At 42.1% G+C, this 72,089-nt stretch overlaps 1 pseudogene across 1 annotated transcript; it reads left to right on the forward strand.

Annotated features, from left to right (window-relative positions):
• Positions 1–24,226: 24,226 nt before the first annotated feature.
• LOC309564264 (zinc finger CCHC domain-containing protein 3-like) lies at positions 24,227–24,960 on the forward strand (annotated as a pseudogene). Its single transcript has one exon. The product of its transcript is annotated as a zinc finger CCHC domain-containing protein 3-like (transcript).
• The last annotated feature ends 47,129 nt before the right edge of the window (positions 24,961–72,089 follow it).

Below are 72,089 nucleotides of genomic sequence, written 5' to 3' on the forward strand. Positions count from 1 at the left end.
AGCATCTCTCCGAACAGATAAAGTAACATGCTTTTCCCACGTCTGTGTGAAGGCAGGTGCAGTCTGTGCTCCCCACTGTAGATGGCGCTGAACCAAAGCGGCAAAACAGAAAGGGAAGGAAGTTGTGGGGAACATAGTTCCTCTATGACTTCCTGCAGTCACCAGGAAAAAGGCTGTCCTATTGGACGCAGGGACCTCCGCAGCTATCGGGGGAGGGCAGAGCTTTTTTAAAGTGGGTTTAAACCCATACATATACCCAGTGAAGTGACTAGCCTCAAGCGATACACAGAGATGAAACAAATCTCCTGCATAGGTCATACCTGTCTATCTGCAACCCTTTCTTCTCTATATCTGTTCAAAGTGCTACATTTTAAAGCTTGTCTGAGAGTTTAGAAAATATGGGCGGAGAGCTGAAGTTACACTCTGCAGAGCTCAGTGAGGAGAACTCAGACAGCTGATTGGAGGAAAGGAACACACCCCCTCCACTCAGCACACAGGAACAGAGCGGATGCCATCAATCAGCTGGAGATCCCTATCCCTGTCACCATTTTTCTCTTGGTTTCAGGAAAACTTGTCAGAAGTGATTAATGCTGATAGCAGAGGAACAAAGCAGAAAACAGATTTGACACCCCGTTCTTTTAATTGAGACAAGTATACACTATGGAGGGATATGCTTTGCACACATTTCATGTCTGAGGTTTACAACCACTTGCCTACTGGGCACTTTCACCCCCTTCCTGCCCAGGCCAATTTTCAGATTTCAGCACTGTCACACTTTGAATGACAGTTGCGTAGTCATGCAGCACTGTACCCAAACAACATTTTGAACATTTTTTTTAGGTAGATAGAGTTTTCTTTTTGTGGTATTTAGTCCCCACTGTGTTTATTTTTTATTTTTTGCTAAATAAACTAAAAAAGACCAACTTTTTTAAAAAAAAAAATGCTTTTCCTTGTTTCTGTTATAAAATGTTCTAAATAAGCAATTTTTCTGATGTTCGGTGATGAGGTTGCACTAATAGGCTGCACTAATGGGCACTGTCGGACTGCACCAATGGGCACTGATGAGGCTGAACGAATATGTGGCACTCCTAGGCGGCACTGATGGGCACTGATAGGCAGCACTGATAGGCAGCACTGATGGGTATCACTGATGGGCACTGACAGGCAGCACTGATGGGTATCACTGATTAGCAGCACCGATTGGCACCAATTGGCATCACTTGTGGGCACTGTTGGGGCTGTACTGATAATCAGGACACTAATGATCAGTGCCCAAATTATCAGTGTAGATGTCCCCTGTGTGGATTTGCTGGCTTTCATCTCTCATCTCCCCACATGCTGTCATCATGAGGAATGGACTGCCGATAACTGGCAAATACTGTTTACACTGTGATCAGCTGTGATTGGACACAGCTGGTGGTCTACTTTAAAGAAATCTTTTTTGCTTTTCCTTGAAAGACTACAGTATACTACAAACTTTTCTGTAGAGACAGACATTAGGGATAATTTTGTGCCGCTGTGCAACATAAAAAAATACAAATGTTTAACAATTCCAACTTTGTGAATTTTCTGTAAGAATGTATAAATGGGTGGCAAACCTGAAGATTCTTCATAGCTGATTACCCAAAAAATGATGGGGGAATTTAAAACAAAAAATAAATAAAATAAAGTGTACTTAAACTGCCTAAAGTTATTTGCAGACAGGTGCAAAGGTGCACACACAATCTCTATGATTGAGCTGTCATTAGACACTGTGCTGTCATTAGACAATAAATTACTGCAAGATTTCACTACTAAAATACCACATCACTTCATAAAATAGCACATGCAATGTTTTAGTAGCTTTTTTTGTGAATGGCTGAGCGGTATTTTAACCCATTTCCTAAAGTGTTTGATACCCTTTTGTGTTTAAACTCTTTTGATTGCATTTAGAAAAAACATAACAACACAAAACAAATCAAAAACACAGTATAGCTATATAGTATAGTATAGTATAGTATAGTATAGTATAGTATAGTATAGTATAGTATAGTATAGCGTTCCTAAAATAAGCACAAGAAAAAACATTTAAAAAAATCCCATACTGCTTTGTAAATGGAGTCTTTTGTTTAAAATGCCTTTTTAGTTTTTGCTAGTCCTCAGTTGAAGTCCAGTGACGAAACGTGTCAGCACGTAAGCACACTGTCTCCAAGGAAACCATTGACGTCACTGCTACAGTTCCGGAACTCACGGCGGTCTGCCCGGTCCGTAACAAACTTACTGGCGGTGAGGTAGCAATACGTCGGATTCCTATCTTTAAGCTATATGAAATTTCTTTGATGTAAGCAGATTGAAAGAGGGGGGTTTTGGATATGTGTACTTTATATTGAATACATTTTAAAGCGTATCACACTATCCTTGTCCCATATTTCTTGCTTACATTTCATTGGCGGTATATGGTACCTGATCTGGATATCGGAGGATTTGTTTGAGATATTCCTGATTGAAATGTTTGATCCCTGTTGAACATTCTGAAAGGGCTCCTGCAGCCAATGCATACAAGTCTAAGAATAAGTATTATCTGGTGAGTGTCCATTTCTGTGGGGAGCACTAGAGGTGTGGTGAAGGCTTCATTTGATACGTCCAAGGAACACCGGTGTTGTCTTACTACTTGGGGTGAAGTCTATGGAAGTTTATTGAGATCAATACAGTCACCTGTTGATTAATATAAGGACACCATTCACCTACATGTGCTTATGTGGACTATTCATTCGGATATATGTCATGTTTACTTTTCTAAGCGCTGCTGAATGTGATTGATGCTGCTATTCTATTGTTGCAGTATATATTACATCTGTTATATATTTTCTGTTGATTTACAGTAGCTGCTAATTTTATATATTTTAAAGATATTTTAACCCTTGAAAGAGTTTCTGTTGACTGCTAGCGCTGGGCGTGTGCTTGAGGGTCTCTGTATCTCCAAACACTTTTGTTTTCCATAAAATAGTTTTTATTCCCTTGCAATGCACCTTTGAATTTACTAGTTGATCGTTTAGTTTCTAGCACCGCCTCCCTTCTCCTTACATATCATAGCTGTCTCCTGTTCTGGGAGTGTCTACTTTTTATGTGTGCTGACCCAGCTCCCCTCTTACCTCCCTATATTACCTTTTATGTAGCTTGTGTAGGAGAAGTGAAGGGGAATACCATAAAGTGTAATTTTAATACCATCTCTTATTCTTCTGGAGACACTGACATCTAGATGGCTGTGCCTGGCAGCAGTCTCAGGGCTGTTGGATGTCTGCACAAAGAGAGCTTTTACGGGAAAATAACATTAATAAAAAAAACATTAAATGCTTATATAATTTTATAGGAAGATTTTTCCTACACTCAATGACAGGGTCTCTTTAAGGGAATTGTATATTTTTTACTAAAACCTATAATTCTGCCCATTTCCTATGTAGCAATAAATTTATACTGAGTGAATTTACCAGTGTCATTATTATTTTCTTCACTGGCTGAGAAAGAAATTCTCATTCCCCAACTAATCTGTTTAATGTCCTTGCCTAAGCTAATGTAACAGCTCCTTTCATTTAAAATGCAAATTGTACATTCTACTCCCAAGTATATAATTTAAATCTATTAATGCTGTTAGCAATATTGTGAATTGCACTGATATAATCTTAGAATACCTGAACATTTTCCTGCAATGTTTTCTTCCAGTAAAAAATGGAACATTTATTTTTCAAGCAAGTTAATTAATGAAACTGCATGAAAAAGGTTTCATTGTACCTTAGAGGCTGCAATAAAACAAAACAAACTGTGCTTTTCACAGGGGTATTATCAATGTTGCATTTAGATTCTACAAGTAATTAGTACAAAAGCATTGAAAGAACACTTTTAACTTTATTAGGTATAAAAGCTGCAGTATTATTTGCTAAGAACTAAACTAAAACATAAAAAATAAAAAAGAGTAATTCTCAATAAATTGGTATAATTTTTTTTTTTTTTACATGAAGAGCTTGCAGAAGCAAGCTTGAAGGCTCATCTTCAGTTAAAAAAAAACTACTTTTTTTCAAGCCACTCCACCTGCCCCTTGCTGATTGCTAAGTTTTATTTAAAAGAAGAATCTAATTTAAAGCCACGATTACTTACCTAAAACTATGGTCAATTTACAGACTGGGTCTCAATTTTTCTTTATTCTAGTCTGTGGTGTAGGGAAAAGAGTCCATCGCAGGGTCTTAACAGGATGTAGAAGTCTTCCAGTGATGTCATCATGACGTCACAACACGAGGGACATGAGGAACAGGACCATCAGCCAGCCTGGAGTGCAGTGGAGTTCTGATTACTGCTCTTCATTCCCAGGTCAGGCAACGTGTCCCATGAAATCGGACTTTGGTGAAATCTTAGAAGCTGATTGTCCTTACCTGATTGCTAGCTTTTATTTAAAAAAAAATCTAACTAAAAGCCACAATTACTTACCTAAACCATGGTCAATATCAATTGTGGTGGGAAAAATTTCACACCATCCATTTTGCTTCCTGCTGCTATAGACATGGCCTGTTCGCTGAACAAAGTGCCCATGACAGAGCATTCACAGAGTTTTAACGTCTTCCAGTGGTGACATTATGATGTCCCAATATAACAGACAGCAACAAGACAGGACCAGATCTAGGAGGATGCTGGGGTGATCTGCTACCCCCAGATATTAGTTGCTCCCCCCAGGATCTGGGGCCACCAGGCCTCATTGAATCAGCAGTTGGGCCCAGGGTCCATAAGTGCTACTAGTAATGGCACCTTCCTGCATCTCTGCGGGTTGATCTGGGTCTGGATGCCGTAACTTTTTTTTGCCTCTGCACACAGGCACTGCACTCACGTGTGGAGACAATTAGCAGTGCAGAGCCGAGGGACGTCTCCTTGGCTCATATGTATCATATGACATAGCCAACGTTGAGATCTGGAAGTGAGGAATTCCCCTGCCTCTCTGCTGTACTGTATCTGAAGTCTAGTAGGTATACAGTGTGAGAATGTGAAAATTCCTACCTAGATGAGGTGTCTTGACAGCAGGGAGGGTTGAAGTGTTTTGACAGAAGGGAGGGTTACTTTAGAGGAGGGAGGGGGGCGTTTGTTTCTGGAAGGGGGTCTGCTTGAGTGAAAGGAGAGTTTGCTTTAGGGGTAGGAATCTTTGTGGGAGGAGTGTTTCTTGAGGTAAATATTTTTGCTGTTTGCTGCTTTTAGGTTTGCGTATTTGTTTAGGACAGGGGGATTGAGGAGTTTTTGAGGTGGAAATGTTTGCTGGAGAAGAATTTTGCATTGAAATGGTTGCTTTAGGAATGTTGGGTTATGTTATGGAAGGGGCATTTTGCTTGGTGGAAGAGTATTTGTACTTGAAGGGGGAGATTTTTGCTTTGGGGGAATTCTTGATGATAGAAGGGATTGCTTTTGGCTGGGATATTTGCTTGTTGTAGGGGAATTTTTAATAGCACATATTTTTTGTTGGGGGGGGGGGGCATATTTGCTTTGAGGGTCGAACCAAGTTTCTGTTATTCCCCCAAGGTTTATGTCCTCCTCATGTACTAACAGTTCCAGCTCATCCATTTTATTAGCTAGGCTCCTGGTATTTGCGTATACCCCTCTTAGTTTTGTGGAAGTTGATAGTGAATAGTGCTTAATTTTATTCCTGTTTGGTGTGAGTTTTTTCTGCACAGACCCCCAATGGTTGATTTTACGGATCTACTGTCGCTGCTGACCCCAATAATACCTTCTGTCCTTTGCTCCCTCCTGACTCTACCTCTGAGCCCTCACCCCATCTCCTAGTTTAAAAGCCCCTCCAACTTTGTGGCCATCTTTCTCCCCAATAGAGCTGTACCCTCCCCATTAAGGTGCAGCCCATCCTTACTAAAGAGCCAGTAGCCGACTCAGAAGTCAGTCCAGTTCTCCAGGAACCCAAACCCCTCCTTCCTACACCAGTTCCTCAGCCACCTGTTCAGTTCCCTAATCTCTTTCTGCCTCTCTGTTGTGGCTCGAGGTACCGGCAGTATTTCAGAGAAAACCACCTTGGAGGTTCTATTCCTCAATCTATTCCCTAAGTCCTTGAAATTGTTCTTTAGGATCCTTCACCTTCCTCTTACTTGGTCATTTGTGCCCACATGCACCATGACTGCTGGGTCCTCCCCAGCCCCACCCAATAATCTGTCTACCCGATCCGCAATGTGCCGAACTCGAGCGCCCGGTAAACAACATACTGTTCGGGTACCGCGATCGTTTTGACAGATAGCCCTCTCTGTCCTCTTGATAATTGAGTCCCCCACTACCACAACCTGTCTAACCTTTCCTGAATCTCGGCCACCCTCCTTCCTGGAGCCGCCGCTCCCCTGGCAGCTGGGGGAGGGCATCTGCTCTAGCACTGCCACCCCTGAGCTTATATCCCCATTGTCATGCAACTTGGCATATTTGTTGGGGTGTACCAACTCAGAACTGGCCTCCCTAGTGCTCTTCCCTCTTCCCCTCCTTCTAACAAATCCTCCTACATGGGTTTTACTGTTCAACTGCTGTCTTCCCCTCTCTACACCCCTTTAAAGTGATAAAATCCTCATGCATCTGTAAATAGTACAGAGAAGGAAATAGAAAACTGCAGTTAACCACTTCTGGACCAGAAGGATTTGCCCCCTTAATGACCAGGCCATTTTTTGCGATTCGGCACTGCATTACTTTAATGGACAATTGTGCGGTCGGGCGACAATGTACCTAAATATAATTGATCTCCTTTTTTCCCACAAATAGAGCTTTCTTTTGGTGGTATTTTGATCACCTGTGCAATTTTTATTTTTTGCGCGAGAAAATGTTGCAAATTCCTTTTGTTTTTTGTGATGAATGTACCTGTTGATAATTAGGAGAAAAACTGAAACAGGTGCCTTGACTGGTGTTTATTTGCCCATAGCTCGGTTCACACTGATGCAACATAGGATCTGACTTGTGGGACCCCAAGTCAGATGACATGTGAAATTCAATGTTTCCCTATGAGAGCCATCTTAACTGATACTACACAAGTCTGTCCAAGTTTAGAAAGGGTTCCTGCAGTACTTGGTACAACTTTGGTACATTTTCAATGCCACAGAGTGTAAAAAGCTTGCATCAAAGTCGGACTCCAAAGTTGCACTGAAAGTCACGTGACTTTGGAGTTGAGCTAGTGTGAACTGAATTTAAACCCTCACAACACATATTGCAATCATCTAGGAATGAGTGAACCAGGTTGGGTTAGGTTCCTGAGAAGTTCAGCAAACCCAGAGGGAAGTCTGTGAATGAACCCCAAACATAGTGTCCAACTCCTTTAGAAATCTGTGGGAGGCAAATCTTTTAATTTTATCTCTGACTTTTTCAAGCCTACTTCACAAGCTAATGTTAAAAAAGGGATGGGAAACTGGGCACTGACAGGGGGACATGTACCAATGCAAAAATAGTTTTTAAAAATGTTGTTCAGCAGTGGGAAAGACTCAAAGGGCAAAATAGGAAGTCATCCAACCCCCCCTTTTTTTATTATTATTATTATTATGGGATTAAATGATTTATTTTTTATTTTTTATTGGTTGAACTAGATGTATTTTTTCAACCTGGCTAACTATGTAAATAACATGCTTACAAAAAAAAATATCTTAAAAACCCAACCAGGCTCTTATCCAGTCACAGCTGGGTGGCCAGGGACAGTGAGCATGCTCGTTTTGAAATTATCCCTGTAAACGACTCAACAGGACAATATTTTTTTTTGTTAGTGGTTGAGTCAGTAAACTTACAGATGGAGCAGCCAATAAGCAAGCATCTAAGAGCAAAATATTTAAAAAATATGTAATAAGCAGTTGATTAATAATAAATGTAAACTTACTTTGAATTATATTGAGATGCATAGAAGAAAAACAAATCAACAAAACATTGTATGATATCTATCTTGTGGTTCAAAATATATTGCGAGAAAACATATATTTTGAGAGCACTATATTTTTTCTTCATGCAGTAACAGCTTTATTTGTAGAAATTCCCAGAGCAGACACTGGCAGACAGAGTGTTCTGATAGAATACAATGTACACATAAAATATTAATGTAACTATTGAGCAGTAAATAGAGAAAATGTTGCAAGTTTTTTTCCATTACTTCAGTCTCATCACGTAAATGCATTCAGTCTCAAATAGTTTTATTTTCTATTAGAAAGCTGTAATAAAACTTTGGAAATGTATATTGGTAAAAATGTATAAAGTAGATCTAAAATGTCTATCTAAAATAAGTTATTTTACAGTGTAAATCCCCCCTTCCCAATCCCCGTGCACTGTCACTAACCTCACATTCTGAGCTGTCAAAATACTTGCCAAATAGCAGATTGGTGCATCCTTCATCTGCCAAAGCCAGACCAAGCAGCGGTTGATGGGGTGGTATCTGTGTTCAGGATTGGCTTTGTCTGACCATCATCCTTTTACAGTTGTCCTTATTTTTTTTCACCATATAATTAAACTCCATAAGAAAAATATGTTATTGGGGATTTACAGAGTTGGTGGTCCCCATTGCTGGATTTTAGGTTGTGGATTTGTGGGGTAATTTTTGGTGAGAAAATTTCTTTAGAGCTAGTGCAATACACATTAGAATGTTAGAATCCAGATATTGTATTGATAATTAAAATGGCTGATTATATGCTCATCTACATCTCATATAATGTTAAACCTCAGCCCCTCACATACACAAAGCATGGTTAGACTTCACCAGAGAAAAAGAACATTGGCCAAAAACTGAAGTTAAATGACAGTGACTAGATTGTGCCCACACAACACAGAGCTACTGCAGCAGATCTTAATATTCATCCTAAAAGACCCAATTTCTGCAAAAACAGTCCCCAAAGAACTTCATAAATCCAACCTCGTTGGAAAAGCTGAAAAACACTAAAATTAATTTGTTTTTTAGCCAACATTCCTCTTCATCAATGAAGTATTGTCTTGTCTTGTGTTTGCAGGGTGCTGACATTTATTACAAGGTGTGAAAGTTTGAATTTGAGATCTTTGCAGTAGATGAGCATATAATCACCCATTAAGTACCAATACAAAATCCAGATTCTAACATTCTATCAGGTACAGCACTGCCATTAGCAGAATTGTCTTCAATGTGCTGATATTATGCAACTGAGAATAAAATAAATTGCTTCCACCATCTTATTCTCACTTCACAAATGTGCTTTACACTTTGTACAACAAATGTTGTTTTAATAATGGATCACTTTGTATTGAGGCAGTAAATATAACAGATGGCTGGGTTAAAGAATGAAATAAAAGGAAAAAAGTAAGAGGAGAGGTAATATACCTTACATTTTGGTTATAAATGACATTTTATATTATTATGTTAGAATAAATTACATTGTAAATTCCTTTATTTCATTTAGTATTTCCTTTAGCATTTCAGGCTGAATGATGTTTTGCATAATTTAGATTTATTTTTGTATTTTCTGCAATTTGACAGTTTTCCTTTTCCAAAACAGGTTTTGTTTTAGTAACCTATGTTTAATGTTCTCCTCCTTTTTTCCTTAAAGTATCACTAAACCCACATCATAAAAAAACTATCAAAAAATGTTGTCTGCCCTGTGAAGACGTCCAATGACGAAACATACGTCAGGTGTGAGCTGGAGAGATTGCTATCACATTGTGTCGGTCAGCTCATAGCAGCTGAGAAGTTGGAGCAAGCCCACATATGATCCAATGCTGTTTAAACTTGTGTCAGCGGAGACACTTTTAAATGTGAATGTTAAATTGTTTTAATAAAGTGAAGATATTTTTAAAGAATCTTGTGCTATGCCAAGTTCTTTTCTCTTTCATTGATTTCCTCCTTGCCTGGGATATCCATCAAGAGTGAGAAAGGAAAGTTTTAAAAGATTGATCCAGAGGGCTGCAGACTGTCACTCCCCAAATGCAATGCACTCCACAATGGAAAACGCATGCATGCTGGTTTATCACATTACCAGACATTCATTATTCAAGAGGTGGTGGATAACACTTTTTCTTGATGTGACATTTTTTCTTGATGTGGCATTAATATAAGAAGACAAGAAGAACACACAATTTTTTTTTATTTTTATCTTCACAACTATAATGACACATGTAAAAATTGGAAAATTGAATATTTCTCACTTTGTAATTCCCTTGAAATGACTATTTGTGTGTAAAACTGACTGACTTGGGGAATTACACAATGTAATAATGCATGCAATGATGATTCATAAAGTGTCATATTTTCAGTTGAATACAAAAATGCTGATTCACTTGCTTTTTAAATTAATAACTAAGAGTATTTTGGATAAAATATAGCCAACCTAATGGTAGTTGTTTGAGGCTCTCTGAGGAAACTAGATTGGGGGTTTGCATGCACTGAAAGTGCATGCAAACCCCCAATCGAATTTTTCACTATGTTTGGCATTATGCTTCAATATACACAGTTTTCTTAACTACTTCCCGCAAACCGATGTAGTTCTACGTCGGCTGCAAGAAGTGGTTGTACCGGGATAATGCCTGCAGCTAGAGGCATCATCCTGGTACCATTTTTTTAGAGCCGGTGGTCAGATTTCAGGTGGTAATGGCCGATGCGGCTCAGGAGTCGCTCGATCGTTACCCCAGCAAGTGGGAGGGGACGCGCCCCCCTTCTGCCGCCTTCCGCGGCTCTGCCCAGGTCTCCTGTCCCACTGGGAGACCCGAGCAACCAGCCAGCACGTTCGCCGGCTGGTTGGAGTCCCGATCAAAGCTGGATTTGGCTTTGATCGGGTCTCCGATGATGGTCGCCGAAAGTGGCGTCCATGACATCATGTCCGGGTTACTCGGTGGCTAAAGGCACCAAATTTGAAAAGTGACAGCATTCAAAAATGCAGTTTTCAGCATTTTGAACACATTCAAATGCAGTGGAGGGGTCTAGGGTCTTTTAGACCCCCGATCCCTCCATAAAGAATACCTGTCACTGCCTATTACTGTCACAAGGGATGTTTACATTGCTTGTGACAGCAATAAAAGTGATCAGATTTTTTTTTTTTTAAAACCTGTGCTAAAATGTAAAAAATAAATAAAATAAATAGGAAAAAAATAATAATTTTTAAGCGCCCCTGTCGCCGTGAGCTCGCACATGAAAGAAAACGTATACGGAAGTCGCGCCCGCAAATGAAATCGCTGTTCACACATGTGAGGTATCGCGGCAATCGCCAGAGCAAGAGCAATAATTTTTAAAAAAGAGCTACTCTGTAACTGTAAACTGGTAACCGTTAACATTTTTTAAAGTGTCGGCTATAGAGACTTTCTTTTTTCTGTAGTTTGTCGCCATTCCGCGTGTGTGCGCAATTTTACACCATAATATGTTAGGTATCTATATACTCGGCGTGACATCATATTTCACAATATACAAAAAAATTGACTAACTTTACTGTTTAGTTTTTTTAAATGCAGTGAAATGTATATTTTCCAAAAATTTGGCATTTGAAAGACCACTGCGCAAATACCGCGTGACAAAAAATATTGCAACGATCGCCATTTTATTCACCAGAGTCTTTGCTAAAAAAAAATATATATATATATATATATATATATATATATATATATATATATATATATATATAATGTTTGGGGGATTTAAGAAGTTTTCTAGCAAAAAATATTGATTTTAACTTGTAAACAACATGTGTCAGAAATGGGCACGGTCCTTAAGTGGTTAAGCAAATATTTTTTGTGAAACTATTGCAATGTTTTTTTTTTCCTGGAGATCCTGCCAATAGTAGCAGTTTCTGTTGAAGACTGATAATGCTAAGCCACTGCCTTTCAATAAACAGCAGTGTTGTCAGCCAGCCAATCCCTCAGGTGTCTGCTGGATTGCCTATCAGGTATGATAGTCTCTAGAAAGACTCCACAAAGGCCAACTGGATAAGGCTGGCCATACACTATACAATTTTCTTGTTCAACTTTCCTTTAGATTTACCAAAACCATGTAATATAGGTTCAAACCTAAACACTTTCAATTTGTATTCAATCAGGCATGCCCTTGCACTACATAGTTTAAGGTAAATCTAAAGGAAATTGAATAAGAAAATTGTATAGTGTATGGCCAGCCTAAGATTGTGTCGCAGGTTGACAATGCTGCTGCTAATTGAGAAGCAGTGGCCTAGTGTTGTCAGGTTGTATCAAAAAGTGCTGTTACAGTCAAGCTCCCCAAGGAAGACATTTAGGTTAAAAAAAAACACAGAATGAAATTATTTTTTAATCACCATTGTCTATATTTTATTGTGTTTCTCAAGTTTGGCATTGGATCATGACTAACACCGCAGCTGTGATCAAGTCTTCAACTACTACTAGTTACAGGGTTAATATTATTTTTACAAATCATTATTTTCTGTATATCAGTAGTGCCTTACTACCAAAACAGGTACTATTTTGTCATCTGTTTAGCCCCTATTTCACCATATTAGAAGTGTCAAGCATGTTTTAAATAACACGCAAATGCTAGCTGTTAGTGTTGGGGGAACGGTTCGGCCCCAGCAGGAGTTCGGATCGAACATTGGCTGTTGAACACCGGAACTTGCAGGGTGTTCGCTGTAAGTACACTGTGTGCACCGATTGGGCAAAGCTTTGCCCAATCAGGGTGCAGTAAAAGCTGAATTTTAAGGAGCGGGCCGGTACACTGGCCGTGGTGTCCTTAACAACTGATGAGTCATCAACTGTCAGTAGGCTTCCCCACTGACCACATCATTTTTAAAAAAAATTGCCGGTGAAAATAGTAAAAAGAAAAATGGTGTGGGGGTCCCCCCATCTAAATTTTAAGGTGAACCCCATGCAAAAATGTAAAAAAAATGATGTGGGGTCCCCCCAAAATCCATGCAACACCCTTATTTGAGTACGCAGCTTGGCAGTCAGGAAAGGGGGGGACAGCTTCCCCCTCCTGAACCATACTAAGCCACATGCCCTCAACATGGGGGGTGCTTTGGGGCAGTGGGGGCTTCCCCCCACCTCAAAGCGCCTTGTCCCCATGTTGATGGGGACAAAGGTTTTTCTCTTCCCTACAACCTTGGCCTGTGGTTGTGGGGGTCTGTGGGTGGGGGGCTCATTGCAATCTGGAAGCCCCCCAGATCCTGCCCCCCTCCCATGTGAATGAGAATTGGGGAAAAGTACCCCTACCCATTTACCAAAAAAGTGTCAAAATAAATAAAAACATTAGACAAGTTTTTGACACTTCTTTTATTAAAAAATAAAAAAACAGTGTCCCCAATGTAACTCTATCGTCAATCATGATACAGCTGCTCCGCCAAACCAAAAAAATAAAAAAAAAAGTGCTACATCCACCGTGAAGGCAAACTGCCAAATGCCTGGCTTGCTGTTTGACAGTTCTTATAATATCCAGGGTGGGGCCACTTGGCAACTTCACCTGGTGGAACTGCCCCATTGTGACATCATGGGCTGGTGCCTGCTGTGTTGGTGATGTCACAAGGGGGCGGTGCCACCAGGTGACGTCCAAAGGTTGCCCTTACCTATATAAGAACTGTCAAACAGCAAGCCAGGCATTTGGCAGTTTTCCTTCATTGACAGAGGAGCAATTTTGTTTTCTTTTTTGGGTCGGTGGTGGCGACGGGCATCAGGGGACACTGTTTTTTTATTTTATAATAAAAGAATTGTCAAAAACTCTCTCTGTGTTTTTATAACTTTTTGATACTTTTTTGGTTAAAGGGTAGGGGTACTATGTGCCCCATAGTCATTCACATGGGGGGGTGGGATCTGGGGGCACCCATCTTAAAGGGGGCTTCAAGATTCCGATAAGTCCTCTGCCTGCAGACCCCCACAATCACAGCCCTGGGTGCTGGGGAAGAGACCCCTGTACCCATCAACATGGTAACAAGGTGCTTTGGGGGGGAGCAAAGCCCCCCTGCCCCAACGCAAATCCCCCTCATGTTGAGGGCACGTGGCCTGGTATGGTTAAGGAGGGGGGGCTCTCATTCACCCCCCCTCCCTTTCCTGATCTGCATGGCTTCATGATCAGATAAGGGTCTGGTATGGATTTTGGTGGGGTCCCCATTTTTTTTTCTTACATTTTCCTATAGCTGGCAATGGTATTGTATTGCCGGCAATTTAAATGTAATTTCATGCATTTTTTTTTTCTTTAGCAATGTAATTTTTGCTGCAGCATGTTCTTTACATTCTACGAATGCGCCACTACAGGCAGACTAAGGGGACCCCCCCACTTAAGACCCGGAAGATTTTACCCCCTTCCTGACCAGGGGGTATTTTGCGATTCGGCATTGTGTGACTTTAACGGACAATTGCGCGGTCGTGCGACGCTGTACCTAAACGAACATGACGTATTTTTTTTCCCACAAACAGAGCTTTCTTTTGGTGGTATTTGATCACCTGTGCGATTTTTTGATCATGCGCTATAAACAAAAAAATAGCGTCAATTTTGCAAAAATAACAATATTTTTCACATTTTTTTATATGAAATTCCCCCAAAAAAAATGTAAAAATCAAAAATTTTTAACATTTTAGGCCAATTTGTTTTATGCTACATATTTTTGGTAAAAAAAACGAAAAAAGCGTATTTTGATTGGTTTGCGCAAAAGTTATTGCGTTTACTAACTAAGGGAAAGATTTTTGTTATTTTTGTTGGTTTTTTTTTAACGCGTAATGGCGGCGATCTGCGATTTTTTTTGCGGGACTGCGACATTGCGGCGGACAGATCGGACCCTTGACTGACATTTTTGACACTTTTGGGGTTACCAGTGACATTACTACAGTAATCACTGCTATACATATGCACTGTTACTGTAAAATGACACTGGTAGTGAAGGGGTTAACTTTATTTGAGAGGGAGGGGTGGTGTGTGTCCCTAGGGGCATGATTCTCTTAGTGATTGGCTGTGGCTTGAGGTGTAGGAACAGTGATCAACGGTCCTACATAGTAGAACCGTATGGTCACTGTTCTTACACAGGGGAGAATGACAGGCGGCTTGTTTACATCAGCCGCCTGCCTTTCTCCCGCTGTCACGGACGATCGCGAGTGCCCGGCGGACATTGCGGGAGGGTCCGTGACTGAGCGGGAGTGGGAGCGCGCCTCCGGCGGCGCGCGCCCGCTCCCCAGAGCCTCACAGGCTAGTGACGTACCCATACGTCACTTTGCCTGTGAGGGGCTGACCGCCGCAGTATATGTACTTGCGGCGGTCGGCAAGTGGTTAAGCATCATTAAAATCACTGCTTCTGTAAAAATCTTTTTAAAAAATATATTTTTGCATTGATACATGTCCCCCAGGGCAGTACCCGAACCTCCATGCACTTTTTATGGCCAATTACTTGCATATAAACCTTTAAAATGGGAACTTTTCATTTTTCAAGTTTGGCTCCCATAGACTTCAATAGGGTTCACTTTTTGGGTCAGAACTTTTTCTCTATTTGGGAGTTTGGTGCAAACCGAACAGGGGGGTATTCAGCCCATCTCTACTAGCTGTGAACCATTTTTATGATCACTTCTCACTTGGTACATTGGTTCAGGGTAACTTATGCATTCTTACATACGCCCTGTAGATTTAGGCAGGCTCTGCTTTGGAATTGGTTTATGTCAAGTCAGTTAGAAGAACAAATACATTTTCCTGCTTGTTTTGCATGTACTTCAGAAACCCTGAACTCTGAAGCTCACCAAATTTTGGAGAAAGGTGGTTGGCCAAAGTGCGTATACCAAATCTTTAATTTGCTGCCGTTGGCCTTGTTCAACAATGTTGTGTCTTCCTTAATATGCTATTTCGTGTGTATTAAAAGCCTTTTAATTTTTTTTTTTTTCAGCTTTTCAGCTACAAATGTAAAACAATCAGCTTGATGTAACAAAGATATACAAGTAAGAAGCTTTATTGTCACAGAGTTTTAATGAAATGGCCATGCAATATAGTATGTACACAGGAGGTCCTGTGGGCCTAGTCCTAGTCATTACTAAGTTTTGAGTTTGCCTGTTGATCTCTTTTAATCTTTTACTGTGAAAACGGATATTGCAAACAGATTTAGGGTAAAAAGAAAAAAAGAATGTCATGCAAGGTAAGAAAAGTGAATGATGTTTACAGCAAAAAATATTCCTTTTCCCATCAATTGTGGCTCTAAGTCATCCAGTGATTAATGCTCTGTCAATGACGTGGGATATGAATAGAAACACCACAAGTATGTACAAAATAAATTACAAAGGCTGAATAGACATAAAGCATGCTAAATAAAATCAAACATTTTTTTCATGCCGATTAAGACAAATAAATGACTGATGCTTAGCAGAACAAGTATACAGAAAAAAGAAAACAAGCTTTGGTTTTGAAGCATATTCACAAAGCAAGCAGTGGGACCACAGTGACAGCTCAGCTGCAGCATGATAAATAGAGTGACTGGTTATGTAAAGCAATTGTAACGGAAGTGAGCCGCTATTACAGTCCTCTAATAGAAGAGAACAGCTTTTTAGTCAGGAAGCCAGAGGGGCATGAACATAAGTAAATGAGTTTTGGGTGATGTGATTTACTTCTCTGCTGCTGGTTTTACATTATGCTTTATGCAAGAAGAGTGTAACTCATTCTGAAATTCAAATGTAGAACAAACTGGGATGTAGATGTTTATTACATTTTTACAAATACTAGGAATACAAGGATTTTTAGAAACCATTTACTATTACTAGTTGCTCCTATTCTGGATATATTACAAAAGCCTGGTTTGTATGCTCCTCTTAGGCACATACACAATTTACAGTTCTTTATAACATACTGCATGTGAAGAGCATCATTTTGATATCACCAGCTTACCTGAGCAAATATTTTTGCTTCCTTCAAAGGTCCACATAGCTGGCCCCATAAAATCTATGTATTGAGACCTATTAATTGAAACTGTGTTTCTTTCTGTTTCTATATACACTATATTACCAAAAGTATTGGGACGCCTTCCTTTCATACGCACATGAAATTTAATGGCGTCCCAGTCTTATGCCCTGTACACACTATCAGATTATCTGAAGACTTTTGTCTGCAGACTTACCAAAACCATATAATATGAGGTCAAACCTAAACACTTTCAATTTGTATGCAATCCGGCAGGCCCTTGCACTACATAGAAAAGGTAAATCTGAAGACAAAAGTCTTCAGATAATCTGATAGTGTGTACAGGGCATTAGTCCATAGGGTTCAGTACTGAGTTGGCCCACCCTTTGCAGCTATAACAGCTTCAACTCCTCTGGGAAGGCTGTCCACAAGGTTTCCGAGTGTGTCAATGGGAATGGAATGTATGACCATTCTTCCAGAAGCGCATTTGTGAGGTCAGGCTCACATTCTCCACTCTAATTCTATCCCGGGCAAGTTCTTCCAGCCCAAACTCGCTCATCCACGTCTTTATGGATCTTGCTTTGTGCACTGGTTCAAAACATTTGGTGGAGGTAGGATTATGGTGGGGTGGTTGGGCTTGGCCTCTTAGTTCCAGTGAAGGGAACTCTTAAGGCTTCAGCATACCAAGACATTTTGTAAAATTTTATGCCCCTAACTTTGTGGTAACAGTTTGGGGATGGCCCCTTCCTGTTCCAACATGACTGCGCCTCAGTGCACAAAAAAGGTCTTAAGAGTTTCCTTCACTGGAACTAAGGGGCAAAGCCCAACCCCTGAAAAACAATCCCACACCATAATCCCTTCCCCTCCACCAAATGATTTGGACCAGTGTTGCACAAAGCAAGGTCCATAAAGTCATGGATGAGCGAGTTTGGGTTGGAGAAACTTGACTGGCCTGCACAGAGTCCTGACCTCAACCTGATAGAACACCTTTGGGATAAAATAGAGCAAAGACTGCGAGCCAGTCCTTCTCGTCTATTGTCAGTGCCTGACCTCACAAATGTGCTTCTGGAATAATGGTCAAACATCCCCAAAGACACACTCCAAAACTTTGTATAACAAAGTATACTTTTTTGTTTGTATACTTTCTATAACTTTGTTATAGTTGAAAAAGGGTGGGCGAACTCAATATTGAACACTACGGGCTAAGACTGGGATTCCCAATACTTTTGGTAATATAGCGTATGTGTACCTTGACCTAATCTATAGTACCTAACCTAAACCTTGCTTTAGTGGTTACAACCTTACACTGGTCTTTGCACCCTGTGTTCATCTGGCAGCCAACAGCCCTGACTGTGTGCCTGGCTTCAATTTATTTTCCAATTTTAAACTTACTTTGCTTTGGTTCGCCTATGAACCTGTCAGCTGTTGCCAATGATGCAACGCAAACCCAAGGGTGATGACCTTGGCGGGTCACTCAGCACTGTCTATATCCCTTTGTTCTCACTGAAGACAACAGGTGACTCATAAGAACTACATTTGTGAATCAGGCAAGGCTTTTTTTTTTTTTTTTTTCAAAATGAGAGGATCTGAGTAAGAGCTCAGTACAGACCTTGCCAAACATAGCAAACCTGCCATTGGTCCAAGTTATTAATAAGCACACTTTACAATTGTTAGTGAGTAGAAAAACTCTCAAAAGAGTAAAGAAGAAAATGGAATTAAATCTAGAGCCATTTTTTCCAGCTTTATTTGGTGTGGGGGAAGTATTAGAGTCCCTGTCATGTTTTACTGCTGCACAGGGCTCCATCAGAGAAATGTCCTTCACTTCCTGTTTGGTGACACACTTTTCACCTGTCAGGAAGTAAGGGAAACTCTCCAGTGCTAACACAGACAAAAGCACACTGCCTTTTAAAGTTAGGTGGTGGATGACAGACCCCCGGTCAGCATTTTATCGTGTCTTTTTCCATGTTGCAATTTTTGACCCAGTTTCTGTCTGATACAACTGTGTCACCAGAACAGAAAGTGAGGAGAAATTTCTCTAACAGATCCCCAGATAACAGTAAAACCAGGCAAGGGTTCTAACCCGGCAGCCAGCTCAGTGGGAGAAACTGAGACAAGCATTGTAAACCTGCACCGATTTGAGAGTGCCACCTAGGGTTGCCACCTCATCCCTTTAAACCAGGACACGTAATAATTACCCAGGTTCTGTGGCTGATTAAGGTGGTGATTAAACTCACTTAGTGCTTTATGTGCATTATATCATCCTCGGAACCTGTGTAATTCATATGTGTCCTGGATTAAAGGGATGAGGTGGCAACCCTAGTGCCACCCCATGTGAGTCCAAGTATTTTATATTTTAATAAAGGAGTTTTTAAGCAGAGAGCATTAGATCTCTACCTCTCTTTTATATGCATATCGAAAGACGTTGGGAGTGATCAGAAGTGATTTATATATTCAACCCATTGAGCGAGCCTAAAGGAACACCACCTGTAGTGGAGTTTTGTTTATCCCTCAGGGGAACTGCTTACTTGGACCTGGTGGTAAAACACGGGTCTGAGTTTAAGGTGAGAGGCCATCTTTGGGTGGTAGTGGTGGAAGCATTAGCACCTTCAAGCACCTGTCAAGCACCTTTTCAGCTTATTTTGCAGGGGTGGAAGCTACTAATGGACTGATATATTCTGCACATTCCATTGCACTTTATGAGAATTCTATATGCACTATATGATTCATTTTGCACATTGTCCCTCTTGAATATTCATAGGCACTTTTTTTTGTGCTTAATTAGCCAAAATGTTTGGATATTTAATTGCACTTCATAAGTATATTTGCACAGTGTCACTTTAATTATTTTTAAGCACTTTGTTTTGTTCATTTGCACAGTGGTATTGATATTTGGCACTTATTAGCGCTGTCCCTTTAATTTATTATGATTTTTTGACTTTGCAGTGATAAGCTTTGTTGGTATAGCAGCTGCCTGTATACACTTACATTTATTAGTTGTGCTGATTTATTTACTTTACACAAGGGTTCTAACCTTTCCTCACTCCATCCCAAAGTGGAAAAAAAAGTTTTTGCTATAGATACTCTTTAAAGTAGAACTAAAGGCAAACACATTTTGGATAGAGTAAGAAAGAATTAAAACCCCTGTCAGTTTTTTACCATATGTGTCCCATTTAGGAAATTTTCCTTCACTTCCTGTCCCACAGCCAAAACAAGACTTCAGAGAAAATGGGCCTAATTCACTATAAGGGCTCTTTCACACAGGCGGACCGTTCAGATCCACCTGTCCGTTTTTTTGGCCGATCTGAACGGTCCCCCCATGCATCCCTATGGGGCATCGGATGTCAGCGGAGACATGTCTGCTGACATCCGATCCGTCAAATCTGGACGGATCGGATGGGATTGGATGAGAACGGACCGACGGTCCTTTCCCATCCGATTTCCCCCATAGAGATGCATGGGGAACTGACAGCTGTGTCTCTGCACACAGTGCCCTGTTTCCATCCACCAAGTCTGGCCCCCACACAGTTAGAATCACCCCCTAGGGACACATTTAACCCTTTGATCGGCCCTGCTGTTAACCCCTTCCCTGCCAGTGTCATTATTACAGTAACAGTGCTTATTTTTAACCCTGATTACTGTAGTAATGTCACTGGTCCCCCCAAAAGTGTAAAAAATGTCAGTTAGGGGCTCGATCTGTCTGCCGCAATGTCGCAGTCCTGCTAAAAATTGCAGATCACCGACATTACTAGTAAAAAAAATGTATAAAAATTACATAAATCATTCCCCTAGTTTGCAGACGCGATAACTTTTGCGCAAACCAATCAAAATACGCTTATTGGGATTTTTTTTAACAAAAATATGTGGCAAAATAGAAATTGGCCAAAAATGATGACAAAAATTAGATTTTTAATTTTTTTTTTTATTGGGAAAGTTATATAGCAGAAAGTGAAAATTATTGCTTTTGTGTTTTTTAAAATTGTCGCTCTTTTTTTGTTTATAGCGCATAATCAAATCGCACAGGTGATCAAATACAACCAAAAGAAAGCCCTGTTTGTGGGAAAAAAAGGACATCGATTTTATTTGAGTACAGTGCCGCACGACTGCACAGTTGTCAGTTAAAGTAACGCAGTGCCGAATCGCAAAAAATGGCCTGGTCATTAGGGGGTAAATCCTTCCAGTCCTGAAATGGTTAAAATGAGTAACAAGTTTGTGTGTTGTTTATTTCCAAATGATATGCTTTTTCACCACAAAAATGTAATGTGCGTACCAACTTTATTAATCCAAATCAAAATGCTATTACCCAAATTCACAGGGTAACACTCCTATTCTACACTCACACACTAATAATGAAAGAATATCACTTTTAAATCTCGGCATTGCTCTTTACCCGCCTAACAACAGGAGACAAGTGGTATGCCATAGACTGTTAGCTGTCAGGAATACTATACTAAAGAACTGGGGGTCCCAACAATCCCCCAATACTACTGATATCATCAGAGAGTCTAAGTGCGGGGGAAAGACTCTCTGTTGTCCTAACCTACACCTGTCTATTGATGGTGTTGGGGAGGGCGAAGGCATCTTGCGGGACTTTGGAGTGTTTCCGGGTATGCCATTCCCAGCGGTGCTGAACAATCAAGGTTTTAACATAAGCGACTCTGTTCAAAACTGTGACGTCATACATGGTATGTGTTCTAAAAGAATATAATTGATTGTTTTCTTTTTTCACTAAAGATAAATTGTGATGATCGTTACACTTTGAACAAAAATGTTTCTTCATTATAGAACACTTATAACGGAACTATGGTTTAAAGACCCCTGAGGAAGAATTGTTTAAAACGCGTAGGGTTTCCAAAACTAAACTTCAGGTTCCTCCATGCTACAAGCGTCACTATTCCAGTTGAACTGTATATAGTCGCCATTTTCAGAATTTTAAATTATGCTACTTTTGTATTGAAATGTATATTTATCATCAATTGATATGTATTTTTGTGTATAATAAAATTTAAACTTTTTTGAACCTATACATGAGTCATTACCCATCATAGTCCCAATAGGGGGTCTCCTTCCTTGTATATGTATCTTAACTTTACTTCGTTGAGCAAAAAATATCAGTATAAATGATCTGACACCCATAGTACAGTAAGGTGTCATTTCAGAAATACCATATCTTTAAATTTCTTCTACAAGTTTTAATAAATGAACCCAGGAAACAATGCAGACTCCCATATCATCATGTATATAGCTGCTTTGCAGTTTCTCAGTGATTAAAAATATTGTGCCAAAACAAGCAATCAAATGAGTCCGGAGACACTAGGGATTACCTCTGTTTTATAGTACTGAGCGTTAAGTAGAAAATCATTCACAAATGTTTAAATATAGCTATCCTGAAGTTACTCTATAATTATATTTTTTTGCAGTTTCGGTATTTGCTTTTCTACTTTTTCATGGAAAAAAAAAACATATTCCAAATAGATTTTCGTGTGGGCATTGTGGATGTAGATAATAACTCTCAGAAATTAGGTATCAACTCTTTTATTCATTAGAAGCTTACCTCCATGTATGATGCTTCTGAAACTGTACTTTATTACGTGACAGTGGTGATAAAACTACCTACATATATAAATTTGTGAGTCTTTGCAGGGGCTTGAGCCAGTTTTGGGAAAAAATAAGATGGGAGGGGATGTGGTGCAAATCAAGTTCTTCAGTAGGCAGGCATGTGTGGAAGGCATGTTTAACCATGCCCCACTATGCACATCAAGGCCATACATGCTGGTAATGGGTGTGTCGACACCAGGGCCATAGATTTTTTTTCTTCTGGGGGGCGGGACCAAGGTTGGGCTCCCCTGGGCTGGGATATCTCCCAGGAGAGTTCCAGGCTTCTCGGCCTAAACAAGGACTTTCATGTGAAGCTGTGGTTGGTGGTGAAGCAGGAGGAAGGAGTTCTGGGAATGGAACGCAATCTGCAGAGACTGTAAGTAGATGTGGAAATGTTTGTGAAGGAAAGTCCAGTATGAAAAGTACTGATAATACAGATAAGAGGAAGCCTGTTCAACAGTGTGATAATGTTACTCAGCAAAACCTGTGTTCTGGAAGTCAGTCATTGCAAACCCAGTGAAGTGCAGCTCAATCAGTTCAGAGTGCAGCTCAATCAGTTCAGAGTGCGGCTGAATCAGTTCAGAGTGCAGCTCAATCAGTCCAGTCTGTTCAGCAATGTAATAATATCGCTCAGCACAGTCCAAGCTCTGAAAGCATGATTCAATGCAGCCAGCCATTGCAAGGCCAACAGAGTGGAGCTCATACAGTTTGGGCTGCTAAGAAAAGTTACATTGTTGCTCAGCACACTCCAAGTTCTGGAAGTGCTACTCAAGGCAGCCAGCCATTGCAACCACAGCAAGCCCAGCAAAGTGAAGCTCATCCAGTTCAGAGTGGAACAGAGACATTGGTTGCTCCCAGTACTCCTCGCAAATATACAAGGACTTCTGTAGAACAAAAAAACATTAAAGAGAACCTACAACAGTGTGTAATGGTGGGCAGTGACCAGATATGTTAATTGCGCTCTAAACTGCAGCAGAATAAAGGTGAGGGTGCTAATAATTCTCCATAATCTGCTCCAGGGAGACATTATACACCCAGTGGAGACCCTCAGCTCACTACTGGTGATGAGGAGTATCAGGATTTTAAACGCCCTGCAGACACAAAGCGGAAGGAGTTAAAGTGGAAACCTGTGCTGCACCTGGCCAAAAAGATTCCTTTCCTGGTTAAGAGAATGGATACCCTGAGGAAAACCAAGGCTGAAATCCAGAAACAGATTCACTCTGTCTATAGACTCAAAGCTGCCAACCCCAAGAAGGAAATCTTAAATTACAGTAAACTAAACTCCCTGGGCATTGAATTGGCCAGTGTATCAAAGGACATTGATGCTGTTCTGGAAGAACTGGGACCAGTGGATTGAGTCTTCTCAGTTAGACTCTGGGGATCTGGTCCAAAGCTTGTTGCCACCAAATGTGTCTCCTGAAGGAAAGACTCTGCAGCCTCTAGAGGACAGTGAGAAGCAACACCAGGTTGGAGCAGATTTTCCTGCTGGACTTTCAGCTCTGGAGAATAGCGGAAACATCAGTTTAACCCAGCAGACATTCACAGTACAGGAGACACAGAGAAGTGACATGGTGGACTCCCACCATATGTATTGTGACAACAGTGCTGCTGCCACTAATACTCATGGTGGGAGCCATGGTGGGGTAACTGGTGTTCATAATGGGAGTGACACTGAGGGAACTAGTATTGATATGGATAAGGCCAGTGCTGCTAGTAGTAATGTATTGTGCAATGCTGGTGTCACTAATACTGATGCCAGTAATTCTGAATAGGGTCATCAGCGGTCAGAGAGCTCTGAGAATGTGGCGATGGAGGAGTCGGTTTAGAATAAGCCCCATGATTTCCCCCCCTTTGGTGGGTCCACCGCCTGCTCCACAGGGCAATGTTGGTCCTTCTGGTAATGTCCCTCCTCGGAATGCCTGGAGCTGTGGGGCCCCTTCTTTTTCTACCAGTAGCAGTTATTCTGGTCAGGCATTTAAGAGGAGGAATGTGGTCAGATTTAACAATAGGGGTTCAAGAGAGGAGCTCCCTGATAGGAGGTTTGTAGTAAGGGAGTTGCTGTGTCAGCAGATGGGACTTGTGCCTGCAGACCTTCTGGCAGTCATCAACCTCCTTGATAGACAAGGGTATGGTGTCAGCTTTAAGCTCATGTCTGACTTAGACAGATTAGGTTTCGGGACAAAGAGGGTTGGAAGAATTTCATCTTCATTCCTATCTCCAAACCTGACACAGCAAATGTTAATATTATTTTCGGAAATCAGTCCGTACCCCCCCCCCCCCCTCCCAGGATATTGTCATCTGACTTAGAAGACATTGTGAAATGGTTTTGGGTTTGACAAATACTAAAGACATTGATGGGATCAACTAACAATGTTACCTATCACCTGCCAAACTCCTTTTTCATTGGGTGGGAGAGAGGAGTTTGTTTCTATGCAGGTCAGCCCAGGTTATGTTTTAAATGCGGTGTGCGGATCAAACCTCCTTCTGAAGACCAAAACAAAGAGGCCGCTACATCACCAGAAGTGACGCTCCCAAAAGCCCGCCTCCCCTTCACATTGGGAAATGAATGAAGACATCCTGCGTCATCTCCTGTCACGCCGGAAATGACGTAATCGCGTCACCGGAAGTGAACACAGGGATGTATTCAATTATGGAGCCATATGATTATTTAGCGCTACTATAGAGGATCCTCAGAGGGGATCTATTTTATGGGGAACCTGGCCTGCTGTAAGGGGGGATCTATATGGGGGATCATGTCCCCCATATAGATCCCCCTTACAGCAGGCGAGGGTGAGGTGAGGTCCCATCCCCCATTTAGATCTCCCCCCCTTACAACAGGCCAGGTTCCCCATAAAATAGATCCCCTCTGAGGATCCTCTATAGTAGCGCTACATAATCATATGGCTCCATCTAAATACACTCTTCTGAGCCTTTTATGTCCACCACATATAGTTGCATACTATTCTTTTCAGTTTTGTCAGTGTTCTTCTCACACACTCCTACCTTTTTTTTCACCTGTCCCGGACCCGATCACAGCAGGCCAGGTTTTCTCCTCGAGTCCTCCTAGGTTTTCCTCCTGCAGCACCGTCTGACCGTCGTTTCCACTGGCTCTCTCCTCTCTGGCCTCTCACCTGCCGCCGCTGCCGGCTTCTTCTGCTGCTGCCTGGCCTGGTGGTTCTCTCCCGTGCTCAGCGCTGCGCTGGGCGGCCGCTGCAGGGGTTAGTCCCTCCCCCAGATAGGCCAGGCGTGCAGGGACTGTCTCTCCAAAACCGCCCCCCCCCCACAGTGGGCGACCCCGGGGCTCGGATAGGATTTGGGAGCCAAGATGCACAGCCACAGCCAGTCAGCCACTGAGAGAGTGAGTAAGCCAGGGCAGAGAGGTGCGAGTGCGAGCGGGCGGCGGCAGCCAGCCTATAACAGTGTGAGTGACAACTGAACTTACATGACACTGCGGAGCGCCGAGCGGATTATGCGCCCCCCCCCCCAGATGTTGCGCCCGGTGCGGCTGGCCCCCCCTGCACCCCCCACGTTACGCCACTGCTCCTGTTTCCTAGAGGCCCAGGAACTGGAGCAGGAATTGCAAAGAGTGGAAAGAGAATATGTGGCTGGCTCAGAGGATGACCCGCCCAGTAAAAGGCATCTGCCCCTTGATCCTGTATCTGCAGAATCTGATATGGAGACTGGTAGTCAGCAGAGTGACTCTGATTCTGACTTATAATGATGGGAGTTTTAGTTTTACTGTGATAGCAGGTCTGAGGAACGTGAGAGGTCTGGCCACACCTGATAGAAACTTGGGCTGTAACCAAGAGGGGTACATGGATATGTGCATAATGAAGAGCTTCTTTCCAGAATAGTGCAGAATTATCCGAGGAGAGACAAAATCAAGGAAGGAAGTTTATATAAAGCATGAAATTATTATTTATCAATTTTGACCTATTTTGAGGTTTTGGCCTAGAAGATATGTTAAATAATTATTGTATTTGTGTTATTTTCAGACAGATACAGTCTGTTATTATGTATTTTGTTTGTTTTCACAAATAAAAATCTCCATACATACAGAATAAGAACAGATACTGAGAATTACATCCAGCATACAGGACAAGGGAAGTGGTACTGTGCAGAGTCCAAGAATACAGAATAAGGAAAGATACTGAGAATTACACCCAGCATACAGGACAGATACTGAGAATTACACCCGGCATACAGGACAAGAGAGAAGTGGTACTGTGCAGAGTCCATACATACAGAATAAGGACAGATATTGCACTCAGGCTACAGAACAATACCCAGAACACAAACTTACATACTATTTTGCAGTGTTCATACATGCCTAATTTCTTGTTTATTACAGAAAAAAAAAAAAACACAGAAAATTCCTGCACCACACGCACACTAGCTGCTGCAATGTAACACAGCAGTTGGTGTAAATGGACCCTTACAAATAAGGCCACATACGTTTCAGCCGAAAACAATTTTTTCCATGCAGAAAATAAGGCCAGGGCACTGGACAGCAAACAGTCCAGTCTGGTTCTGGCAGACATGTTGGGTGCCAAGTCAGAGGGGCACCAGTAAGCAAAAGCCAATCACTGAGTTTGCCACAGTCACTTACTTATGGCAGCAGCAGTAAGTGGTATATGAAAGTGAAATTCTTTAGTGAGGCAAAAGGGGGGCAGGGTGCGGCAGTTTCTGGGCACAGCAAGCTACCAGCCTTGTATAGTATAACCTCCGGACGGCCAGGTCAGTCTTCCACCATATCAAAGGCACGAAGTGACAGCAGGAAAGCATAGTGAGGGTGGGCGGGACTACAGACATCGGGAAATGTGATAGGTGGATTGATCTGTTAGCCCTGCCTGGCTGTGTACAGCAGGAGTCACTGCCTGCCTGATGCCAGCCTACTAAACAGTGCACTTATTACTCCAACACAGAACTATGCAGCCTTTTGTTAAGTGGCACCATGCCATGTACAGCAGCAGGACACAGGTACTTGTCATTTTAGAAGGATACTCTGGGTGCTCTGGGGGGGTTTTGACCCCCCTGACCCCCCCTTATCTACGCCCATGGTTGACATGCAGTTTTGTACTACTCTGCTTAAAAGAGCCTGCCCGAGGGACACCACTCATATTTGCTAACAGAAGGCTGTGACCCAAGAACAGGAAAGGGGATATGCCTTCAGAAAGCAGTAGAAGGAGTTGACGTTGAATATGAGAACAACATTGGCAGTTTTGTGGACTGCAGCTTTTAAGAGAACATGATGATGGTAGGCAAATCTTCTACTGAATAAGAATGAAGCATTGGTTGTAACAGGTTCATCCTCTAAAATTGGTATTTTCAGACATTTTTGCCAATTGCCATGATTTGTATTACCATATTTATCTAAATGCTTTTCTTTGTTTCAATTTCTCCTTCAGTTTTTGGTTGTGATCATCAATGTTTTCTTAGCACTGTAAGACAACGGTGTCAAACGACAGGACAGTCTTGTGATAAATGACATTCAAAAGAACTGGAACTAAAAACAGAGCTTCAAAAAGCAAAGTGAAAAGGGGTCTAAGGACAAGGCTGATATTTTAAAAGTTTTTCTAGCAAAGAAGTGTTTCAAGGTCTAGAGGACTGCGCTTAAGCAAATTTCTGAGGGGTATTTTTTATATTACAAAGTCCATCTGGACTGTCGGCTTGCTGTTCTTACAATATTAGAAACTAATGATAAGTGAATGTGCTTGGGTTTGGTTTGTGGAAGTGGTTTGTTGAATCCTGTGCAAAGTCCAAAATTCTAAAATCTAACTCCATTGAAGTCTGTGGGGGTAGTTTTTAAAAATACAGTACATTTTGACTATTTTCAAGGCAAGGGATTGTCGAAAAGGGACATAACCTGGCACATATCTCCTATCTTGGATGTGCAATAGATGTTTTAACTTTTACATTTAGCTTGGCTTAAATACAGCAGCACCTAAATCGAATGCATAGCTTGATTAGATTGTTTTGGCTGCTACAGGGAAGTAGAAGCTACAACAGATCTAAACAAATAAAAAAAAAATAATAATAATTTTACGCAAAAAAAAAAAAGCTAAAGCTTTCAACTTTACACATATTGGCCGGTGACACAGCATTATCCTAAAAGTTTAATAAAATGCACAAAAACACTTCAAAAACCACAGCCCAAAATTCCCTGAACCCCCTGCCATGCCCAGATCCTCAAAAATATTCCACATTACTTTTGTATATGCTATGTGAATCAGGGAAGAGGGTCATGGGGCCCTGCTGGGGATGGTCAAATCTCTGCGGAATTCTCCATTGACGGCATCACAGTCACCAATAATGCCTCCTTCTCTCTGCGGGTCCTATCCTCTGATTCAGGAAGAACTAGCAGTCCAAGTCAAATGTCCCAGGGCCTATGCAACTTCGCAAACTGAATCCTTCTATGCCTCCACCATTACTATTGTCAATGACCTTTTCCTCTCCAACTCCCTCAATCTAATTGCTATTACCAAAACCTGACTCCAGGAATCCGATAAAACCTCTCCAGCTGCCCTCTCCCATGTGTGACAGGAAGTCAGGTAAATCTGGGGATGTAGTCACAGAGAGGAGACACATCCCCACCTGGTTTGGAAAGTTCACCAATTACTATAGGGTGTCGGCTGCCAAAGGCCGCAGGAAGGTGTAAAGAAGTTGAAAGGCCTTCAGCTGTTCGGAATGAGGAAATGAAGGCCTCTATAATTTGTCCAGAGCAAGTCCATGGATTGCTGTCTCCTGTCGCCATGTGGGCTGGGAGAGGAGGACAGACAGATGAGTGCCTCCCGACAAGCTGGTGAGCATGGGAGAAGACCCCCTGAAGTGATGTGCGCTAAGGAGGGTAAACTGCTGTGAAGACTTCACAAGGTGAGGACATGGATTGTTTTTCTATGTGAAAAGAAAACATGGACTATTGATTGTCTGCTGTATGATCAGCCAAGTCTGCCCAACAGTAGGTTGGGGACAGACTCTTAGGTAGGTTCCAGTGTGTGAAGGTAGCCGCCCACCGTGGCAAGGATTTATTTTGTTTTATTTTTATTTTGCTGTTTTGATGCTTGCACTGGTGTGAAGAAAAATTGCAAGAATAAAACTCATACACTGTTTTTGCAACCACTTCTCGGCTATCTTAATGTGTAAACGCATCACCCCAAGGGGTCATCCACGCCTACCACCGAGCTAATCCCTTACACATGGTAGCCTCCTCTGAAATCACTCACGCAGACCTAGTGGATGAAAAGGAGGCAGTACTCAACTTAACCTCCTCTTTTTACCTAACACAATGGACCCAAACCACCACTCACTCCAATGGCAACACTCTCAACCTCGTATTCTCCCACCTCTGCACTCCCTGCAACCACTCTAACACCCCCTTTCATCTCTCTCCGATCACAACCTCTTCCATTTCACATTCTCCCTGTCTTCTACCTCCCATGCCGCCAACCTGAAAACCGTTAAGTGCAGGAACCTTCGCCACGTCACCTATTAGAAAAAAAAGACCCCTAAGAGTACAGGCAGGAGTTTTGCTACAAGAATTACAAGACCGCAGATGACACCGCAGTGTAAAATTGGCCAGCAGCAGGACAATTATAAATGTTACTTTTGGCACATTTACAATAGACAAAGAACAGAGGTAGGTGTTTTACTACTTAAATTAAGACCCCCACAGAGGGCACAGTTGTAAAACTGAGAAAGATAAGACTTCTGCGCCAAGGACTATATGGATGGGTGAACACTCAGTGTATAAATTAAATGTATGGGTATAAAAATTATAATATATATAAATGTGGGATATATCTAAAAATAGGCTGCAGCCTCCCTGAATGATAGTCCGGTGACTATACAATGGATGTAAGAAAAAGTAGGGATGGTGGCGCTGCCTATATGGATTTAGATATAATATGGTAAAGACTCTGGTGGTTAAAAATGTGTAAAGTGCCTATGTGCTGACATTAATATGTGCAATAATATAATATAAATACACCAATACAGAAATATAATCCTAAACATCAAATTAGTGCAAATACACAAGTGCAATGTGTTAAAGTGCCTTCAAAAATGTTGAAAGTGACTGGTGCAAGAAATTATATGTGATAAATAACATACATAAACAATAGGTTACCAATTGATATAACCAATAATAATAATAAAATACATGCAATCTTAAGGTGCTTTGAAAAAAGTGCTATATAGTGTAAGAAACCCCAATATTACCACCTACACTGGTAAAGGGGTAGTATAAAGTGCCAACAGAAACCAGTCCAAAAATCTATACAGCTCGCAAAGTCCAGTAAAGGATCTAGTAAAAAAGTCTATATGTCACATACAGTGACCACAGGCAAACATAGGTTGAAATAGGTGACAACACTCGGGTGACAACACTCTGGTGATTGATAGATGAAGAGTAACCCCGTGGTGGGTGGTAAGGTGCTGGGATATCCCCCCAGTGGAAAGGCACACTTACCAGAAACACCCACCCCACACAGGGGTATGGAGCGGGTGTTTAAATGGGTCTAGCAGCCCAGCGATATCCTCCTATGCCTAGATGGGGGCGTGTGCCGAAGGCCTGGCTGGTCCTAGTATGGATATCTCCTGGTTTGGTCCCCCGTGTGCTTTCCTGATCTAGGTCGGCTCCGAGGTGTCCCTCGATTCCACTCCCGGTGTTTATGCCTTTATCTCCAACACTCCAGACCTGTCTGCTCTCCAGGATGCAGGTGGAGATCTATCAATCACCAGAGTGTTGTCACTAATTTGATGTTTAGGATTATATTTCTGTATTGGTGTATTTATATTATATTATTGCACATATTAATGTCAGCACATAGGCACTTTACACATTTTTACTTTACCATATTATATCTAAATCCATATAGGCAGCGCCACCATCCCTACTTTTTCTTACAGTTGTAAAACTGGCCTGCTTCGGGACAGTTGAAAATAACAATGTTAGGCCCAAACTTACTACAAAGAGCACTGGTAGAGGATTTTATTACCAAGCTGTCCTGCTGTACTGCCAGGTCTGCCACTTGGTGCCCTGTGCTTTTCACAGATAAGAGCAGGTTCACCCTGAGCACATGTGACAGACGTGAAAGGGTCTTAAAACGCCATGGAGAATGTTATGCTGCCTGTAACATCATACAGCATGACCGGTTTGGTGGTGGGTCAGTGATGGTCTGGGGACGCATATCCATAGAGGGACACACAGACCTCTACAGGTTAGACAATGGCACCCTGACTACTATTAGGTATCGGGTGAAATCCTTGGACCCATTGTCAGACCCTACGCTGGTACAATGGGTCCTAGGTTCCTCCTGGTGCACGACAATACCCGGCCTCATGTGGCAAGAATATGCATCCTGGAGGATGAAGGAATTGATACCATTGAATGGCTCCCACACTCACCTGACCTAAATCCAATAGAACACCTCTGGGACATTATGTTTCTGTCCATCCAGCACTGCCAGGTTGCACCTTAGTCTGTTCAGGAGCTCAGTGATGCCCTGGTCCAGATCTGGGAGGAAATACCCCAGGACACCATCCCTTGTCTCATTAGGAGCATGCCCCTACATTGTCAGGCATACATACAAGCATGTGGGGGGCATACAAATTACTAACTACCATTTTGAGTTACCGTAATAAAATTTCAGCAAAATGGACGAGCCTTTTTTTCACTTTGATTTTTGGGATGTCTTTGAATTCAGCCCTCTGTAGGGTGATCATTTTTATTTCCATTAAACGATGTGGCATCCTCTCATTCCTAAAACATAACCCAGTCCATATCAGTATAGATATCCAGCATGATATTTTTCCCCATTGAAATCTGATGTGTTTTCAATATGTTCCTTTAATTTTTCTGAGCAGTGTGTGTGTGTATATATATATATATATATATATATATATATATATATATTTAAGCTGAATGGGTTGTTTTAAAAGGTAAGGGATTACATACACTTTAATATAGTAAGTTATTGCCGCACAATCGCATAGTTTGCATCATTCACAGTTTGTTATAACTTTCCACCTATCACAGAATTCTTCTCACTGTATTTTGTGATGTACTTTAATAAACCTTGACTTTTTGTGCTAAAAACAGCCAAATTGATATTCTTTTGTTGTTACCCATTTATCACAGACTCTTGGGATTGGGTTGAATATTGTGTTTTTCTCTAGCTGTAAAAATAGAGCAGAATCTTTAAAGAGATTTTCTGCTAAATAATTAAACTTTGCTTTAACAATCTTGCAGAATGAGATTTTTTTTTCAAGTGAGCTTTACAACTACAAATAAACAGGGACAATGTTCTGATATCTGGCCATGCAATCAGCAATCAGTCAGTTATATTTAATAGACTGTTGTTTTATTTATTTCAGCTAATGTGCTCTCAGCCTGAATTAAAGGTCCCTGTTGTGCAGTGTTTCCATCAATTACACTAATGTTTACGTTGTCATTTTATAGAATTTTTAAATTTATGGGCATTCGTGTGCCCAGAGAATTGGAAGAAACATGAAGGAATAAAATAGATTCACTAAGAGCAGTAATAACTAGTCAAAAGTGAGATATGCTAGTACCAGCAACAAAGGTTCAATCGAAAATCAGACTTTTATATTCAATAGTGAGATTCTGGGATCTTGATATTGCGCAAGCTTTGACTAAACACTGATTTTCAGTACAAATTCCACTAATAGATCATCTGACCTGCTACATAGTTGCACTGCTATAGTTTTAGACATTTGTAAAATCATGTGATCAATGTAGAAAATCCAAGTGATATCATTTACAGTGTCCAAAGTCAAATGTAAGGCCTCATGCATACTGGACGTTATAAAAACACTTGTCACGTTAGCTATAGAAAGTTGTACATGTAGAATGAGTTTTGCAGCATTTTTGCAGCAGCGTTTTTCAGCGTTTTTTAGAGTTTGCGCTTTTTTTTTTTTTTAGCAAAACTATACTCCCACAAAAGCTTATGGCTCAAAAATGCTCATAAACACTGAATAGCCACATATTTAGCATGTTTAGGCTTTTCTCAGAGTTAAGCCCCGTACACACGTACCGATCGTCGGCCGAAAAGCTTTGGCCGACGACCGATCTGCCGATTGTAGGCTTGTTAGTATGATGCCTCCGACAGCCGACAGCGCACATTCGGCCGAAAAGAATCTGTCATGCAAGCATTAAAATTTTTGTATGCCGACACCAGAGCGGCCGATTGTTCGCCAGTCAGTACAGATTTCGGCCGACAGACCGCACATTTGCAAGACTGGGCATGCTCAGAAAAGGAAAAACACAGGGAAAGTTAACCATTACATGACATCACTTCTGCAGTCGGCGGACAAAATTCTTGTGCAGTCTTTTACACTTTTCAACAGACACCGACAGCCCTGGACAAAAGACGGCCGATCGTTCGCCGACGATCGGTACGTGTGTACGGGGCTTTAGGCTATGTTCACACTGATCTGAAAATGTAAGTCACACAAGTTCCAACCCGACTTTGCCCTGCGACTTCAATGAACGGCATTCATATGGTTGTGGGGGTCTGCCGGCAGGGGGCTTATTGGAATCTGGAAGTCCCCTTTTAACAAGGGGGCCCCCAGATCCCTCCCCCCCCATGTGAATGAGTATGGGGTAGATTGTACCCCTACCCATTCACCCGAAAAAAGTAGTGTAGTGTTACAAAAAACAAGAGATGGTTTTTGACAAGTCCTTTATTAAAAACTAGATATTAAGCCCGTTAAATTAACGGGCGCTAGAACATATGTGGTCAAACATTTGTAAAAACAGACTTGTTCAAGTTAAGCGAGAGCCTCTGTCAGCTCTGCGTCCCTGTTGCCCTAGCAACGTCTGGGACATGCGCAGAGCTGACTGAACGGCTCTCGCTTATCTCGTTCTTTTTTTCTAACAACGCGAGAGCAGCATGATGTAGCCAGCTCTGTACATAGCGTCCCTGTTGCCCTAGCAACATCAGGGACACGCGCAGAGCTGATCGAGCGGCTCTCGCATGACATCGCTCGTCCGCCACCACTTGTAACGGCCGCTGCCACTTAGCAGTAAGTCCACGCGAGCACGCACCCGCCGGGTGCCCGCGCACACCCGCCGCTTCAACAGTTTCGCCCGGTGTTCTATCAGATTTCCCTACCCCATCAGATTTCCCTACCTACGTAATTTCCGGATCAGCTGTGGATTTCTCATGCAGCAGCTTGTAGCCGCGTCACACGTCCTATTGGGCATGCGCAGAATAGGTAGGGAATTATGATAGTATCGTAAGGGACCAGACAAAAATCCTAGTGTGCATGCGCTGGCGCATGCGCACCAACGGGTCGGGCAGCGGGATCTTTGATAACAAACATCCAACCGATTTCCATGGCACACACTGCGCTGACCAGACAATGAGACAGTGGGCGTGCACGTGTGGGTAGGGAAAAGGATTGTCCCATTGTCGACTCGGCGCACTGTGTGCCATGGAGATCGGATGTATGTTTGTTATAAGAGATGCCGCTGCCCGATCCGTTGGTGCGCATGCGCCCACTCATGCGCAGTTGGGACTTGTGCCTCAGCCCTTACGAAGTTATCAAAATTCCCTACCTATTCTGCGCATGCGCAGTAAGACGTGTGACGCGGCTACAGCTGGTGCATGACGAACCTGCACTGGAAATGACGTAGGTAGGGAAATCTGATGGGTAGGGTTTTCTGACAAAACATTATCCCCACTGGCTAATCGGTGTTCTGTCAGAAAACCCTACCCCATCAGATTTCCCTACCTACGTCATTTCCGGTGCAGGTTCGTCATGCACCAGCTGTAGCCGCGTCACACGTCTTACTGCGCATGCCCAGAATAGGTAGGGAATTTTGATAACATCGTAAGGGCTGAGGCACACCTCCATTTAGTTGGGTTTTGCCTTTACTTTCGCTTTAGACACTTTTTCTGGTCATTCTGTCTTTTGACCATTAGACGGCGCTCTGTACACCACTAACTATATGTTACCAGTGGGGCGCTCTGTTCCTGGGTGAAGATGACCTCCAGCCAGCAGAGGGTGCTCCATATACACCCACACGCTCTGTGTTCTTCAGCCGCTGTTACGGAAATCTGATGGGGTAGGATTTTCTAACAGAACACCGGTTAGCCAGTGGGGATAGGCTTAATGTAGAGGAGGGTGTGCTGTCACAGGCTCCAGCCTGTGGAATGCATCTTCTCCCGTGGTTGGCCGGTGGTGATACGCATATCCTGAATGAGAGACCAGGCGGGACGTGCTGACTCTTCCTTGCGTGATGACTAAGTACCTCCCCCCACTCTCGCGTGATTGGTCTTTGCCAATGAAGCACCTCCGCCCACTCTCGCGTGATTGGTCTTGACCATCATTAGCACTTGCAGACACGCCCCCTCCCCTCGTACACCGCAGTTCTTCTGTCTGAAGTCTCTGCGCTCCAAGTCCCAACGGCTGTCCGTGGGGCACATGTGCAGTAGCACAATCCCACGGACACAGGGACTGGACGCAGAGACACTTGGACTTTATTATATTAGATGAAGAATGTCTACCGTCATAGCTCTATTGTCAATCACAATGTCTTCTTTCTCCGCTTCCTCCACCGATGTCTTCTTTCTCTGGTTCCTCCACCGATGTCTTCTTTCTCCAGTTCCTCCACCAATGTCTTCTTTCTCCGGTTACACCACTGATGTCTTCTTCCTCCGCCATCTCAGCTGCCGACCCGCTGAAAATAAAAAAAAATCCTCTTTCAATGCTGGCTCCAGCCATTGTGTCAGTTTCAGTGTCTGACAGCTTTTATATAGCTATGGGGGTTGGCCATCAGGTGACTTCACCCTGAGACTTCACCCCCTTGTGACATCACAAGTAGGGGGGTCTCAGGGTAATGTCACCCTGGAAGGCCACACCCTATAGCTATATAAGAACTGACAGACACCAAAACTGACTCAACGGCTGGAGCCAGCATTGAAAGAGGAGTGTTTTGTTTATTTTCAGCAGATTAGCAGTGGCAAGGAAAGAAGACATCAGTAACATCAGTGGAGGAAGTGGAGAAAGAAGACATGTGCTTGAAGTTGGAACTACGACAGGGGACATACATCATTTTTAATAAAGGTCAAAAACTGTCTCTAGTTTTTATGTAACACTACATTGCTTTTTTTTTGGTGAATATGTAGGGGTACAATGAACCCCATACTTATTCACATAGGGGGGCCTGGGCCCCCTTTCTTTCAGATTCCGATAAGCACCCTGCCTGCAGACCTCCACAACCACCGGCCAGGTTTGTCTGGAAGAGTTCCTTTTTCCCATCAATACGGGGACAAGGTCCTTTGAGGTGGGGGGGCAGAGCCCCCAACTCAGAGCACCCACTACCCCATATAAAGGGCATGTGACTCGATATGGTTCAGGAGGGGGTGTTCTCTCGCCCCCCCTCTTTTCTGACCTTATGGCTGCATGCTCGGATAAAGGTCTGGTGTGGGTTTTGGGGGAGATCCCACACCATTTTTTTTTTTTTTTTTAAGTTTGGCGTGGGGTTCCTCCTCAAGAACCTCAGTGCATGCCACAAGTCGGATCAGTTAAGATGATGATCTGACTTAGATACCACTTTAATTAAAATCAATAGTCTAAAATCATGCTCAAGTCAGAGAACAGTAGTGCAGGAATCTTTTTTAAGTGGGACCGACATAAGTATGACCAGTTAAGATGACTTTCATAGGGAACCACTGATTTTGATATGTCAGGCGACTTGTGTTCTCGAAGTCGGAGTGTATGTCGGACCAGTGTGAACCGGCCCTTAGAGTGTTTTTACTGCTGAAAAACTCCTCTTCAAACCCACTAGTTCTGAGGTTTTTTCCCCAGCCAGAAAACATCCCTGCCAAAAAACGCTGACAAAAGCGATGGACACATAGGATAACATGCCGGGAAGTTTACTGGTTTCAGAAACAAAAAAACATTACCCACTTCCTGCAAACCGACGTAGATCTACGTCGGCTTGGAAAAGTGGTTGTACTGGGGTGATGCCTGCAGCTAGAGGCATCATCCCGGTACCATTTTTTAGAGCCGGTGGTTGGCTTTCAGGTGGTAATGGCTGACGCTGCTCGGGAGCTGCTCGGGCGTTACCCCAGCGAGCGGGAGGGGACGTCCCCCCTCCCGCCGCCTTCCGCAGCTCTGCCTGTGTCTCTCGTCCTACCGGGAGACCCGAGCAACCAGCCAGCACTTCCATCGGCTGGTTGGAGTCCCGATCAAAGCCATTTGGCTTTGATGGGATCTCCTATCCAGTAACCCGGAAACGGCGTGATCAGGGCCGCTGTTAGAAATCATGGGGCCCCATACAGTCCACCTGACGGGGCCCCCTTCAACCAAACCCCAAATGGCACCCATGGCCCCGCCCCTGACCCCGTCTTGAAACAAAATGCAGGTTTGTTGCCGTTTATATAAATGCTTGCGGAGCCAACGTGTGCGTTCGAAATTGCGCATAAGCATAAAGTAGTGGGGGCATTTTAGATTTTTAAATTGTATTTTTATTAATTTCTTTACAAAGAAAAAATCATACACTGTATCTTTATTTTTTGCTTTCACAAGGGATGAACAACATCCCTTGTGATAGCATGAGCCATGACATATCCTCTTTATGGAGATATCCGGGGTCTTTTAGACCCCATATCTGTCCTCTGGCCTCCAAAGCATCTGATCAAATCAAGATTAGTTTGATCAGATGCTTGTTCAAACCGGTAATGGCTACATGAGACCGAAACTGGAAGTGATAAAATCCTTATCGCTTCTGGTTTCTGATGCCACAAAGTGGGAGGAACGACATCCGCCCCTCTCACTGTGTCTCAGGAACTGGATGCTACTGTTTTCATCCTAAAGGTGGTAAAGGCAGGGATGCCACTGCCTGTAAAAGTAATCCAGTGACTTCTTAGCCACTAGAATTACTTTTACTGTGTGCAGAATCACTGAGGCTAAAAAAAATTATATCTCGATCATTGCTGTAGTAATGACCAAGATATCACCCTTCCAATCCAGTGACGTACTGGTACAGTATGTAGCTGGAAGGGAAGCAGTTAAAGGGGATTGGTTTGGGGGGCAGTAAAAATGCAGCTCCACTGCACATGTTTACTGCTCCCCCAACTGAAGTGTAAAGTAGAATCTCACTGTGTCCTATGATCATGAGCATTATGATAATCACACAGGCAGCACAAAAAGCAGGGGCTCTACCATGGCTCTGTGTCACATGACTGTTGGGTGCTGACTTTGTTATGGCTGTGCTCTGTTACAGTCTGTAAAACTCAGTACAGCCATAAGTTGACAAAGTCAGCACCCAACAGCCGTGTGACACAGAGACATGATAGAGCCCCAGATTTTTGTGCTGCTAATGATAACCTGCTGTGCTGTGATATAATAGGACACAGTGAGGATTCTATGCTCTATTCTTCACTCACTGTGTCCATGTGTCCATTGCAGCTGCACTCTCTTCCTGCTTCTCCCTGTCAGCCGCTCAACTTCTTCACATCTTGGCAGGACAGCAGCCGAGAGCCGAACAGAGAATTGTAGTATCACTCCGCTGGCTGGGACTAATTGAATAGTGGGGCGGCATGATGTACATGCGCCCCGAAAATAAAGAAATAGCCCCTCCACTGCGCTCACCTCCTGGGCCCCTCTGAAGACCTGATGGGGCCCAGGAAAATGATATAACACAACTCCATAGGCAAGAAGAAGCAGGAAAGGAGTTTAGAAAGCAATTTTTTTTAAAAATGCAGTAACGAACTGTCATGTGGCCAGGCCCCACTGTGTAGCTGATGGGGGCCGGGCCCGGTACAACAGGGCCGGTTGTACTGCCCTATCAGCGGCCCTGGGCGTGATGACGTCACGTCCCGGTTACTCTGTGGCTAAAAGGCGCAGAATTTTAAAAAGTGACAGCATTCAAAAATGCAGATTTTGGCATTTTGAATACATTGAAGTGCAGTGGAGGGGTCTAGGGTCTTTTAGACCCCCGATCCCTCCTTATAGAGTACCTATACATTGCTTGTGACAGCAATAAAAGTGATCAGATTTTTTTCTTTTTTTTAAACTGTGCTAAAATTAAAAAATTAAATAAAATAAATGGGAAAAAATAAAGAAATTTAAAGCGCCCCTATCGCCGTGAGCTTGCGCACGAATAAAAACGTATACGGAAGTCGCGCTCGCAAATTAAAGTGCTGTTCAAACCACACATGTGAGGCATCACCGCGATTGCCAAAGCGAGAGCAATAATTCTGAAAAAAGACTCTAAACTGGTAACCGTTAAAAATTTGAAAGTGTCGCCTATGGAGATTTTTATTGACCGTAGTTTGTCACCATTACGCGGGTGTGCGCAATTTTAAACTGTAACATGTTACATATCTATTTATTTGGCGTGACATCCTCTTTCACAATATACAAAAAACATGGTCTAACTTTACTGTTTAGTTTTTTAAAATGCAGTGAAATATACTTTTTTTAAAAAAATGCGTTTAAAGGACTGCTGCGCAAATACCGCATGACAAAAAATATTGCAACAACCACCATTTTATTCTCCAGAGTTTTTGCTAAAATATATATATATATATATATATATATATATATATATATATATATATAATGTTTGGGGGTTTAAGCAATTTTCTAGCTAAAAATACAGATTTTAACTTGAAAAACAACATGTGTCAGAAATAGGCTCTGTCCAGAAGTGGTTAATGAATGTAGAGAAAGCTCTGCTGACTTCCATTAGTCAAACATGCACAGGTAAAAATACTGTTTTTTTTTTTTTTACCACATTCTCTAAACTAAGTGAAAATTCTCTTGCAAAAAGAACAGTTTATTTCCCTTTAGTAAATCAATCCCAATAACATAAATCCCCCTACCCTCTCCCAAACTTATCGATAGTAGCACATTATCTTGCTGTCAGTTACCTTATCCTAGCAGATGTAAACCGGCCATATATATGGTCTGTCTCCTGCTTGTTCCAGATTGTTGGGCTAAATCAGTGTGCCTCAAACCTAAAGGCTCCTACACACTATAAAAAAATGGAGCGAACATTTTCGTCCAAAGAATTTTGATATGATTTTCGTATAGTGTGTACACAACTTTTAACAGCCGATTCCAAATTTTTGTATGAAAATTCTCGAAGGGACAAACTCCAAAATCTTTCTTGTACAGGAAAAAACTAACGATTTTTGTTTAATGTGTACCGTTTTCGTATGTTTTTTTGTACAAGAAAAATGAGAAAAGAAAGACTGCGCATGATCAGAAACAATAAACAACAAAAAAAAAAAGCCTTTGTCATACGAGAATTTTTGTACGAATTTTCGTTCATCGGTTCCAATTTCCTGTGAAACAACGAAGAAACTCAGATGGTCGTTCGCCCGATTTTCTTATAGTGTGTACTCCACTTAAGTTCTAAAGCCCCGTACACACACGCAGATCGTCGTCATACAAACGTCGGCGGACGAAAGATCTGCCGATTGTATGCGTGTTAGTATGGTGCCTCCGACAGATGTCTGCACACAATCCGCGGACAAGAGTCTTTCTTGCAAACATGAAAATTTTTGTCTGCAGACACCAGAACGGACGATTGTTCGCCTGTCAGTACAGAAATCAGCCGACAGACCGCAGATTTGCAAGACTGGGCATGCTCAGAAAATAAAAAACACAGGGAAAGTTAACCATTACATGACATCACTTCTGCAGTCAGCTGAAGTCTGCGGACAAAATTCTTGTGCTGTCCTTGTGCTGTCTTTGCACTTTTCAACAGACACCGACATCCCGGGGAGAAAAGACGAACATTTGTATGACGACGATCTGCGTGTGTGTACGGGGCTTTAGAGACCATATGTTCCCTATAATTGAGCATGTTAAGTGAAACACATTGGTGGAGAGGTCCTAGTGAACTGTCAAGTGCTGTTGTGGAAGGAAAAGCTGGAGCGAATCCCTTGGCAGCATACAAGAGCACAGTTAAGCCCCGTACACACACGCAGATCGTCGTCATACAAATGTTCGTCTTTTCTCCCCGGGATGTCGGTGTCTGTTGAAAAGTGCAAAGACAGCACAAGGACAGCACAAGAATTTTGTCCGCAGACTTCAGCTGACTGCAGAAGTGATGTCATGTAATGGTTAACTTTCCCTGTGTTTTTTATTTTCTGAGCATGCCCAGTCTTGCAAATCTGCGGTCTGTCGGCTGATTTCTGTACTGACAGGCGAACAATCGTCCGTTCTGGTGTCTGCAGACAAAAATTTTCATGTTTGCAAGAAAGACTCTTGTCCGCAGATTGTGTGCAGACAGCTGTCGGAGGCACCATACTAACACGCATACAATCGGCAGATCTTTCGTCCGCCGACGTTTGTATGACGACGATCTGCGTGTGTGTACGGGCTTTAGGGCTCTTTCACACGGGCGGTCCGATCAGATCCGCCTGTCAGTTTTTTAGGCGGATCTGATCGGATGCCCCATTCTCGCCCTATGAAGCAGCGGATGTCAGCGGTGACAAGTCCGCTGACACCTGCTGCCATCCGCATCTGATCCTGAAATCCGGACGGATGGAAACCCTATTTTCCATCCGTCCTGGGGATCGGAACGGATGGGATCGGATGAGAGCGGACAGGCGGTCCGCTCTCATCCGATTCCCCATAGAGAGCAGCGGGGGCTGTGACATCTCCCTCTCCGCATTGCAAGCGGAGATGGAGCTGTCATCCGCCGGCTCAGCGGGGATCGTGGATCGATCCACGCTGAGCAGCACAGATCCGCCAACAGAGGCGGACCGCGTGAAAGAGCCCTTACAGTCAAGCTGTAGTGTTTGTACCTAAATTTGACCTGGTGTCAGCCTTTTGTAGTCCCTGTATAGCAGGGCTAGAGTGTGAGAAGAAGAAGCAGTACAAGAAGACAATCAGTTCATGTGCTGACAAGAAGAACATTGACAGGAAGAGAAAGCAGAGTGATAGAAAGATGAGTAAATCACTGTGCTCCTTCTCGATTCACTGTACCGTCATAGGCTGGAGTGGATCCATGACAATCTGGGGTCAAAGAAAGTGGATTTAATGATGCTGGCCATCAGACTAAGGATATTTAATGGCAGAAGAAATGTATTATAGGGGAAATCCCTGGATTAAAGGTGCAGCAAATGTAGTTTTTGTTGTTTTATTTTTTATTGTGCGATTCATTTTTATCTTGTTTTTTTTTTTTTTGGCTGGAACTGTGTTTTGTTATTATATTAGGTTGATGCCAGATTAGCAGACAGTTGTGTAGAGTTATGTACAGTCCAAGTTATTTTTTGACCAATCTGATAGCAGAGAACGTATCTGGAGATGATCAGTAAGAAGGTCATGCTTATCTTCAGTTCTACACTTTGCTCTTGGTTAGGTTATGACTTCTCCAAACTTCTCTGGCATAATTTTTACAAGACTAAAATGAAAACAATTTTTATTGCACTCACGGATTTATATTCATGCTCATGTTTTTTACGCTCAAAACAAGCCTGTAACTGAACAGTTACAGCATCAGATCATCAGTAAGCCTTTACAATCAGTTCCAATCATAACACAATTTTAGAGTAACGTCAGCATGCCAGTTCTGGACGATATTTACTTTCCATTCAATAGAAATTAGCATTTAACATAACGGCTGGTTTGTTCACAGGTTTGGGCATAATTGTTTTTTAAGCATGGCTTTAATCAAGATGGGGTGGAGAGGAAGGTAAATCAATGTCTACTTTATTTAAGACAGAATTGCTTCCTTTCTCATGTGCTGTAATCTGTTTGCTTTCCAGGATGGGTGGTAAATGTTATGCTATTTTCAGCTATCAATATTCAAGTGGAAAATAAAGTGTGCCTTGTAGACTGTAAATATCACAAATGAGAATGGTGAAAACCCTTTTTGATAATATATGTTTACATTCTGTAACACTGGAATGTGTTTAGTGCGTTGCATTAAAACTGTCCACTGTACAAATTCTGTTTTCACACTCTTAGGAATACCATGGAAAATTAAATCTAATGGGTCTCTATATTCATTTCCCAGCCTTGTAGTGAGCATTTTTTTGCTTTAGCATCTTGTGGGCCCTGGCGAAAAGGAAAATAGTCAAGCATGCTAGGATTTTTCTAATACCAGACCTGACCTCTGTATCAGTCATTTCACATCACATACTGAGCTTGTTTGTCATTAGCAATGCTTCATAGCTTTATTTATTCATCCATATGGAGCCAATTGTGTCAATTAGGAACTGATTGCTTCTTTTCCAACTACAAGTGATTTTAGTAGCATGACTAAAGCCTCGTACACACGTACCGATCGTCGGCCGAACGATCGGCCGTCTTTTGTACAGGGCTGTCGTGTCTGTTGAAAACTGCAAAAGACTGCACACGAATTTTGTCGGCCAACAACAGCGGACTGCAGAAGTGATGTCATGTGATGGTTAACTTTCCTTGTCTTTTTTCTTTTCTGAGCATGCCCAGTCTTGCTAATCTGCTGTCTGTCGGCTGAAATCTGTACTGACTGGCGAACAATCGGCCGTTCTGGTGTTGGCCAACAAAAATGTTAATGCTTGCACGACAGATTCTGTTCGGCCGAAAATGCCCTGTCGGCTGTCGGAAGCATCATACTAACAAGCCTACAATTGGCCTACAATTTACGGCCGACAATCGGTACGTGTGTACGGGGCTTAAAGGCCCGTACACACGCAACGATTGTTGGGTGTAAATTGTCGGCCAACGTCCGATTGGCCGATTATCGGCTTGTTAGTATGATGCTTCCGACAACCGACTGCGACTTTTCGGCCGAAAAGAGCTGCATGGAGGATCCGATCAGATCCGCCTAAAAAACTGACAGGCGGATCTGATCGGACCGCCCGTGTGAAAGAGCAATAACTTTGATAAAAGCTTAAAAACTTTGAAAATGCAGCTATTTGGCGTTTATCAACGTTTTTGAGCCATGAGCTTTTGTGGGAATATAGTTTTGCTAAAAAAAAAGCTAAAAAAACTTTACAGCTGAAAAAAGCTAAAAAATGCTGAAAAACGCTACTGCAAAAAAAGCTGAAACATGCCTGCTACAGCTACAGCTTTCTACTGACGTTTTGATAACGTCCAGTGTGCATGAGGCCTTTTAAATTAGAGCATTTTTACATCTGAAAAATGCTTCCTTAAAGCCACTAGCTCTGGGGTTTTTTTCCAGCCAGTAAACGCCCCTGCCAAAATAGCTAGAGGCATCATGCCGGTACCGTTGTTTAGAGCCGGCGGTTGGCTTTCAGGCGGTAATAACCGATGCGGCTCGGGAGCCACTCGATCGTTACATCGGCGAGTGGGAGGGGACGTTCCCCTCCTCCTGCCGCCTTCTGTGTCTATGCCTGGGTCTCCCATCCCACCGGGAGATCCGAGCAATCAGCCGGCATGTCCGCCGACTGGATGGAGTCCCGATCTAAGCCGGATGTGGCTTTGATCGGGTCTCCGATGACGTAACCCGGAGGCAGCGTCCATGACGTCACATCCGGGTTACTCGGCTGCTAAAGGCGGCAGTTTCAAAAAGTGAATGTATTCAAAAATGCAGTTTTCAGCATTTTGAATACATGGAAGTGTAGTGGAGGGGTCTAGGGTCTTTTAGACCCTCGATCCCTCTATAAAGAGTACCTGTCACTGCATATTGCTGTCACGAGGGATGTTTATATTGCTTGTGACAGCAATAAAAGTGATAAGATTTTTTTTTTTAAAAGCCTGTGTTAAAATTTTAAAAAAATAAATAAAATAAATAAATAATAATACATTTTAAGAAAATAAAAAATTTTAGCCGCCCCCGTTGCCGTGAGCTCACTCACGAAAGAAAATGGATATGGAAGTCGCGCCGCGAATGAAATCGCTGTTCAAACCACACATGTGAGGTATCGCCGCGATCGCCAGAGCGTGAGCGATAATATAAAAAAAGAGCTACACTCTAACTCTAAACTAGTAACCGTTAAAAAAATTTAAAGTGTCGCCTATGGAGATTTTTATTGACCGTAGTTTGTCGCCATTCCACGGGTGTGCACAATTTTAAACCATAACATGTTGGGTATCTATTTACTCGACGTAACATCATTTTTCACAATATACAAAAAATGGGCTAACTTTACTGTTTAGTTTTTTTTAAATGCAGTGAAATGTGATTTTTTGTATTTTTTCCAAAAAGTGGCGTTTATTATATTAAATATTGCAATGACCGCCATTTTATTCTCCAGAGTCTTTGCTAAAAAAATATATATAATGTTTTGGGGTTCTAAGTAGTTTTCTAGCAAAAAATACAGATTTTAACTTGTAAACAAAAAGTGTCAAAAATAGGCTTGGGGCTTAAGTGGTTAAAGAGGAAGTAAACCCTCCTCTGACACTTTTACCTATAGGTAAGCCTATAATAAGGCTTACCTATAGGTACTGTAAATATCTCCTAAACATGTACCCTTTAGGAGAGATTTATCTTACATGCAGCCAGTGACGTCACTGGCGCATGCGCTCTGAAGGAACGGCCGCTAGTGCCGTTTCTTCAGAGACCCGTGCCGTGACTGTCAAGTCCCGCGCGCGTGCGCGGGAGTGACGTCACCGCGGCTCCGGCCAATCAGATGGCCGGATGCCGCGATCCCGGAAGACGGGCGACTGGACATGTCGCCCGTCATAGAGGTAAGCGGACGGCACGACGGGGGCTCGTTCTAAGGTGAGTATTTCATAATGAGCTAGTATGCGATGCATACTAGCTCATTATGTGTTTATCTTTCAGCTTGTAAAAAAAAAAAAATTTACGGAGTTTACAACCTCTTTAACTCTTGGTGGCATAGTTATAAAGCAGGCAATCTGACTCACAACAAACATTCCCTCAATTTGAATCTTCTAGGTACAGGTGGTTCAATAAAAGTGACTGGTTCTCCACAAAAGAATGTTTCATGAAAGTCACATAGACTCTATACTGTACTAGATGTGGCAAAATTGGTCAGCCACTTTGTGCCCTACCACTGCTAAGTTCTATAGGACCTAATCACACTGTACTACCTCCAAGTGCAGCACCTCTGCCCCTATTTTCTATGCTTATGTTGCAATGGTTTTCTTTTTGTGGGTGATTGCCTAGTTTTTATTAAACACGTTGTGATAGGGGGTTGCTTGTAGTGTACATTATTTACTGACATGTGACTGGCTGTGTACAAAGAGCAGCACCCATAAGCAGCACCTCTGCCTTTAGATCCATCTCTCATTGTCTCTTTTGGGGGCTACATGCCTAATTTTTGGCAATAAGGGGGTAAGTTGAATGTACTGTAAGCAGTGTGAGGTGCTTTTGATGAACATTGTTTTTGCATAGCAATGCAGTGGTGTGCTACATAGAAAGGGCAGCTCCAAGAACAGTTTATCAACAGTTGAATGCTGCACCATTAAAATCCTAAAAAAAGCCCTAGCAACACAAACTTAAAAAAAACAATATATTGCCGTAAAATAAAAAAAGAGGCCTTTACATTGATAGGACAGCACCGCCCACTTGCCAACCGAAAATACGTCATTACTTTACAGTTTAACCACTTCAGCTCCAGAAGGTTTACCTCCTTCCTGACAAGGCCATTTTTTGCGATACGACACTGTGTTACTTTAACTGACAATTGCGCGGTCGCATGACACTGTACCCAATTAAAATTATTTTGGTGGTATTTGATCACATTTGCAGTTTTTATGTTTTGCACTATAAACAAAAAAAAATTATATATATATAACTTATTTTTTTACTAGTAATGGCGGCGATCAGTGACTTATAACGGGACTGTGATATTGCAGTAGACAAATTGGACATTAACTGACACTTTTGACACTTTTTTTTGGAGACCAATGACATTATTACAGTGATCAGTGCTAAAAGGCAATGTCACTGTACTAATAACATTGGCTAGAAAGGGGTTAACACCAGGGGCAATCAAAGGGTTAACTGTATGCCTGACCAGTGTTTTATTGTAGTGTGGGAGGTGATTTTACTAGAGGAAAGCATGGATCCATGTCCCTGCTTTGCAGGAACACAGAATCCATGCCTTCTTTACTGACAGAACGAGAATCTGCCTTGTTTACATAGGAAGATCGCCATTCTGCGTGTGTACTGAACAATCAGCAGATACTAGTGGACATTGGGTCTGCTCGCGTCTGATACTCGGAAGTGCAGGATCAGGTATACATACAAAAAACTGCTATAGGACGGTCAGGAAAGTGGGTTATGGTTGCTACTAGATACCATACCCCGGTATTAAAATTTTCCAAAGCTGCTGTTCTTTCTGCTAAAAATGATCTTAGTGGCTGATTAGCCACTGGATTACTTTTAGAAGAGGTAGGAGGGTTTGATTCCCTTTCTGCCACCTTCTCGAGCTTGTCCGACTCATCGGGAAGCCCGGAAACCGATCGGGTGGTGGGGGCAGCTGGCCATAAAGCTTAGCAGAGGAAAGAGGGACTCCGCTCATCTCCTTGGTCCAGAAGGCCCAGAGCGGCTTCATGACGTCTCATCCGATGTAAACAAGGCCATTTTTTGGGGGGGGGGGGAGCATTCGATCAATATTTTTTTCTATATCTGATGCTTTCCATTGTAGAGGAGAGATTATGTATTTTAGAAAAAATTAGGTTATATATTGTGTTTTTTTTTTTTTTTTTCATTTTTTTTTTTTTAATTCATCTAAGTGTATATTTTCTAAATAAATTTGAAAAACCGTTGCACAAATACAGTGTGACATAAAAAATTGCAATGACAGCCATTTTATTCCCTAGGGCCTCTGCTAAACTATATATATGTATATATATATATATATATATATATATATATATATATATATATATAGACCGTGTCTCACAGAAGTGAGTACACCCCTCACCCCATTTTTGTAAATATTTTATTATATCTTTTCATGTGACAACGCTGAAGAAATTACACTTTGCTACAATGTAAAGTAGTGAGTGCACATCTTGTATAACAGTGTAAATTTGCTGTACCCTCAGAATAACTCAAAACACAGACATTAATGTCTACACCACTAGCAACAAAAGGGAGTACACCCCTAAGTGAAACTGTCCAAATTGGGCCCAATTAACCCTTTTCCCTCCCCAGTGACATGTGACTCGTTAGTTACAAGGTCTCAGGTGTGAATGGGAAGCAGGTGCATTTGGTGGTATCCAAATACTGGTCATTGGAAGTTCAACATGGCATCTCATGGCAAAGAACTCTCTGAGGATCTGAAAAAAGAATTGTTGCTCTACGTAAAGACGGCCTAGGCTATAAGAAGATTGCCAAGACCCTGAAACTGAGCTGCAGCACAGTGGCCAAGACCATACAGAGGTTTAACAGGACAGGTTCCTCTCAGAACAGGCCTCGCCATGGTCGACCAAGGAAGTTGAATGCACGTGCTCAGCGTCATATCCAGAGGTTGTCTTGCAAAACAGACGTATGAGTGCATTGCTGCAGAGGTTGAAGGTGTAGGGAGTCAGCCTGTCAGTGCTCAGACCATACGCCATACACTGCATCAAATTGGTCTGCATAGCTGTCATCCCAGAAGGAAGCCTCTTCTAATGATGATGCACAAAAAGGCCTGCAAACAGTTTGCTGAAGACAAGTAGACTAAGGACATGGATTACTGGAACCATGTCCTGTGGTGTGATGAGACCATGACAAACTCATTTGGTTCAGATGGTGTCAAGCGTGTGTGGTGGCAATTAGGTCAGGAGTACAAAGACAAGTGTGTCTTTCCTACAGTCAAGCATGGTGGTGGGAGTGTCATGGTCAGGGGCAGCATGAGTGCTGCTTTCACTGGGGAGCAATAGTTCATTGAGGGAACCATGAATGTCAACACATGAATGTACTATGACATACTGAAGCAGAGCATGATCCCCTTCCTTCAGAGACTGGGCTCCAGGGTAGTATTCCAACATATTAATGACCCCCAACACACCTCAAAGATGAGCACCGCCTTGCTAAAGAAGATGAGGGTAAAGGTAATGGACTGTGTGATCAAAGAAAATAATAAGGAAAAAGGTGAGCGAACCAATGTAAATGTGTAAAAGCAGCACTGTGATGAAAGTAAACGTGTGAAAATAGGATATGACTGGAAATTACAAAAGTGTGCTGATACTAAACAGTTAAACAATAATAATTGTCCATATGTGAAAAATCCAAAAACAATAGAAAGTCTATTCCATCTGAAGAGGGGTATTCCCAAGGTGATGCGTGCAAAGGGACCAACTCGTGGATGGTAGGTGAACCAACCTATTACCAAAACAATAATCCACAAAAGCGTGACTTTATACAAAACTGCAAACTTTAGGTGACACCCAGTGATGTGAATGGACTCTTACCACAATGAAGAGAGAATGAAGCATGAACTGTGGTACCGAGGAATCCAGTCAAACGGCCAAGATTGATGGGATATCCAGTGGGATGGATGGATAGACAGAGCTTCCCGATATCTTTTTGGGGGTCTGGAGGCTTCCACAAGTAGGATTGCCAGCAAGAGGACCACAATTGGATTATTGTTTTGGTAAGAGGTTAATTCACCTACCATCCACGAGTTGGTCCCTTTGCACGCATCACCTTGAGAATACCCCTCTTTAGATGGAATAGACTTTCTATTGTTTACGGATCTTTTGCACGCCCAATTTTTCAGTTTTTTATTTGTTAAAAAAGTTTAAAATATCCAATAAATTCCGTTCCACTTCATGATTGTGTCCTACTCGTTGTTGATTCTTCACAAAAAATTACAGTTTTATATCTTTATGTTTGAAGCCTGAAATGTGGCAAAAGGTCGAAAAGTTCAAGGGGGCCGAATACTTTTGCAAGGCACTGTATCATTGCTGTTTACCATCTACCTAAATCTAAGGTACTACATTGTTCTTTCTGAAATAAATGACATAAATTACTACACAATACGGCATTCCTTGCTTGTGTCTTATCCATGACTGGAGCTGCCAGTCCTAGAATTTACCCCAAAATTGCCAGAAACCTTTACTTTATGCTGTTGCCTTAGTAAGGTAAGGGTGTAGTACACCCAGGAGTGTGATCTAACCCTCTGCTTTTATCACTTGGTGTTGGAGTTCACCTATTATTTGGCACATTATCCACAAAGTGTTCATCATTCTTCAAGCTTGTGACACTTCTTATATTGATGAACTTTTTTCAAGATTAATTTCACCATATTTATTTATTTATTTATCTTATATGTATTGAAAATGATGCACTGGTCAATTATATCACTTTAATGCACTATGGTCTTATGTTCAATATTCACCATTGTTTGGAGTCACTTATATTTATCCAGGATTTGTTCAACACTCACAAATATTGTTTATTTGGCCAAATTGCATTTTTTTTTTAACTAGCAATATTTTGGAAGTCACATTCATTTTCACATAGTCTGTGGAATTCCTTTTTTGTTGAACATTTGCTCATCTACTGCATTTGGTATATTTACTAGCACATTACTATTTTATATTTTGTATTTAATTACCAGCACACTGGCACTTTATTAGACCCATTTTTTTCACTTCAGATTATATTTGCTCATTTAATGAATTTGATACTAGCACATTATAATTTTTAAAAAATATTCTACATCTAACTATCAGCACGCTGGCACCTTATTAGATCTATTTTTTCCACTTTAGATCAGCGCAACCTCACTCTGTATTGTTATTTATCTTTTCAGTTTTGGTAAGGCTGACTGGCTGTTGCAGCTATCTATATAGTGGTCCCTTTTTCCAGATAGCACAGGGGCTTATATCTTTCTATTCACACAAAATATTGACACTTTGGGCCCAATTTGGACATTTCATTTAGGGGTGTACTCACTTTTGTTACCAGTGGTTTAGACATTAATGGCTGTGTGTTGAGTTATTTTGAGGGGACAGTAAATTTACACTGTTATACAAGCTGTGCACTCACTACTTTACATTGTAGCAAAGTGCAATTTCTTCAGTGTTGTCACATGAAAAAATATCAAATATTTATAAAAATGTGAGCGGTGTACTCACTTTTGTGAGATACTGTGTGTATGTGTATGTATATATATATATATATATATATATATATATATATATATATATATATATATATATATATAATGTTTGGGGGATGTAAGTAATTTGAGGGTCAGATCTTTTACAAACCACAAAGTTAGTGCTTTTTGGTTTGTAAAAGATCTGACCCTCAAATTCACACATAAATGCAAAGGCGCCTGCAAAGTCAAGGGAACTGCTGCAAAACCAGGGTTGACACGAGTCCGAACCTCCCTACTCACATGCCTTTTTTTAACCAATTAGCATCCAGAATAATTGGTTGACAGCACAGATTTAAAATATATATAGAACAATTTAATATGGACTGCAGTTATTGGTCTGTAACCTGTTACAGAGGGTCTAAAAAAAATGATGTGGTATTTTCTTTTACCAGATATATGCTTATCAATTCTAAATAAATGGGAAATGATAAGATCTGTTTGCACACTTTAGCTCTATACAAATGGCAAGAAAGGGAAGTAGTAGTCAGTGCTAGGATTTATTCTAATGAAATTATAATACCAAAAACAATATATGCAAACCACGTATCAGTGGCTTTATATCTAAATGTTTTTTTACTTTGTTATGATCCTCTTTAGCTAACCTATCATTACACTTAAAATGGAACCTCAGTCAGAAAATGAAGTCCTGCTAGATCACTATAGGCTGGTCCCTTTTACAGGTATAGCTATGTAAAACATAAAAAAGTGCCTATACTGTTTAAAAATCCAGTAATACACTGTCTCACCCTGCTCTGCACATGCTCAGTGGCTCTCCATTTTTAGGCATTTTTAGGCACTGCCAATTTTGTAGAGGCCTATATGCTGACAGCCTTAAAAGTGGAATTAAACCCTCCTATCCTTTACAGCCAATGAAGCTATTTCTGTTTAATCTGCAACTGCCATGGTGCTACATGTATGATCAGCCATTTGGTGGTTTATCAGTTTGGTTGAAGACACAAACAAATGTGACAGTTATTAATCCCGGGATTCCAGGAATGTAACTGTTTTTGAAACCATTAAATCGATGGGTTTAGTTCTGCTTTGTAATTTACTGCTGTTCAGGGGCTCTGGGCTTAAGCAAAATGTCCGCCTGCAGCAAGAAGAACAGAAGCATTGCTAGAGGCAATTTACAGCACATACTAGTTTTGGGTAGCATAATTATTAATGTGGAATGTATGTTCCTTGCTAAAGAACAATATTTTTTATCAAGTTGTTTTGGGTAAAATTCCTGCTTTAACAACACATTTTTTCAAATATTTTGCTTCCTGAAAACCGTTGATGAATATGACAGACTCCTTCAAACTGAACATAAATATAATTTCATAATGACTGTATTGCATAGGAATCTTAAGAAGTATGAAATGTCTTAGAAACCAGTGGGAGAAACCAGTAGCCATCAAAACATAAAAGAGAGAGTGCCCCACCCTAGTATAATTACCTTTTATTATATAAAAAAATAAAAAAAAACAATTGCACTCAAAATAAAATCTTAGCCCCTCAGATGTTAAAAATCCACACCAGGATCCCTTAGTCTGTATGAGAGTGGAGCAGCTCAATCTGCTGTAAAGATGACCTGTCAGTCTGTGAGCTGCAGCATCATAACAAAGAAGCTGCTTGCTTAAGCCAGGAGTTGCCGCTCTCCCGGCTAACAAGTGGCCAGCTGGATAATAAGGTATATGTGCAGCTCAGACGAGAAGAGTGTTGTTACCCTCCATCTCAACAGAACTCCAAGAGACCTGATTGAATAACTGTTGCCAGAACGACACGTTTCGGAGGCGTGGCCTGCTTTTATCGAGTTTGAAGACTGGCATAATGTATGGGCTGCTTAAGATCCATAACTCTCATTAATGTAACAGAGCTTTCAGACACATCCCATCCTATACAACACAAGTAAATGAGCCGTATTTTCATTAGAAGGGAGTATTTAAATGCATTTCCTAAAAAAAAAAAAGGGTAAACAAATTGTGTGGGCCTTAATTTGTGCTCTAAATCAGCCATTCCTTGCCAAATATTTATATGCAATGCTGCTACATGAAGGTAACATTCTCTGAATAGTGTCCTATATTTATTGCATTAACCCTTTCACTGCTTGGCATCTGATCCTTAGTTCACACCTCAAATGGACAAGCTGAGTACAACTTAAAATTTTGCAAAAGTTTCTAATATGTGTGGTTCAAATGCCTTATGTACTGTATGTGAGTGTCTTCTTATATGTATGCATATTCCTTCTTATAGTGTGTGTAACCTTGAAAAGTATGCATTTTTTTATTGATTGCATTTTTTTGTTTTAAACTTATTTTACAGTTATTACACAATACAGTATTTTTTGGGCAGAATTGAGGACTAATGAGAGGAACAAACATATCTAGCTATAATGTTAAAGTGTAACTCTACTTTTGTTGAGAAAAAAAAATTTCCCTCTGGTGATCTATGTACATTGCAAGGATTATAACAACCTTTATTGCAGATTCCTACCTTTTCTTATTCTGAAGAAATTACTGTTTTTCCTCTGTGCCCCTGTGCTGAGTGGGTCTAATGGAATTGTTTTTTTAATTATCAATCAGCCGTGCACCTTTAGAGCACCAATGAGGAAATCTGCTGGGCCTGCATTCTTTTAGATGTGTTCCTATTGGAAGTATCTCACCAAAAATAAAATTTTTGTTGCAGGGGATGCCAGAAACCTGACTTGTTTCTTAGGCAGACTTCTGGGAAAATCGGGGAGCCAATCACAGAAGCAGGAAATTATGTTTCTGGGGTGCGGTCAGTACAGAACAATTGCAGGTAGCCATATTGCATTGCATTTTCAGAAAATGACAGCAGCTGCAGAAAAGGAAAGGTCATTTTTAATTACATTCAATCACAATATGACTTGTGTTGCAATTGTATATGCTATATTTGTTTTTTTTTCTTTTTTTGCTATTTTTTTCCCCGTGAAAGTGAAGTTACCCTTTTAAGTTAACATTTTAACCAGTTTTTATAATGTGTGTACAGAAATCCAGAAACAGATACTTGTTGTAAACTCATAAAACCACTTTACATGTGCCTATTCCGTATTAATCTGATCAAAAGATTCATATGTTTCTATGATCAAAATAATTCACATACTGATTTAAAAATGTTCACTGGAAAGCTCCGATTCCATTACATTAGTCAGGGACCAATCAGCATGATCCCTGGTTATATGTTTCCCGTCACAGCGAACACCAATAAAATAACTAACACAGCTGTTCTGCCAGTGTAAAAGAGATATTGCAGCTCATTACTTTGAACTGTAACTGTTGTAAACTTAATGTTGTAAACAAATAGATTGATTAAGAAGGCCTAGTCTGTAATGACTTCCTTCCGTTTCCAGATTAGACTACTTTGTAGCAGTAAGCTTTGCTTCTCTGTAATTTTGTTAAGGGGAAGTAGTTTCTTTATGAAAAAAGACAGGCTTATTTATTTTTTTAGTTAATTTATTTGTTTCAATTAGTGTATATTTTTAGACAGTGATTAGCTGGAACCCTGGTGCCCAAACTTCAGCCCTTGCTAGGCCCTATGGCACCTATTGTGTGGCCGCTACCTACTCCTTACCTAGGTGCTTACAATCAGTCAAAGAAAACTCTTCTTTAACTAGATTCCAGTATTTAAATAGTCTGGTTTATTTATTTCATAATATCTTACCTTTTTGTGCTGTTTATCCCTTTTTCTCTTTTTTATGTTATATAATTGACCTTGAGAGAGATGGAAGCATTAATTGCAAATGATCTTTAGCAGTCTCATGTAATATGCCTCCAGCCTATCAATTAAGCATGTCTCCAGTTATAAACAACCCCCTATAGTTTTTATGGTCTAGCAAAATCTCTCAACATCTTATGCATCGTTGCACTCTGACCATCTCCTGTTGCATTGCATTTACTGACGAATATGCGTGGTCCTTTGGTTATGTCAGGAGCTGCACTTGAGGCCCCAAAGAGAGTTGACCATCACTGAGCTTTAACTATGGATGGCAGTTACATAGGCCAGTTATTAGTTGGTTTAGGGGCATGTTTATGTGAATAACATATACATAATAGTAGGTAACAGATCAGTGGGGCAGCAGCAAGGGGCACAGGCAGAAGCATGGTCAGAGGCGAGCCAGTTAAATGCAGGCAGAGTTCAGGAGTATTCAAGACAAGCCAGGTTAATAACAGTAGTCAGACGCAATAGTGACAGGTTTCAGGTATGCTCTGTAGACAAGACAGCACTGAAGAATAGCACAGGCTCAGTTTAAATAGACCCCTTGGTGCCAATATGAACAACAGATGCATGTGCGAGCAACAGATGTGCGCACATGCACAAATCCTGTTAGCATGAATAGGAACTTGAATTAGCCAGTGCCTGTACCTAGGACGCCGTCTAGAAGAGCCATGGGAAGGCAGACAGCTATTTCAATAACATTTCCAGTCGTCAAAGAAATACGAGATTTAATTTTGGATAATAAATGGCCACGGCCTTTATTTATTGGCTTCAATAAAATTTCTTATCAATAATATATATCAAAATTCATCATATATATTTCCAAACAACAAACATATTCAAAAGAACCCAATCCAGGTTTTGAAGCTCGGGTTATCTTAAACATTTATATATTTTCCATAAAACGTGTCCCCCTTTTTGCAAAGGTGACCCACCACATAAATAAGGCCGCGACAAAACATAGGGAGGGAGGGAGGGTCACCCCACCACTGCTGACCCTCTGAGGCGACCAGCAAAAGCCCAGGCTCACGAAACCCCTTTTTTATAGAGGGTTCCTGAGTTCTAGAAACTTCCCAGTCATGTGACTTAACAGTTTCAAGGGTACCCTTCCTTACCTGTTCCAAGGCTCCCTTCACCTTACCTAACAGACTGTGGGGAACCTTGAAACTGTCTACTGCTGCCGCCTTCCCATGGGGAAAAAAGGGGATAAGGGGGGCCTTGAAACCCCTTCCCCTTTTTTCCCTTATATGGGAAGGCAGACAGCACTTTCAATAAAATTTCCAGACGTCGAAGAAATACAACGATACATAACTTTGGATAATTAAATGGCCACGGCCTTTATTTATTGGTTTCAATAAAATCTATTATCAATAATCATAAATTCCCTCATACATATTTCATCATATAGATTTCCAAACAACAAACATATTCAACCAAAGAGCCCAACCCAGCTCGGGTTATCTTATTTATTTAAATATTTTCTATAAAACTTGTCCCAGAAAGTCAGAAGGATGTATACGTCCTTCTGACTACATTACCCAGCCTGCGGCCATCTCTATTGACATCTGAAAATCCAAATTCAAAATGTCCAGACCTATATCTGAAAGATGAATTCCATCCTCCCGATATGGCCCTTGTATCCTGCCCTCTAAATCTTTATGTCTAAAAGATAAACCATATCCCAAAGCTAAACATTTTTATACCATACAATTAATTATTTTCCTAATTTTCTCAAAAACCCTGCTAGAAGTATGTCGCAACCAAACTAGACGCGGAATGATTTCGGAGAACCCGAACCCAGGTGCCATTGTTTTAAATTTTTTAATACAAAATCGCATTTTAAAAACTAAATTTAATGTTTTCTGCTTACCCACATCATTACCTCCTATATGAATTGACAGAATGTGAGGCATAGGCCATCCATAACTAAGTTTGCTTATTTCAGTCATTAAGTCGTCCCAAACCATTCCACGCGTACCACACCAAACTATTTTAAACAAATCCAAATCCAGGTAATGCCATATATTCTTCTTTCAGCTCTTTTATGCGCTCAATAAACAAAAGAGTTACCGATAATCCAAATTACCAGCTTCTTACCTAGGATTTAAATGAATAATAAGGTCTAATGTATGACACATAAGCACTCGATCTCCATCTACCAATCTTTTTTATTTCATTCTTCTTCAATGTGCAGCCTCAGTCGCTGCTCCAATCCGGAAGGAATGGCAAGAAATCTTGAGACTATCCGTACCCAAAATCTTTAAACATTTTTCTAGCACTTTGCTAAATTGAAATTTAGTCAGAGGAGCCTTGTTAGCATGTAAAAATAAACACCCATTACCTTTTGGTCTCAACAACATATATTTCTCTAGCAATAAATAGGGGCATATGACTTTATCCGGACATTTGTATAAACAAAACCAAGCCCCTTTACCTATCTGATCTGTTTTCAATTTTCTCAGGCAAATTCTAATAAACTTCTCTTTCAAAACTATATCCCCAACTTGGAGACTGTTTTTTTTCTTTTTTATTTGGAGGTATAAGCTCCAAAGAAACAGATTGAAATGCAGCATTAACAGATTAATCTCATATTCCGAAAAACAAACCTTCTTTGTACATGAGCATATCTCATGCAAAAACTCTGCTGTAATAGGGCATCTTTTGTCCTGTACAAACTTAACCTTTCTATAACCTTTTATTACTTGCTGAACAGAAAAGAAACTTAATAAAGGTAGTAAACCTTTTAATTTAAGAAAGAACGACACCCCAAATAATAACCCCAAATAATAACTTATTTAAATGAGACCATGAATAATTCTTTGTTAATAAATAACCCACGAATCCTAAAACCAAATCCTCTGAAAATTTTGTTACAGACAAATTATTCTCATTCAAATACGTCAACCATATAAACCAAGAAGATGAATAACTCATCCAAGTAGAAGTCGCCAGTGAATTACAAATGTGACGTGGATCAAACTATATCCCATAGGTGATTAAGACATTCTGTACCACTTTTGTCCGACTCTGGAAGCAATTTGAAAAACGTGGCCATCTGAAATCGTGAGAGAGCATCTGCAATTACATTCAACTTACCCAGGATGTATTTCGCCTTTATCCAGATATTTAATAACAAACATTTTGCAACCAAATATCTTAGCAATTTAATAACTGTAGGGGATTTAGATGTGAAACAGTTTATTGTGAACATCACACCTTTATTATCCCTGCTAAACATCAGACGTCTGTTTCTAAAACTCTCTCTGCAAATCTCTAAATCTACAACTATTGGAAAGATCTCCAGTAAAACTATATTTTTTAGCAAAATCATTCTCTTTCCATGCTTTTGGCCATCTTCCTGCGCACCATTTTGATTTCCATATTGCAGCGAAATCGACTGAACCTGCCGCAACTGTATGTAAACATAATAGGCTGTCCAAAACAAAATCCTGCTGCATTATCGCCCTCCCATTAAATGTAGCTAAAGGAATTCTAAAATAACCACATATCTCCACAAAAGAGTCCAGTAAACCCAAACAACAGCCTGATTGTGCTGGGCCTAAAATAACAAATTGTCTATATAATGTAAAATAAAAGGGGACTTTGTATGGTCCCTCAACACCCATTCTATGAAGGTGGAAAATGCTTTGAAGTAATAGCATGACAACAAACAACCCATCGGTAGGCATTTATCAAAGTGATATAAACTCTTAAACTTGAAACCCAAAGAGTTAAAACTATTTGGATGAATAGGCAACAGTCTAAATGCTGAGTTTATATCAGCTTTCGCTTAAAGAGCATTAGGCCCTAGCTTTCTCAAAAAACACATGGCCTATTCAACCGAATAGTTTTCTATAGATATTTGATCATTTAACGAGCCGCCTATTGGAAAAGATAAGTGGTGAATCATCCTAAACTCGTTAGGCTCTTTTTTTTGCTATTATTCCCAACTGAGAAATTCTAAAATCTGGGAAAGGAGTTTCTTTCTATTCTGCCTTCTTTAACTTCTTTATTATTTTTTCTTGCACTATACTAGACATCCTCTCCACTGATTTCAAATTATTAACTATAACAAAACCTGTCCCATTAAATCTTGGTAAAACAAATCCTTTGTCAAAACTGTTAATTAGCATGGTGGCCATCTGTTGATCTGGATGCATGGCCAGCCATGGCCGCATGTTTTGGAAGATCACTGGTGTTTTGGCTTTTAATAAATGGTTCTTTACTTGTTGAATGCTGACACTATTTTCCTAAAATATTTGGAAACTCCATGCGGACCTCCACAAAATGCACATTCACGCTTATATCTACAGCTATTTGCACATTTGCACTGTGAAACACTGAAAGCAAAGCAAACTCCTTTTTTATAACCTGTAGTTGTTATCATTTTGAAATTATTCACTTGTCTAGACACTGGTGGCTTTGGAGGGATCAGCAAATTCAACCACAAACCAACATCTTTACTACCCCAGGTCAAATTTTTATGTACTGCTAGCTTTTAAAAGTCTATAATATTCATCGTATGTGATTGTGAAACAACCCAGCCCACCAAAGTTTTTATATGCTTCCAGAATAATTTCAATTTGATGTAATAATCCGGAAACTTTCTCTGGATATTTTTCGCACATAACACTGGCATAGATACAGAAAGCCTGCAACCAAATGTTGAAAGACCTGGACACCGGCCTCCTTTTATTCTCCTCACTTTTTTCCTTATCATTCCTCAGGAATTCTTTACTGGAAGGAAGCAATGATAGCAAATCTAAAAATTCTTCCTTCCAGATTTTATCTTTTAGACTTCCCGACAAATGAAAACCTAAAGGGGAAGGCAAACAAGGCATACACTCTTTAACGGAACATTCAGATACACCACCTGTACTAGCACTTACATTATCCTTGTATGCTGTTTGCCTTTTCTTTACTGCAGTCTCAACATCCATATTCAATTCATGTTCTGCAGTTGACCAAACCGGATATATCTGCATTACTCTTACTATTGGCTGGGACTTTTGTTAAATCTTCCAACTTAGAGGAAATTTCAGCCAGAGAAATAACTAATGTATTCAGAAAATTACTATAACACTCACCAGCCACAGACAGTTCCTCCTGAGTCATCACAGCTTGTAATTCTCGAAACATCTGTGGATTAAAATCATCTTCGTTAAATTATCTGTAATCACTTCCTCACTATGGCAGCAATCAAAGCTATGACCGCTTCTGACTTCCCCAGCCTGCAGCGTGCGCCATTGTCTTAAAGATCTTCCTATATTTCTCCTCGCCTCCTTTTTTAGCCCCGCTCTTAGTCGTGCCTGCTCTCGCGGAACTTGCCGCCGACTCCGCCCCCCTAGTTGCACTTCTTCTATCCTCCGCCAACGGGCTGTACCGCCTATTGGTCTTGCGTCTTCTCTTCACTTGCCGGCTGCTGCCTTTGGCTCCTCCTTCTGGCCCTTGACACCGCTGCTCCGGACCAGATGTCGCACTGTTCCCTCCTTCCTCGTAAGCCTCCGCATACTCCGCGGCTGGAGACCGCACTTTCCTTCTTCCCGCCCCTTCACCGCCGGCTTCTTCTTCTCCTACACCCACCACTGCTCCAGAAGGTAGGGCCAGACTCCACAGAATCCATTCTTCTCCTCCTTCAGCTTTTCCCAGAAGTTGACGTAGTAGTGTCTCCTCAGCGGTCTTGGCAGAGAGCTTAATTTATTATAGCCTTTTGTGAGAGCTCTGCCACTGCTGAGCCACTGAGACAACTGGCAAAAGCCCGGGCTCACGGAACCCCTTTTTTAGAGGGTCCCTGCTTTCCTATGAGGAAAAAAGGGGATAAGGGGGCCTTGAAACCCCTTCCCCTTTTTTTCCTTATATTCTGTCTGCTGGAATGTCCTACCTGACAGCTCCCAAGCAGAATGCAAAGAAGAAAACTGACTATGGATGGATGGATGTGCTTATATGCTTAGTGTGGTCAGTTTGAAATAGGAAAGCAAGGGGACTGGCAGGATTACCAGGTATTTTACACCAGGGAAGCAATGCAAAGAGAACAGGATTAGAGTTGAGCGGACACCTGGATGTCCGTGTTCGGCGGGTTTGGCCGAACTTGAAAAAAAAGTCCGGGTCCGTGTCCCGGACTTTTGCCGAACTTTTCCCGGACACCGAACCCCATTGAAGTCAATGGGGACCCGAACTTTCAGGCACTAAAATGGCTCTAAAACACCAATGGAAAGGGCTAGAGTGCTGCAAATGGCAGCAAAACATAGTTAAGAGCATGGCAAGTGCTCTGCAAACAAATGTGGATAGGGAAATAACTTAAAACAACAAAAAAAACCAGAAAAATAAAACAATGTTCTTCATCTCTGAAGGACGAGGCCCATATGGAGTAGGAGGGAGGTTGAGGTGGTGGTGGATGTGGCGGTGTCATAGGCGTGCGCACAGGGTGTGCCGGGTGTACCTGGGCACACCCTAATCACCTAGGGCACATTAGCATTATCGCTCTGTTTGCCAGTGAGGAGATGGGAAAGATCTCCCTCGGACCTGCTCTGCTCTATTTCACTTTGCCAGCAGGGAGAGTAATGTATCGGGGCCATGTACATGTAGGCAAACACATGCATGTGTATTTAAACTTTGGGGTGCACACCCTAATGCAATAGGCTGCGCACACCTATGGGCGGTGTAGGTGGAAGTGGCGGTGGAGGAGGACCAGGGCCGGATTAAGAGCATCATGGGCTTGGTGCTGAGGATTTTGAAGGGCCTTAAGGGCCGTGCCTTGGCATGCACCCAGAGGAGGAAGGGTGCAGCCATGCATGCCTAATTCAACATGGGATGCTGTCTCTGAAGCCCATAAACACATCCATGCATCTGCAACTGTCCCTCCTTGTCCGGCCTTCGTGCTGTGTGGGGAGGTTCTGAGGGAGCTGCCTGGGGAAGCGAGCATAGAAGCCAGACTTCTGTGTTTACAAGTGACAGAAGAGCGGTAACAGTGAATATGGCCAACCCGGGGCCTATATTAAGGTAGGGGCCTGGAGCTGCAGCTCCAATAGCCCCTATGTTAATCTGGCCCTGAGGAGGACGAGGTAGCCAACACTGCTTTTTTTCAGAAATTTAAAATGAGGGTACACCCCAAAAGAGTGAGAAAGAGCAAAAATAGAACAATGGCTGGGTAAGGTCGGTATCCATCGCTATTCTGCACAAGGTACGGAAAAGTCCCGTGGGATCCATGCCTGGTTCATTTTAATGAACGTGAGCTTGTCCACATTGTCTCTGGACAGGCGGCTGCGCATGTCTGTGATAACGCCTCCAGCCGTGCTAAATACACGTTCAGATAATACACTGGCTGCAGGGCACGCCAGCACCTCCAAGGCGTAAAGGGCAAGCTCAAGCCATGTGCCCAATTTGGAGACCCAGAAGTTGAAGGGGGCAGAACCGTCATTCACTATATGTAGGCGTGTGCACACATACTGCTCCAGCATGTTGCTGAAATGCTGCCTCCTGCTAAGACGTTCCATATGAGCTACTGGTGCTGCTGTTTGTTGTGGCGTGCTGACAAAGCTTTTCCACATTTCGGCCATGCTAACCCTGCCTTCTGAGGTGCTGGCGGTGCCCTGGTTGCGTTGGCGACCTCTTCCTCCTCCTCCTCCTCTGCCTTGTGCTTCCACTGTGGCCCCACTGTCAGGTGGGAATGCCAGCAGCATCGTGTCTACCAGCGTGCGCTTGTACTCACGCATCTTGCGATCGCGCTCCAGTGAGTGAATTAAGGACGGTACGTTGTCCTTGTAACGGGGATCCAGCAGCGTGGCCACCCAGTAATCAGCACAAGTTAGAATGTGGGCAACTCGGCGGTCGTTGTGGAGACACTGCAGCATGTAATCGCTCATGTGTGCCAGGCTGCCCAGAGGCAACGAAAGGCTGTCCTTTGTGGGAGGTGTATCGTCTGTGTCCTCTGTATCCCCCCAGCCACGCACCAGTGATGGCCATGAGCTGGCCTGGGTGCCACCCTGCTGTGAACATGGTTCCATCTCCTCCTCCATCTCCTCCTCCTCATCCTCCTCATCCTCCAGAACTGTGCCCCTGCTGGACAATTGTGTCCCTGGCGTTTGTGTGTGCAGGAACCCACCCTCGTAGCCCCTTGTGAATGACTGCCCTGAAAGCCTTGGAAATGTTACCTCTTCATCCTCCTCCTCCTCCTCCTCATCCTGTGCCACATCCACTTCCATCATCACCCGAATTGTTTTTTCAAGGAGGCATAGAAGTGGGATAGTTAAGCTGACAATGGCGTCATCGGCACTGGCCATGTTGGTGGAGTACTCAAAACAGCGCAACAAGGCACACAGGTCTCGCATGGAGGCCCAGTTATTGGTGGTGAAGTGGTGCTGTTCCGCAGAGCGACTCACGCGTGCGTGCTGCAGCTGAAACTCCACTATGGCCTGCATGTGCAAGGTGGAGTTCCACCTTGTGGGCACATCACATATGAGGCGGTGAGCGGGAAGGCCGAAGTTACGCTGCAGCGCTGACAGGCGAGCAGCAGCAGGGTGAGAACGCCGAAAGTGCGCACAGACGGCCCGCACTTTCTGCAGCAGCTCTGACATATCGGGGTAGTTTTTAAGGAACCTCTGCACCACCAAATTCAGCACATGCGCCAGGCAAGGGATGTGCATCAAACCGGCTAGGCCCAGAGCTGCTATGAGATTTCGCCCGTTATCGCACACCACCAGGCCGGGCTTGAGGCTCGCTGGCAGCAACCACTCATTTGTCTGCTGTTCCATGCTCCTCCACAACTCCTGCGCGGTGTGTGGTTTTTCCCCAAACAGGCAAGTTTTAAAACTGCCTGCTGTCGTTTACCCCTGGCCGTGCTGAAGTTGATGGTGAAGGTGTTACGCTGTCCGGATGAGGAGGCGGTAGAGGATGAGGAAGCGGAGTAGGAGGAGTTAGGAACAGGAGGCAAACTGAAGCGCCCTGCAATCCTCGGTGGTGGAAGGACATGCGCCAAATTGCTATCCGCCTCAGGCCCATCCGCCACTGCATTTACCCAGTGTGCCGTTAGGGAGATATAACGCCCCTGACCTTGCTTACTGGTCCACGTATCGGTAGTTAGGTGGACCTTGCCACAGATGGCGTTGCGCAGTGCACACCTGATTTTTTCCCCCACTTGGTTGTGCAGGGAAGGGATGGCTTGCCTGGAAAAGTAGTTGCGGCTGGGCACGACGTACTGTGGTACAGCCACCGACATAAGGTTTTTAAAACTGTGCGTCTCCACCAGACGGAATGACAGCATTTCAAAGGCCAAGAATTTTGAAATGCTGGCATTCAGGGCCAGGGATCGCGGGTGGGTAGGGGGGTACTTCCTCTTCCTCTCAAGTGTTTGGGAGATGGAAAGCTGAACGCTTCCACGGGACATTGTGGAGATGGTTGGTGACCCGGGTGGTGGTGTTGCTGACAGATCGTCTGTTTGCGGGGTGGCAGGTGCCGGTATCACTACAGATGTGGATGGAGCGGCCGAGACTGCAGCAGAAGAGGAAGCAGGATGAGCCAGAGACGTTTCTTGGTTTTGAAGGTGTCTACTCCACTGCAGCTCGTGCTTTGCACTTAGATGCCTCATCATGCAGGTTGTGCTCAGGTTGAGAAGGTTTATGCCTCACTTCAGGCTCTGATTGCACAGGGTGCAAACCACTCGTGTCCTGTCATCAGCACATTTTCTAAAGAACTTCCACGCTAGAGAACTCCTTTGAGCTGGCTTTGGTGCGCTCGTTCCCTTGCTGCGTTGGGCAGTAGCAGGCGTAGTGTCTAGGGCATGGCCTCTCCGCTTCTGCACCCTGCTCCCTCTTCTGCTGTGCTGGTGGCTCTGTGCGACCACCGCCTCTTCCTCCAAACTACTCAGGTCACCTGCATGACCTTCATTCCATGTGGGGTCGAGGACCTCATCGTCCTCCACATCATCTTCCACCCAGTCTTCACCCCTGCCCTCCTTGTCGGTCTCCACAATTCTGAACGCCTCTGCAGTTGGCACCTGCGTTTTGTCATCATCGGAGACGTGCTGCGATGGTCCTTGCATGTACTCATCTTGAGAAATAAGTGGTTGGGCATCGCTGCACTCAATCTCTTCCACTTCTGGGGCAGGGCTAGGTGGATGGCCCTGGGAAACCCTGCTGACAGAGTCATCAAAAAGAAAAAGAGACTGCTGTATGGCTTGGGGCTCAGACTGCTTGCCTGATTTGCAAGGGGGTGAGGTGAAAGACGGTTGGACATCGGCTTCAGGTGCCAACTCTGACCTTTCTGCAGTAGACTTGGTGGGAGACAATGTGAAGGAACTGGAGGCACTGTCAGCAGCAAACCAATCTACTATCGCCTCTACGTGTTCTGGCATCATCACTTCTAGAGGCGTATGATGCCCTACCAAATACTGATGCAGGTTCTGTCGCCTACTAACACTTGAGGAAGGTGTTTCACTTGTGCGTGTAGCTGGCACAGATTGACCATGTCCTCTCCTTGCAACAGGAGCTCTACCAGCAGCACCACGACCCAGGCCACGGCCCCTATTTGACGGTCTCCTCATATTTCTGTAATTTATGATCTTGCCCTAGAAAGGTGTTTATTGAATAGCGGAACAAAACAAAATCAGTATCACACGGGTGTATCTCACAGTCAAATATGCAAACTATGCCGCAATTTAATGTTTTTTACCCCAAAAGGGTGTATATTGAATAGCGGAATAGGAAAAAGGATAGAAAACGGTGTATCTCACACGTACAAACACAAACTAGGCCCCGATTAAAATCTTTTTGTACCCTAAAGGGAGGATGAGGAAGAGGAGTAGGAGGAGTTGGGAACAGGAGGCAAACTGAAGCGCCCTGCAATCCTTGGCGGTGGAAGGAGATGCGCCAAACAAATTTAAAAGGTGTATCTCACACGTACCGATACAGACTATGCCGTAATTTAATTTTTTACACTCCAAAAGGGTGTATATTGAATAGCCGAATAGGAAAAATTTTATAATACGGTGTATCTCACACGTACAAACACAAACTAGGCCCCGATTACAATTTTTTGTACCCTAAAGGCAGGATGAGGAAGAGGAGTAGGAGGAGTTGGGAACAGGAGGCAAACTGAAGCGCCCTGCAATCCTCGGCGGTAGAAGGAGATGCGCCAAAACAAATTTAAAAAGGTGTATCTCACATGTACCGATACAGACTATCCCGCAATTTAATTTTTTACACTCAAACAGGGTGTATATTGAATAGCGGAATAGGACAAATTTTACAAAACGGTGTATCTCACACGTACAAACACAAACTAGGCCCTGATTTCAATTTTTTGTACCCTAAAGGCAGGATGAGGAGTAGGAGAAGTTCGGAACAGGCAGGAGGCAGACTGAAGCACCCTCAAATCCTCGGCAGTATGAGATGCGCCCCAAAAATTGGAAAGGTGTATCTCACACGTACCGACACAGACTATCCCGCAATTTAATTGTTTTTACCCAAAGGTGTAGATTGAATAGCGGAATAGAAAATATGATATCAAAAGGTGTATGTATCTCACACGTACCGACACAGACTATCCCGCAATTTAATTGTTTATACCCAAAGGTTTTGATTAAATAGCGGAATAGAAAATATGATATCAAAAGGTGTATGTATCTCGCACGTACCGACACAGACTATCCCGCAATTTAATTGTTTTTACCCAAAGGTGTAGATTAAATAGCGGAATAGAAAATATTATCAAAAAAAAGGTGTATGTATCTCACACGTACAGAACCAAACTAGGCCCCAATTACTATTTTTTGTACCCCCAAAGGCAGGATGAGGAGTAGGAGGAGTTCGGAACAGGCAGCACCCTCAAATCTTCAGAAGTATGAGATGCACCCCAAAAATTGGAAAGGTGTATCTCACACGTACCAACACAGACTATCCCGCAATTTAATTGTTCATACCCAAAGGTTTTTATTGAATAGTGGAATAGAAAATATTATCAAAAAAAGTGTATGTATCTCACACGTACAGAACCAGACTAGGCCCCAATTACTAATTTTTGTACCCCCAAAGGCAGGATGAGGAGTAGGAGGAGTTCGGAACAGGCAGCACCCTCAAATCTTCGGAAGTATGAGATGCACCTCAAAAATTGGAAAGGTGTATCTCCCACGTACCAACACAGACTATCCCGCAATTTAATTGTTTATACCCAAAGGTTTTTATTGAATAGCGGAATAGAAAATATTATCAAAAAAAGTGTATGTATCTCACATGTACAGAACCAGACTAGGCCCCAATTACTATTTTTTGTACCCCCAAAGGCAGGATGAGGAGTAGGAGGAGTTCGGAACAGGCAGCACCCTCAAATCCTCAGAAGTATGAGATGCACCCCAAAAATTGGAAAGGTGTATCTCACACGTACCAACACAGACTATCCTGCAATTTAATTGTTTATACCCAAAGGTTTTTATTGAATAGCGGAATAGAAAATATTATCCAAAAAAGGTGTATGTATCTCACACGTACAGAACCAGACTAGGCCCCAATTACTATTTTTTGTACCCCCAAAGGCAGGATGAGGAGTAGGAGGAGTTCGGAACAGGCAGCACCCTCAAATCTTCGGAAGTATGAGATGCACCCCAAAAATTGGAAAGGTGTATCTCACACGTACCAACACAGACTATCCCGCAATTTAATTGTTTATACCCAAAGGTTTTTATTGAATAGCGGAATAGAAAATATGATCTAAAATTGGTGCGATTTATCAATAGCACATGTGAACAGCAGTGTCTTATATCATTCAGCTCTGCTGCAGGCTATGGAGGGGAAAAAAAAAATTACCCTTTTAAGTTTGTAATTTTTAACTAGATTAGTACAGACTATGCCACAATTTAACTTTTTTAACCCATGGGTGTATATTGAATAGTGGAATAGAAAAAAGTGTATAACTTTTGAAATCTCTCAATAATAGCACATGTGAACACAGCAGTGTAGTATCACAGTCAGCACAGCACAGCACTGAAGGAAAAACGCTGCACACAGTGACTGATAGAAAAAGACTTTTCTCCCTCCTCCTCAGTGGGCAAAAAAGATTGTGTTCACTGCACCCCACAAACAGCAAAATCGATGTGGACCACTGACACCTGCCTATCTCCAGCCTCTCCCTAAAAGGATTCATAAGATCGGTCACTGCAAACCCCCCCCCCCCCCACACAGCAAAATCGATTGTAGAACACTGACCCTAAAAATCAGCAGCCTCGCCCTAAAATGCCCTACAACTCGCCCTGCCTAACACACTCCGACCTGTCCCTCAATTCTATCCGGACACAAATGATTTTTGCCTGTCTGTCCCTAATCAGCAGCCAGCACGTATGATGTGTGCTCTGCCCCTGAACTACACAGCAGAATGACGCAGCGGCGCTGGCTCGAACTTATAAAGACTTGGTCACATGCTTCAGATGGCCAATCACAGCTACTAATACATTTGTAGGCATGGCTGGGATGGCTTAAGGCACACCAGTTAAACGCTTGTTGATTGGCTGTTGAAAAGCGCGCCAATGCACACAAAACCCGGAAATAAAATGACCGAACACTGATTTTTACCCGAATATACAGTAAAGTTTTCGGGTCCGTGTTCGGGTAACAAAAATCCAATTATTCGGTACGAACACGAATAATACAGTCCGTGTTCGCTCAACCCTAAACAGGATACTTTTTAACAAGTACATGGTACAACAGACACATATAAGGAATATGATATGAAATATCTTTTGGTAACATTAAAAAACAGTAAAATATTTAACATGGCTTCCAGCAGTTACTCTTTTGTGCTCCTCTCTGACTAAGATTCTCATTTTACCGGGCCTTTCTTTTCCACAGCTTATCTGTTAACTTTAAAGTCTGTGTAGCCTCTGTGACCCCACCTAACATGTCCTGATATCTCAGATGCAGGGCTTCCCATATTCCCCATTTACCAGGTGTGGCCACTAATGAAAAAAAACATATAACATTTTTTAGTTATTCCATTAGTGCCATGTGTGAACTTTTTATGTGTTAGCTCATCTACCTTATAGAATCTGCTTGTATGCTTAAATTATAGTAAGTAGAGCATTTTTTTTCATTTTTTGCACAATTGTTAAAATCTGCATCTTTGGCTATAAAATTGCTTAAAACCCCCAGAAAGAAAATTTTCAATAGGCGGAGAGTTCAATGCCTTTACAGCTCATCAGTTTAGAGTAAACTGTAAATTATTATTACTATTATACAGGATTTATATAGTGCTTTTTATATGCTCATTTATATAAGTGCTTTTCTCAGCGCTTTAAAACTTGAGGATAGATAGTACAATGAGAGACCTATATTACTCTCACTTTTATTGCCATACAAAAAAATGTGTGGTACAGTCACAGTTTACATACACATGCGCACCCTGTGCCACTTTTGCATTTTGTGGGTGTGTGCCAGATGATGCTGGGTTTCATTTCTCCTAAATACATTTTCTTAACTGTGATTATCTCTTAAATTTTTTTATATATTTTTTTTCTAACTTTTTATTATTATTTGAATTTAACTTCATTGCTATCACAAGGGGGCTAATAATGTCTTCCCTATCCTGCCCTGCACTGCAGTTAATCAAGCACAGGTCATGCTTGATTAGCTGTTTCCCTGGTCACAGCACAATGCTGAGTGCTTCTAGCTTCAAAGATAGCAGAGGAGATTGGGAAGTGGATGCTCCCTGATCTCCTCCCGCTCCCCATCCTGAGTACATTTGTTTTTTGTTTCATAATATTTTATTAACCGGTTGCCGACCGCCGCACGACTATATACTGCGGCGGTCAGCCCCGGCCAGGCAGAGTGACGTATCGGTACGTCACTCGCCTGTCACTGACTTGCGAGCCTATCGCGGGCGGGCGCGCGCCTGCCGAGGCGCGCGCCCGCCGCGGCTCGTTCACAGACAAGTCAGTGCGTGTGACCGGCGGACTCGATGTCCGCCAGTCACACTGCGATCGCTCCTGTGAAGGGAGAAAGACAGAGCAGCTTGTGTAAACAAGCTGCCTGTCAGTTCTCCCTGTGTAAAAGTGAAGATCTGTCCGTTCTACTATGTAGAACGGTTGATCTTTGCTTTTACACCAATAGGAATGTCCCTACACAGTTAGAATCACGCCCCTAGGACACACTTAACCCCTCCCTGTCCAATAAAGTTAACCCCTTCCCTGCCAGTGTCATTTTTGCAGTAACAGTGCATATGTATAGCACTGATTACTGCAGTAATGTCACTGGTACCCCCAAAAGTGTCAAAATTGTCAGTCAAGGGTCCGATCTGTCCGCCGCAATGTCGCAGTACCGAAAAAAAAATCGCAGATCGCCGCCATTACGCGTTAAAAAAAAAACACCAAAAATGACAAAAATCTTTCCCTTTGTTAGTAAACGCGATAACTTTTGCGCAAACCAATCAAAATACGCTTTTTGCGATTTTTTTTACCAAACATAGGTAGCATAAAACAAATTGGCCGAAAAATGTTAAAAAATTTTGATTTTTACTTTTTTTTTTGGGGAATTTCATATAAACAAATGTGAAAAATATTGTTATTTTTGCAAAATTTACGCTCTTTTTTTGTTTATAGCGCGTGATCAAAAAATCGCACAGGTGATCAAATACCACCAAAAGAAAGCTCTGTTTGTGGGAAAAAAGGACGTCAAATTCGTTTAGGTACAGCGTCACACGACCGCGCAATTGTCCGTTAAAGTCACGCAGTAAAAAATCGCAAAAAAACCCCTGGTCCTTTAGCAGCCAAATCCTCCGGGGCTTAAGTGGTTAATGTATTTATGCAGGTGCAAGTCAAATGAAGAAAAGAAAAAAAACTGTGGTGGTACACCAGTAGGAAAACAGCTGTTGGAGTTGTGGAAAAACATTAATGTTATGATGGAACATATTAATACAAGTAGAGTGGTACATGTAAACTATATGCAACTCAACATAGGAGAGAAAAGACAGTGGAAGTTGTCGGTAATACGATTTTGACATATGTTGATGGTAAAGCATGAGAGGGAAGGACAGTTATCCCAAGATGGCCCAATAGGCATGGATTGGATTGGAGTTCCCCTATGGTTGTGATTGTTGAAAGAAAAATGATCTTGTAGGGGTAGTTGGATTAAGGCAAAGGGCCAGGGCCTCTAGGGTCAGTGAGACAGTTTTTCCAGTTGCTTAGAACTTTTTCCATTTGAAAGTGTGCTTTGGCAAATATATATTCTAATCAAGTGGTGAGTGCAGCGCTAAATAGTAGTTAGTAAATGCTAAATAAACAGTGAATAAAAAGTGAATAAAAGTTAAAATCTTGAAAAGTCCATAAATTATTGTATCCAATAGAAAAAGAGCAATGAACTCCACAGGTGTCCGGAAGTGGAGCACAATTCACACAAGAAATCCAAAAAAGGGTGACAGAGCTTCCTCAGCCTGTGCGTAATGTGACACACCAATCCTCCACCACATATATATACGTATTTGCTCACCAGAGTTCACAGGGAGAACTATATGAGATATGCGAATATCTGTTGAGAAGGTGTTTTCACACGAAACGTTGTTGAAGGATGCGGAAAAAATAATATATCCTCCATTAATGTCAGTTTCAATGTGCGATAGTTGGAAGGATAGTGAAGCCTTAATGGCCATCATTACGCCAGCTTTTTTCTTAGTGGCATTGGCATAAAAATAGTAAGAGAACTGTTTGTGGGAGCAGTAAGGGGGATTATGAGTAGAAAAATGTGTCTCTTGCACGCAGAGTAAATCCGACTGTTGAGATAGGGCTTCCTGCCACAATAAATTGTTTGAAAGGGGAGTTTAGCCCATTGGCATTGATAGAGGTTATAGTAATTGCCATGACGGGGTTGGGGAAGGGGGGATAAAGTGTGAGCAGAGATCAAATCAATTATACCGACACTTGGTAAGCGATCAATAGGTAAAACTGAGCAAAGCAATATATTTCAATATTTCAATGTTCTGTCTGGAGATCAGTAAAATCAAAGAAA

The sequence above is a fragment of the Pelophylax lessonae genome (genome assembly GCF_965119305.1).
Source record: "Pelophylax lessonae genome assembly, chromosome: 9".
NCBI classification, from domain to species: domain Eukaryota; kingdom Metazoa; phylum Chordata; class Amphibia; order Anura; family Ranidae; genus Pelophylax; species Pelophylax lessonae.